Source organism: Pleurodeles waltl, chromosome 6, assembly GCF_031143425.1.
Source record: "Pleurodeles waltl isolate 20211129_DDA chromosome 6, aPleWal1.hap1.20221129, whole genome shotgun sequence".
Taxonomy (NCBI): Eukaryota; Metazoa; Chordata; class Amphibia; order Caudata; family Salamandridae; genus Pleurodeles; species Pleurodeles waltl.
The window spans coordinates 450,514,472-450,586,560 of NC_090445.1; the positions used below are offsets into that span (position 1 = coordinate 450,514,472).

The 72,089-nt window shown below is 47.5% G+C and overlaps 1 non-coding gene across 1 annotated transcript; it reads right to left on the minus strand.

Moving 5' to 3' along the window:
• Positions 1–70,100: 70,100 nt before the first annotated feature.
• Positions 70,101–70,208, minus strand: LOC138302260 (U6 spliceosomal RNA). The gene has a single exon (XR_011205352.1). It is a non-coding gene; the product is annotated as a U6 spliceosomal RNA (small nuclear RNA).
• Positions 70,209–72,089: the final 1,881 nt, after the last annotated feature.

Below are 72,089 nucleotides of genomic sequence, written 5' to 3' on the forward strand. Positions count from 1 at the left end.
CCCCTGCAATGGAGACCAGGGTGGTGTGGATGTCCCTCAGGACCTCCCTGATCCCCAGGTAGTGTCCCTCCTGCAGCCGGTTGGTCTCCTGCAGCTTGGCCAGTATCTGGCCCATCATCTCCTGGGAATGGTGGTATGCTCCCAGGATGTTGGTGAGTGCCTCATGGAGAGTTGATTCCCTGGGCCTGTCCTCCCCCTGTCCCACAGCAGTCCTCGCAGCTTCCCTGTTGTCCTGTGCCTCTGTCCCCTGAATTGTGTGCCCACTGCCACTGACCCTAGGTCCCTGATCATCCTGTGTTTGTGGTGTGGCCTGGGGTCCCTATAGTGGTGGACACACTGCTGATTGACGTGTCCTGGGGAGAGAGGTATGGGTCCACTGAGTGGGTACTGTGCTTGTGTTTCCTGAGGGGGGAGGCTCTGTGGTGGTATGGGACTATGCCTGGGTAACCGACTGTCTGGAGGTCCCTGATGGACCAAGTTGGTCATCTTGATCCAGGCGTGCAGAGCTGCTGTCATCATTGTGGGCCTCTTCTGTGGGGGACTGGATGTTGCTGGCACCTCCTCTCTGGTGACGTTATGTGGGGGACCTGTGCAGATGTAAATGCAGTGTCATTGTTTGTGCGTGTGACATCTTGTGCATGGGTGTTTTGCCCTGTAAGGTTGTCATTGCCTTGGCAGCTTAGGCTTGTGTGAGTGGTGATTTGGTTGGCTAGGTGATTGTGTCAAGTGTGCATGCTTTGGTGATGGGTGTCCATGCAGGTCTGTGATGGGTGTCCGTGCATTGGTGTTGCATGCAGAGCTTGGTAGTGGGAGGGCTGGGTTGTGAGGGTGGGGTGTATGTGAGGTGGTGGAGTGATGGAGTGAGGGTGAGGGTGGAGGTATGTGAAGGCATTCAGGTAGAGGGGTGATAGTAATAGAGATTTGACTTACCAGAGTCCAGTCCGCCTGCTACTCCTGCCAAGCCCTCAGGATTGCCAAGACTTGCTCCTCCCATATTGTTAGTTGTGGGGGAGCAGGTGGGGGTCCCCCGCCAGTCCTCTTTACTTCTATCTGGTGTCTTGCAACCACAGAAAGCACCTTCCCCCGTAGGTCGTTCCACCTCTTCCTGATGTCATCCCTTGTTCTGGGGTGCTGTACCACGGCATTGACCCCTTCCACGATTCTCCGCCATAACTCCATCTTCCTAGCGATGGATGTCTGCTGCAACTGTGCTCCAAATAGCTGTGGCTGTACCCGGATGATTTCCTCCACCATGACCCTTAGTTCCTCCTCTGACAACCTGGGGTGTCTTTGTGGTGCCATGGGTGTAGTGTGAGTGGTGTGTGTGAGGATGTGTAGGGTGATGTGTTGGGGTGTTTGCTGTGAGGTGCGTGGATGGTGTATGGGTGATGGTGTTCTGTGGCTCTCGTTGTGTGGGTGCTCTTGCTGTATCTCTCTCTCTAGTGGTAATTTTTTTGAGTCGTAAAGGGTTGTGGGTAATGTGTGTGTGTGTTTTATAGTGGTGTGGGTGTGGTGTGTGTGTGGGTGTCAGGTGTGTGTTATTCAAATTGTCCAATGTGGTGTTGTTTTGTATTTGTTTGTGTATTTTGAGCGCAGCGTTATGTACCGCAATGGTTTACCGCAGTGGTTTACCGCGGTGATTTGTGGGTTATAATGCTGTAGGCATAGTTCTGTTGGCGTAACGTTGTGGGTTTTGCTACTGCCATTTTATCACTGACCTTTGGGCTGGCGGACTTATGTGTGTGTCTGTATAGTTACGGATTGCTATGTGTGTGTCATAATATGGGTAGCGGTAAACCACGGCAGCGGCGGTATGTTGGCGGCAGTCAGCATGGCGGTAAGCAGGACTTACCACCAATGTCTAATGAGGGCCATTGTGTTTGAAGAAGAGAATGGGTACTACCTCCATGGCACTATATGATAACGAAGATAAAGATCAAACTTATGGGCCACATACATGTGGTGGCTTGAAGAAAAGACAACATTTGGTATATGTGAAATAATCCTATAAGAGAGGGCATGGCCCCACAATGCAATGAGTGAGTGACTACTGAGAGGGAAACAACCTGCTATCTGAAACACTGATGTTCATGTTCCTTTCCCAAAACATTACAACCATGTAGAGCGCTCAAGGTGTTTTGGAGTTTGATAGTTTTTTTATGCTGCTCTATTTGCAGAAATGGTGACACCCCTGCAAGTGTTATTCGGAATGCTACAATGGAAGATGTGAGATGGAGCTTACTGAAATATTTGGTCGTTTAAAAAGCCATGGTAAAGGCAATTTTCTTTTCTAGCCCAACCCCAATGTTACCTTTCGACTATAGTCTGTGATTACGGTAACAGGAAGGTTCCATATCACTGAAACATAGGCCCTCATTATGACCCGGACGGGCAGGGGAGAAGTGGCGGTAATACCGGCAACAGGCCGGGGGGGGGGGGGGGGGGGAATGGAATTATGACAATGGCGGTTACCGCCATGGTCATCCGCCACTTCTCCACTTTGGTCTCCAGCCCGGCGGCCGTCACCAGACTTCCGGCGGTATCAGGACCCTACATACCGCCATGGATTTTCGGTAGTTTGGATGCATGGTAGAAAGAATTCCCTGGCACTGATAGTCAGTGCCAGGGAATTCTTTCCCTGGCACTGATAGGGGTCTCCGCCACCCCCCTCCCCACCCAGAGTCCTCCCCCCACAGCCCCAACCCCCCTGACATCCCCCAAAGGTGGCAGGACCCCCCTCCCCACCCACACCCACAACATCAACATACACACACCCCCTCCCAACCCCCAACATCAATATACACACCCCCCTACATGCACACATACACTACAACAACACATACCCGCACACATATAAACAGACATGCAAACAGACCGACCCCCACACATGTTCCAGACACACACCACCCCACGCATGCATACACGCACTCACACACCCCCTCTACATACTCACACGCACACCCCCATACACGCACACAACACACAACACCCTCCCACCCTCCTCCCCTAATGGACGATCACCTTACCTTGTCCGGTGATCCTCCGGGAGGGGACGGGATCCATGGGGGCTGTTCCGCCACCAGCTCCCCGTCACCAGAACACCGCCACACCGAATCCTGGGTAGGGATTCGGTGGGCGGTGTTCTGATGACGGGGCGGTGGAGGTGGAGCAGCCTCCACTTCCCCGCCGACCGCCAGTATGGATGCTGGCGGCTCTCTGTCCGAAAAAGGACGGAGGGCTGCCAGCAGTCATGATTCACTGCTCGGAAAACCACCTGCACTGGCGGTCTTCAGCACAGCTGTACCTCGGCGGTCTTGGAAAAAGACCGCCGAGATTGAAATGAGGGTCATAGTTTTTCCAGTCCCTGGATTTCTTTTCTATCAAATCATTGTTTCCAGGAATTAGTCCCTTTGGTTCAATTTAAGTAAGTCATTGTTTTCATGTGTGCTAGTCCGTTTGGTTCATTTAAAGGGAACCAACAATACAGTTACCTGACTACGATCATTTGTTAACTCAAAACTCCGAAGTACTGACTTTCGTTTATTCCACCCCAATAATGTCCTCATTCTTCTCCTGCATAGTTCCATATGACCACTTGACTCATTGAGAGGGGTGGTTTGAGATACCTTTAAGGAGAGTCCTGGAGGAGCATCAAAGGATGGACACTGAAGGGGTCTGGTGAGTTCCCTTCTTAATTGTCCAAGGAAAGGGTGAATCCTCCCTGTATCCATGATGCCAGTCTGCACAGAGTAGTATACATGGAAGGTATTAGGTGTCTCTATAGGAGGATTCCAGTTAGGAGGAAAACAGCACGAAGTGTGTAACAATTCCTTGGCAATCTTCTAGCTCTTAAATTGGAGATGAAGACTGAAGTCATTAACAAGGCACCAATCTATCTCTGGCATCAGGGAAGAGAAAACAGCTAGGCATAAGATTCAGAAATTGAATCTAGTACAAAAATAGTAGCAAAGGGATGAAGAATGTGATGAACAGAATCAGGGAACGAATGTATTGTGCAAGCCCTTTCTCTCTTGATTGCCCTCTTACATACGATTCAAACAGGAACTGACATCACTGAAAAAGGCTGCACTTCATCTTGGATGGGAACATCAAATAACATCCTGCGGACAGGCCACCATCTTGGAGAGGGCTGCTGATAATGTTTGTCCATGGCCATTTCTTAGAATTCATGGTATTTGTATGACAACGAAGAAGCCTTAGTTAGACATCCATTGAGCTGCACTGAATTATACAATCCTGTCACCGCACTTGATGTTGCAAGCTTGTGGAACGCCATTCTGAGTGACTGCAGGGATAGAGATGCCAGAACAATCCAGGCAGCGAGTACACCCATCTGTGCTCTCACCACAGCACCGAGCAACATGCTTTCAAGTAGAACGTTGAGAACTCCTACTGCCTCGGACTGCTTGAAGTCTCTTATAAGCTCTTGGCGCTGATCTCAGTACAGATCTCAGCAGAGATGTAATAGGGAGCCTTAAATGCTTGTTATAAAGTGAGTTGGGCATAAAAGCTGCCTCAGAAGAGTTATTCATTCTGTCATGGGAGAGCTGTAAGTGTAGTGCTAGTGTTGGCACACCCCTTACAAGTGATATTGATCTTGGATTGGCATATTAGGTCCACCCAATGTCCAATGCACACTCTCTTTTCACTTTACATTTCATGCTATTGTTGCTGCAATTGTCACCTGTTTGTTCAACCATGTTTGCAATCTTTAAGAATCCTAGCCTCAAGCTACATCAGGTTCTAGATAAAGGCATGCGCTTTGCAAACCCACCTGTGGGTCGAGTCGAGCAATCTCAGAAATAACATACCAGCTGTGGCCACGAGAACACAAGAACACATCAGGTAGGAGAGTGGCTGCATTCTCCATGCCCATCCTCAACAACTCGCCATTGTATCTTCACTAAATGGGAAACCAAAGTATTTGAACACTCATGAGGCTGCCCTCTGAGCTCCTGGCCAAGAGGCATCATTTCTGTAAAGTTTGGCCATAACTTTTATGAAAGAGAATGCCAGTCCCTTTCCTATAGCTGATCCCTCATATCCTCTCCGGGTAGTCCACACAGAAGGAGAAAAGGAGGCTCAGCGAAGAGTGGGAGCCTCAAAGAAAACTTCACACTCACTGTGTTGCAACACACAGCTCTAGGATGTCCAGAACAAGTGCCTTGACCCAGCATAAATGCTTCGTGCGCCTCTTGTAGATACCCTTAAAGAATCCTCAAATGACGCCAGCAAAACTGCAATGGTATAGAGTCCAGGAGAGCTGGGTGGTCAGCAAAGTAACCTAAGAGGAGACCACGTGGCTGCAGCAACAGGGGGCGAGCCCTGGATTAACCTTAAAGAAAAAATCCTATGTCATTAAGAAAGTTCCAAAAATGTCAAATACTTCCTATCCTTGATCTGTCACAACAGATGAGGAGGCGCTTCTCCAGCTAGTATATCTCATTGTGTGGAGACACAGAGTCAGAGGACCCTGACTGCTGCAAGGACCCATTCAGGGAAGAGAGCCTGACCTCAGTGTCCAGATAAACTAGACAAATTATTTCCCCAGTCTCTTATGTCTCCCGAGTTAAGTCTTCTGGCAGATTCAACCCACTTGGCTACACAGACCAAAGAAGAATAAAGAACTCCAATAATGAAAGAGTTGAGAGATAGTAAAGAGCAGCAGAGCCATAATGACCCGATCTATAAAATGTTGCTGTGCTCAGTAAAGCTACAAGCACTTCGAAAGAAACTGCAGCCTAATCAGAAGATCCAGGGCAAACAACTTTACTGTGGCAAACATTCAAAAACCTTCCCGTTGAGAATCCTTAGATGACTTCAAGAATGCGGTACTGGCATGGCTGCACCTCAAGGCTGGTCGGGATCTAATCTGGCTGCAGGATATTAACCTACTAGAGAGGGTCAGCATCGATGGCTGAACTACTAGAAACCTCATTATTGTAGCCATGTGTTTAGCACTGACCCAGAACTAACAGTCCATGAAATCTGTAAAGAACTTTCCATTAAGTCTTCCATAGCTGGAGTCCCGAAGGGATACATTTTATAATAATGAGCATAACTGAATTAGTTACAGAAATGACCTGTGCTACCAGATGCACCCTGAATTTTTCTATGACATTAAGATCCCAGTTTGTAAGTGGCATGGTTTTGCATCCTGATGCCCTCCATCTATTTTGCCGCAGGAGCTTCCATATCTGTTTAAGAGGTCATCTTCCACAAACTTTATTTAGCCTACTATGCTTAGTTATAGTCCTCCCGTAGGAGAAAAGGCCAAACAGGGTGTGCAATAGTCCTGTAACCAGCAAATCAAAGCATATCAAGCTGTGTCATCAGTTTCAGGAATGAGCAGCCCTAAAGATGTCCTAGATAACTCACACAAGCCTTTGCTTGCCTGGACCTAAAGGACAATTTGAAAAATCACAGCTCAAGTGACAGGGAGATCCCCCTACCTTCCTTTACGAACAAAGTAATTTATAAAGGAGACTACCCTAATTTTTACCGGCAGGACATGTATAGTGGATTTATAAATGTACGGTCCTTAGAATTTGTGAACAAATTGCCCGCCATATTCCGACTTCTCTTAATTTTTAGGCCTGTCTTAACAGCGAACCTTTCTCAGATCTTAAGTTATCAACAGAAAGTGCTTTAACCGCTTAGCTGCTGGGCCTTTCACCCCAGTGCTGAGCCTTTTTTTTTTAGCTATTTGGGGTAGTTCACACTTAGGCCTCTATAACTTCTATTACACAAAAGGTATACACGCCTCTTTCCTGAACCTCCAGGCTCTCCCAAGACACAAAAAAAGACAAAAAGGACAAATTATTACTTCACCTTGCTACATACCCAACACCACAACTTACGTTTGTTAAAAAATGTGCAAAAATTTATTGTTGGGCGACCTTATGGGACATTTCCATTATAAAAGTAATTTCCCAAAGCTACAAATCTACTTGTACCTATCTCAAGAAGCACACATTTACATAGTAGCCCCTGCAACGTTGTGTGCAGGCATGCTCCTTGTGAAATCTCACATTGCTATCACCAAGGTCAATGGAAATATGTGTAAGCAAACCAAGTTATCAGACAGCATTGACTAAATTATGCAGCATAATGCAGCACTTTTTTATGGCATTACTTCATTGTAAAACTCCTTGTGAAACTCACAGTGCTATCACGAGGGTCAATGGAATTATGCAGGAGGGTTGACTAAATTATGCAGCATGAAAAGACAAATTGTGCGGCATATGCCACATAAATCTACCATCTACTGCATAATCTGGAATTGGTAGACTTATGTGGCATATGCAGCATATATATTTTCTTCTAACAATGTGTGTTTTCTCCTGTGGGGTGGGCATTATCTGCCACCCAGTGAAAACACACATTTGTGAAAAATATATATACAGGCCCCCAAAGGAGGTCAACCATGATCTTCTTTTTGTTTGTATTTTTATATGTGTGGCTCCCCTAGGGATCCACACATTCCACAAATAAATACACAGGCCCTAGGGGGTCGGCCCATGAGCAATGAGGGCCTACCCTTTGTTAATGTCCCTTTTTTTAATATATACATTCCTTTGGGGGCACAGTCATGACCGAGGGGAAAACAGCATTTATTGAAAATTATTCTCCCCCCTACAGGGGATCGGCCTGTTACCACGAGGGCCAACCCCCGTCAAATTCAGCTTTCCTTTTTTTTTTTTATTATTATTCATAGACATTACCCTGGGGGTGCAATCGTGCCCCCAGGGCAAAACAGCAGTTTCAGGGCTCATTGTCCTAACACATCCTCAATCTTTATAGGTCGACGTGCTTCAGCCAATTCCTCTTAGCTGCCCCCACGAGTCAGTTTGGCTTTCTTCAGGATCTGAGTCGCATGCAGTGGTGTAGCGTGGGTTGTCAGCACCCGGGCAGGCAAGTAATTTGCGCCCCCTAACCCGGGGCAAGGCAAGTAATTTGCGTCCCCTAACCCGTGGATTTTAGCACTCGAGTCTCTTCCAAGATGTTGCTCCCGGTGCGGCCGGCCCCCCCTGCACCCCCCCACGCTACGCCACTGGTCGCATGCACCTTAAGGCATGTGGACTCACAAGCTTGTGAATTCGCAATCCTTCACTCACGGGTTTTCATTTCGTCTTCACTCCGTTTGTGTATACTTTCTGGTCAATACTTTACTGCCTTATGGAGCCCCCGGCGTGGGCGTGATCTGTGGGCACACATCATCATAACGATGCACCTACTCACTCACATCTCAGGAGTTTCGCACACATTCAGAGCTCCTGAGACATGTGCATTCTGAGGCGCTAGGCATCAGATGTGGGACCCCCATGATGAAGCATGCCACCAACTAGGCTAGTGGGTGAGGGGTATTTTCTTAAGTAAAAGGTACTCGTAGTACTGGGGGCAGAACAGGAGGGTAACTTTGTTACTGATGTTTTGTGGTCGTGTACTCTTTTGTTTGTTTGTTGTTATCTATATCGGTTGGGGAAAGTGAGCAAGTTCATTTCTCTCTCTCTGTTATGTTGGTATGTACTCTCTTGACAAACCATGTATTTTTTCGAACTTAATTGATTTGGAGCTTGACCTTGACAGACCAGCTCAATGTGAGTGCTTGTGCGATCACTAAAAAAGAATTGTGAGTAGTAGAACTAAGAGAGGGGTTGTGGCTCTGCCGACATCTTGATTTTCTCTACCAGCATTTAAATGACAAATACTTTTGTTAGTCTGCTTTGGACATGGATCTATTGCTCTTAACTGATAGGAACATTGTAGACGCAGACCCCAAGTCAAAAACATCAGGATTGGGCCTTGCATGGTGTAGGGAATATTGTAGGGAAAGGTTTTGCATTTGAACTCTCTGACAAACATTCTAGGAAGGGGTTTCACATTGACCGGCTAGCAAAACACCATATAAAATGGCTTTACATTGAGAACCGTTTGAAAAAAGCAATAGCAAATGATTTAAAAATTTTACATTGTGTACTGTCTGTCAAATACAATAGGAAAGGGTTTTACATTTTTAGCTATGTGACAAATACATCTGAAGGAGTTGTATATTTTGATCTATGTGCCAAATGCAGCAAGAACAGCTTTACGGTTTGAAGTATGTAACAAATGCAATCGGAAGGGGTCTTACATTGTGAATTCACTTAAAGTGCAATGGGAAAATGATTGATGCCTCTAGACGCTAGGTTCTTGTCATTGTATACTTTGAGTCTTCCTAAAATGTTTGAGGAGTCTGTCTGGACAGAGACCAAATGGTTGTGTTTATTTATTTCAGGTTAAATCCAACATGCTTGCTATACTGTTTTGGAATGTGGTGAGAAAGGCAGTGGCCCTCTAAGTTTTCTTTATGAATTATTTGACAAAACCTGTTGCGTTAAATTTTTTGATTTTGAAACAGTCTCATGTTTTCCACCTGACCCTTAAGGGAGCAATGATAGTTTTTTAAGCTTAAAATCTATTGGTGTGCAAAAGGATATTAAGGTCAGATAATGAAAGCAGACTAGATTTGCAGGGCTAGTTGACTACTGTTATATTTCTTTGAGGTACGTGATTTGAAGCATGGTTAATCTGCAAACTCCTAAAGGGGGGCTTCCAATTTGCAATTCCAGCTGAAATTCTAATGTTTGTCATTGTTAAGATATTATTTAGTTTTATGCACATTCAAATACTTTTCGTTTTTAAATCAAAAGCATTGGTGGACATTGATGTGTTTGTTGGTGTGTGGTATTTTTTGTTGCTCAGGTCTCCGTTTGTATCCCACACATCTCTCTGAGTCATCCTTAGACTGCTCTGCCTCAATACAATAAGAGTCAGAATATACATTATGAACTCCTCACACATGAAAAATGACAGTTAGACACTGAGAACGTTTTATACTTCAGTAGGAAGAATTTGCCATTGTGTCCTCCTTGACGAACATGATAGGCCTACATTAACACAAGGAGACCTAGTGATCACAGATCTCTTATTCTAGTGGATCAATAGAGGCCTAATTTCATTGTGTAGATTTGTAATTCTGTGTTTAGTATTTAGCGATTTGTGGATTACAGTACATTTTTTTCTAAAGTAAAAACCTGAGAATTTGATTTATTAACAATTATTGTGCACTTTGTGGAGTTCTTTAATGTTTATTTTACTTGGTTTAATTGAGTATTCTGGCTATACTTATCTTTAACTATGCTCTTGATATTTAATTTCCCATATAACAAAGAGATAGGTAAACTTTCCCCATAAACTTTAGGAATGTCTTGATTCAGTTGTTTTTTTCATGACCAACATTTTTTTAAAGTTGAATTCTGATAAAACAGTGATACTGGGTATAGAGAATCATCCTTAGACCTAGAGCTCTCTGTTTGATACTCACTGGTTCTTGGCCCAGCCTTGCCCATTCTCCCACACTGCCACTACAACCAAATATGTTGGTGTTTCTATCTGCAATGATCTTACCTCCTGCCCGTAAGGCAAGACGTTCACTTTTGAAGAACACAAGGAAAATGTATTTTATGTCTGTGGTTGAAGGGAAGATGATAATGATCCAGGCAAACTTCTAATCCTTTTTGGATTCTAGGAGTGTAGACTTGCTTGACTTATCAAAGTATCTTATCTGCCAGCTTCAGATTGTGCAAAATGCAACTGCCACATATGTAACTTAATTTACCTGAGCATAAGTCTGTTAGATCCCAGTTGGGCCTTCTATACAGGTTAGCAGTGAATAAGCAGGTTTTGTTTAAGACACATTGTAGGAGGCTGGACTGGCTTGTAGTGAGTACCAAGGGGTACTTGCACCTTGCACCAGGCCCAGTTATCCCTTATTAGTGTATAGGGTGTCTAGCAGCTTAGGCTGATAGATAATGGTAGCTTAGCAGAGCAGCTTAGGCTGAACTAGGAGACGTGTGAAGCTACTACAGTACCACTTAGTGTCATATGCACAATATCATAAGAAAACACAATACACAGTTATACTAAAAATAAAGGTACTTTATTTTTATGACAATATGCCAAAGTATCTTAGAGTGTACCCTCAGTGAGAGGATAGGAAATATACACAAGATATATATACACAATAGCAAAAATATGCAGTATAGTCTTAGAAAACAGTGCAAACAATGTATAGTTACAATAGGATGCAATGGGGAAACATAGGGATAGAGGCAACACAAACCATATACTCCAAAAGTGGAATGCGAACCACAAATGGACCCCAAACCTATGTGACTTTATAGAGGGTCGCTGGGACTATTAGAAACTAGTGAGAGTTAGAAAAATAACCCTCCCCAAGACCCTGAAAAGTGAGTGCAAAGTGCACTAAAGTTCCCCTAAGGACAAAGAAGTCGTGTTAGAGGAATAATGCAGGAAAGACACAAACCAGCAATGCAACAACTGTGGATTTCCAATCTAGGGTACCTGTGGAACAAGGGGACCAAGTCCAAAAGTCACAAGCAAGTCGGAGATGGGCAAATGCCCAGGAAATGCCAGCTGCGGGTGCAAAGAAGCTTCTACTGGACAGAAGAAGCTGAGGTTTCTGCAAGAACTAAAAGGGCTAGAGACTTCCCCTTTGGTGGACGGATCCCTCTCGCCGTGGAGAGTCGTGCAGAAGTGTTTTCCTGCCGAAAGAACGCCAACAAGCCTTGCTAGCTGCAAATCGTGCGGTTAGCGTTTTTGGATGCTGCTGAGGCCCAGGAGGGACCAGGAGGTCGCAAATTGGACCAGCAGAGAGAGGGGACATCGAGCAAGATAAGGAGCCCTCTCTGAAGCCGGTAGCACCCAGACAAGTGCCAGAAACAGGCACTATGAGGATGCGTGAAACGGTGCTTGCCGAAGTTGCACAAAGGAGTCCCACGTCGCCGGAGACCAACTTAGAAAGTCGTGCAATGCAGGTTAGAGTGCCGTGGACCCAGGCTTGGCTGTGCACAAAAGATTTCCGCCGGAAGTGCACGGGGGCCGGAGTAGCTGCAAAGTCGCGGTTCCCAGCAATGCAGCCCAGCGAGGTGAGGCAAGGACTTACCTCCACCAAACTTGGACTGAAGAGTCACTGGACTGTGGGGGTCACTTGGACAGAGTTGCTGGATTCGAGGGACCTCGCTCGTCGTGCTGAGAGGAGACCCAAGGGACCGGTAATGCAGCTTTTTGGTGCCTGCGGTTGCAGGGGGAAGATTCCGTCGACCCACGGGAGATTTCTTCGGAGCTTCTGGTGCAGAGAGGAGGCAGACTACCCCCACAGCATGCACAAGCAGGAAAACAGTCGAGAAGGCGGCAGGATCAGCGTTACAGAGTTGCAGTAGTCGTCTTTGCTACTATGTTGCAGGTTTGCAGGCTTCCAGCGCGGTCAGCAGTCGATTCCTTATCAGAAGGTGAAGAGAGAGATGCAGAGGAACTCGGCTGAGCTCATGCATTCGTTATCTAAAGTTTCCCCAGAGACAGAGACCCTAAATAGCCAGAAAAGAGGGTTTGGCTACCTAGGAGAGAGGATAGGCTAGCAACACCTGAAGGAGCCTATCACAAGGAGTCTCTGACGTCACCTGGTGGCACTGGCCACTCAGAGCAGTCCAGTGTGCCAGCAGCACCTCTGTTTCCAAGATGGCAGAGGTCTGGAGCACACTGGAGGAGCTCTGGACACCTCCCAGGGGAGGTGCAGGTCAGGGGAGTGGTCACTCCCCTTTCCTTTGTCCAGTTTCGCGCCAGAGCAGGGCTAAGGGGTCCCCTGAACCGGTGTAGACTGGCTTATGCAGAATTGGGCACCTCTGTGCCCAACAAAGCATTTCCAGAGGCTGGGGGAGGCTACTCCTCCCCTGCCTTCACACCATTTTCCAAAGGGAGAGGGTGTCACACCCTCTCTCAGAGGAAGTTCTTTGTTCTGCCATCCTGGGCCAGGCCTGGCTGGACCCCAGGAGGGCAGATGCCTGTCTGAGGGGTTGGCAGCAGCAGCAGCTGCAGTGAAACCCCAGGAAGGGCAGTTTGGCAGTACCAGGGTCTGTGCTACAGACCACTGGGATCATGGGATTGTGCCAACTATGCCAGGATGGCATAGAGGGGGCAATTCCATGATCATAGACATGTTACATGGCCATATTCGGAGTTACCATTGTGAAGCTACATATAGGTAGTGACCTATATGTAGTGCACGCGTGTAATGGTGTCCCCGCACTCACAAAGTTCAGGGAATTGGCTCTGAACAATGTGGGGGCACCTTGGCTAGTGCCAGGGTGCCCTCACACTAAGTAACTTTGCACCTAACCTTTACCAGGTAAAGGTTAGACATATAGGTGACTTAGAAGTTACTTAAGTGCAGTGTAAAATGGCTGTGAAATAACGTGGACGTTATTTCACTCAGGCTGCAGTGGCAGGCCTGTGTAAGAATTGTCAGAGCTCCCTATGGGTGGCAAAAGAAATGCTGCAGCCCATAGGGATCTCCTGGAACCCCAATACCCTGGGTACCTCAGTACCATATACTAGGGAATTATAAGGGTGTTCCAGTAAGCCAATGTAAATTGGTAAAAATGGTCACTAGCCTGTTAGTGACAATTTGGAAAGAAATGAGAGAGCATAACCACTGAGGTTCTGATTAGCAGAGCCTCAGTAAGACAGTTAGTCACTACACAGGTAACACATTCAGGCACACTTATGAGCACTGGGGCCCTGGGTTACCAGGGTCCCAGTGACACATACAACTAAAACAACATATATACAGTGAAAAATGGGGGTAACATGCCAGGCAACTGGTACTTTCCTACACAACCCCCCCCCCCCCAAACGAAGGACAATAAGACTAGCCATGACCTGATGAGTCTTCATTGTCTAAGTGGAAATATCTGGAGAGTCCATCTGCATTGGAGTGGCTACTCCCAGGTCTATGTTCCACTGTATAGTCCATTCCCTGTAGGGATATGGACCACCTCAACAATTTAGGATTTTCACCTTTCATTTGTTTTAGCCAAAGTAGAGGTTTGTGGTCTGTCTGAACAATGAAGTGAGTGCCAAACAGGTATGGCCTCAACTTCTTCAGAGCCCAGACCACAGCAAAGGCCTCCCTCTCAATGGCAGACCAACGCTTTTCTCTAGGGGTCAACCTTCTACTAATAAAAGCAACAGGTTGATCCTGGCCCTCAGAATTAAGTTGTGATAGGACTGCCCCTACTCCTAATTCAGATGCATCAGTTTGGACATAGAATTTTTTAGAGTAACAAGGGCTTTTCAGGACAGGTGCAGAGCACATGGCCTGCTTCAGCTCCTCAAAAGCTTTCTGACAGTTTGCTGTCCATAATACCTTTTTAGGCATTTTCTTGGATGTGAGGTCATTAAGAGGGGCTGCAATGGAGCCATAGTTCTTAATGAACCTCCTGTAATACCCAGTGAGGCCTAGGAAGGCTCTCACCTGAGTCTGAGTGGTAGGGGGAACCCAATCAATAATTGTTTGGATTTTCCCCTGAAGTGGTGCAATCTGTTCCCCACCAACAAGGTGTCCCAGATAAACCACCTTACCCTGCCCTATCTGGCACTTTGAAGCCTTGATAGTGAGGCCTGCCTTTTGCAGGGCCTCCAAAACTTTCCATAGGTGGACCAGGTGATCATCCCAGCTGGAGCTAAAGACAGCTATATCGTCCAGATATGCTGCACTGAAAGCTTCCAGCCCTTGCAGGACTGTGTTCACCAACCTCTGAAAAGTGGCAGGTGCATTTTTCAAACCAAAAGGCATTACAGTAAACTGGTAATGTCCTCCAATGGTAGAAAATGCAGTCTTAGGTTTAGCATCTTCTGACAATTTGATCTGCCAATACCCTGCAGTCAAATCAAAAGTGCTTAGATACTTGGCAGATGCCAGTGTATCTATGAGCTCATCTGCCCTGGGTATAGGGTGAGCATCAGTTTTGGTTACCAAGTTGAGACCTCTATAGTCTACACAAAACCGCATTTCCTTCTTTCCATCTTTGGAATGGGGTTTTGGTACCAGTACCACAGGAGAAGCCCATGGACTGTCAGAGTGCTCAACCACTCCTAGTTCTAACATTTTCTGGACCTCTTGCTTTATGCAGTCCCTGACATGGTCAGGCTGCCTATACATCTTACTTTTGACAGGTAAACTGTCTCCAGTATCTATAGTGTGCTCACACCAAGAAGTGGTACCTGGCACAGTAGAGAAGAGTTCAGAGAATTGATCTAGGAGATTTATGCAATTATCTTTCTGCTCAGCAGTAAGACAATCAGCCAAAACTACACCTTCCACAAGAGCATCTTGTTCTGTGGAAGAGAAGAGATCAGGTAGAGGATCACTGTCTTCTTCCTGTCCCTCATCAGTTGCCATGAGCAGGGTGAGATCAGCCCTGTCATAGTAGGGTTTCAGGCGGTTGACATGGAGCACCCTAAGGGGACTCCTGGCAGTGCCTAAGTCAACTAAATAGGTGACTTCTCCCTTCTTTTCAACAATTGTGTGGGGAGTCATTTATCTTGGAGTGCTCTTGGGGCCACAGGCTCCAAGACCCACACTTTCTGCCCTGGTTGGTACTGAACCAAAACAGCCTTCTGATCATGCCATTGCTTCTGGAGCTCTTGGCTGGTCTGAAGGTTTTTACTGGCCTTTTTCATGTACTCAGCCATCCTTGATCTGAGGCCAAGTACATAATCCACAATATCCTGCTTAGGAGCTTTTAAAGGTTGTTCCCAACCCTCCTTTACAAGTGTGAGTGGACCCCTAACAGGGTGTCCAAAAAGAAGTTCAAAGGGGCTGAAGCCCACTCCTTTCTGGGGTACCTCCCTGTAGGCAAAAAGGAGGCATGGTAGAAGGATATCCCATCTCCTGCGGAGTTTTTCAGGGAGACCCATAATCATGCCTTTGAGAGTTTTATTAAATCTCTCCACCAGTCCATTTGTTTGTGGATGATAGGGTGTTGTGAACTTGTACGTTACACCACACTCCTTCCACATGGCCTTTAAGTATGCAGACATGAAATTGCTTCCCCTGTCTGATACTACTTCCTCTGGGAAGCCCACCCTGGAAAATATTCCCAGGAGGGCCTTTGCCACTGCAGGTGCTGTAGTGGTCCTTAAAGGAATAGCTTCAGGATATCTTGTGGCATGGTCCACTACCACCAAGATAAATCTATTGCCTGAAGCAGTAGGAGGGTCAAGGGGGCCAACTATGTCAACCCCTACCCTTTCAAAGGGAACCCCAACCACAGGCAGTGGAATAAGGGGTGCCTTTGGGGTGCCACCTGTCTTGCCACTGGCTTGACAGGTTTCACAGGACTTACAAAATTCCTTTGTGTCCTCAGACATCCTAGGCCAATGAAACAATGGAACCAACCTGTCCCAAGTTTTCATTTGTCCTAGGTGCCCAGCTAAGGGAATGTCATGTGCCAGTGTTAGGAGGAACTTTCTGTACTCCTGAGGAATCACTAATCTCCTGGCAGCTCCAGGTTTAGGATCCCTATGCTCAGTGTACAAGAGGTTGTCCTCCCAGTAAACTCTGTGAGAGTCACTGACATCCCCATTAGCCTGTTTGACAGCTTGCTGTCTGAGACCCTCTAATGTGGGACAGGTTTGCTGTGCCACACTCAGCTCTTCTCTGGCAGGCCCCCCTTCACCCAAAAGCTCAGCAGTGTCTGCTTCCAGCTCCTCTGGTGTAGGTTCTGCACAGGGAGGGAATTCTTCTTCCTCAGAAGTAGAATCCACTGTAGAGGGAGGGATAGTAGGAAGTGGTTTGCTTCTACTACCCCTAGCTTTAGGGAGCACTTGGTCCATTGTTCCAGGATCCAAGCTTCCCTGTCCTTTTTGCTTTTTGGCCTGAGCCCTTGTTAAAGCAAAAATATGCCCTGGGATGCCCAGCATTGCTGCATGGGCCTCCAACTCCACATCTGACCAAGCTGATGTCTCCAAATCATTTCCTAGTAGACAGTCTACAGGTAAATCTGTGGCTACCACAACTTTCTTTGGACCAGTAACCCCCCCCCAGTTGAGATTAACAACAGCCATGGGGTGGCTAAGTGTGTTGTTGTGAGCATCGGTTACTTGGTACTGGTGACCAAGTAGGTGTTGTTCAGGGTGGACCAGTTTCTCTATGACCATAGTCACACTGGCACCAGTGTCCCTGTAGGCCTGAACCTCAACACCATTTATTAGGGGTAGCTGCTTGTACTTATCCATATTAAGGGGACAAGCAACTAAGGTGGCTAAATCAATAGCCCCCTCAGAGACTAACACAGCCTCTGTGGCCTCCCTAACAAGGCCAACCCCAACTAAATTTCCAAAAGTGAGCCCAGCTACTCCCTTTGATTGGCTATTAGTAGGTTTGCTCCCACCACCACTGCTATTAGTAGGGACACTAGGTGTAGCAGTAGGGGTTGTAGTGGTAGGAGCAGTGGTGCCTTTCTTTGGACAACTGGGATCTGTTGTCCAATGGCCTTTTATTTTACATAAATAGCACCATGGTTTCTTTTCCTTGTTCTGATTAAAGGAGGATTTGGACCCACCACCCCCACCAGAGTGTTTTTGTGGGCCTGATGAAGACTCATTTTTAGATTTGTCCCCACCCTTGTCTGAAGACTTACCATCCTTCTTTTTGTTGCCATCTTTGTCACCCCCTGTATGAACTTTTCTGTTCACTCTTGTTCTGACCCAGTTGTCTGCCTTCTTTCCCAATTCTTGGGGAGAGGTCAGATCAGAGTCCACCAAGTACTGGTGCAACAAATCAGACACACAATTATTAAGAATATGCTCTCTCAGGATTAAGTTATACAGGCTGTCATAATCAGTAACTTTACTGCCATGTAACCACCCCTCCAAGGCCTTCACTGAATGGTCAATGAAATCAACCCAGTCTTGTGAAGACTCCTTTTTGGTCTCTCTGAACTTTATCCTGTACTGTTCAGTGGTTAAGCCATAACCATCCAGGAGTGCATTCTTAAGAACTTGGAAATTATTGGCATCATTTTCTTTCACAGTAAGGAGCCTATCCCTACCTTTTCCACTAAATGATAGCCATAGGAGAGCAGCCCACTGCCTTTGAGGGACATCCTGTACAACACAGGCCCTCTCAAGTGCAGCAAACCACTTGTTAATGTCATCCCCCTCCTTATAAGGGGGAACTATCTTGTGCAGATTCCTGGAATCATGCTCTTTTGCAGGATGACTATGGGGAATACTGCTGCTGCCACCATGGGTATCTAAACCCAACTTCTGTCTTTCCTTCTCTAAATCAAAAGACTGTCTATCCAAATCCAGCTGTTGCTTTTTAAGCTTCAGTCTGGTTTGTTCCACCCTCAACTTATTGAGTTCCCTCTCTAACATTCTGTCATCAGGGTTGGTGGGAGGGACATTCCTAGAAGCAGAGCTATGATGGGAATGAACAGAAGGAGACCTGTCCCTTACAGAAGCCACCCTAACAGCTTGGTTAACAGAAACATTACTACCAGTATGGTGAGAATAAATGCTTTTGCTATGATGTGAGACAACACTATTTGTATGGTGTGGCTCATCATCATTACCAACTATGCTAGACTGTCTAGTAATGGGCAGGCTAGGGAGTTTCTTTCCTGAATCTTTTCCTGGGGGAGTCCCTGAATCAGATTTGAAACTATTAGGTACTTTTTCAACAGATGAGGCACCTATGGCCTTATCCTGTTCTCTAAGCATGTTAAGTAACAGTTCCAAGGAAGGATTTTTCCCTGCACTCAAACCTCTCTCTATACAGAGACTACTTGCTCTTTTCCAGCTAAGGTTGTCATATGCAAGTTTGGACAGATCAACATTTTGGCCTGTGCCAGACATTTTTTAGAGAGAGCTAAAGTGATAGAAAAAGAGAAAAAAGTTTTCAGAACTTTTTGGAAAGACAGAAAAAACTTTTTTAAACTTTTAAGAACTTTTTGAAAGTTTAGAAGTACTTTTCAGCACTTAGAAAAGAGTGAAAAGAGGAAATGCAAAACTTTTTGGCTATGTGTATATACACTGACCTTGTTTTGTATATTTTTCTCTTATGAAAAGTACAATGACAAGAGTGGTAAGTAGTCTCAAGCACTTATCCCACCACTGCACAACCAATGTAGGAGGCTGGACTGGCTTGTAGTGAGTACCAAGGGGTACTTGCACCTTGCACCAGGCCCAGTTATCCCTTATTAGTGTATAGGGTGTCTAGCAGCTTAGGCTGATAGATAATGGTAGCTTAGCAGAGCAGCTTAGGCTGAACTAGGAGACGTGTGAAGCTACTACAGTACCACTTAATGTCATATGCACAATATCATAAGAAAACACAATACACAGTTATACTAAAAATAAAGGTACTTTATTTTTATGACAATATGCCAAAGTATCTTAGAGTGTACCCTCAGTGAGAGGATAGGAAATATACACAAGATATATATACACAATAGCAAAAATATGCAGTATAGTCTTAGAAAACAGTGCAAACAATGTATAGTTACAATAGGATGCAATGGGGAAACATAGGGATAGGGGCAACACAAACCATATACTCCAAAAGTGGAATGCGAACCACGAATGGACCCCAAACCTATGTGACCTTGTAGAGGGTCGCTGGGACTATTAGAAACTAGTGAGAGTTAGAAAAATAACCCTCCCCAAGACCCTGAAAAGTGAGTGCAAAGTGCACTAAAGTTCCCCTAAGGACAAAGAAGTCGTGTTAGAGGAATAATGCAGGAAAGACACAAACCAGCAATGCAACAACTGTGGATTTCCAATCTAGGGTACCTGTGGAACAAGGGGACCAAGTCCAAAAGTCACAAGCAAGTCGGAGATGGGCAAATGCCCAGGAAATGCCAGCTGTGGGTGCAAAGAAGCTTCTACTGGACAGAAGAAGCTGAGGTTTCTGCATGAACAAAAAGGGCTAGAGACTTCCCCTTTGGTGGACGGATCCGACTCGCCATGGAAAGTCGTGCAAAAGTGTTTTCTCGCCGAAAAAACGCCAACAAGCCTTGCTAGCTGCAAATCATGCGGTTAGCGTTTTTGGACGCTGCTGAGGCCCAGGAGGGACCAGGAGGTCGCAAATTAGACCAGCAGAGAGAGGGGACGTCGAGCAAGACAAGGAGCCCTCTCTGAAGCCGGTAGCACCCGGAGAAGTGCCAGAAACAGGCACTACAAGGATGCGTGAAACAGTGCTCGCCGAAGTTGCACAAAGGAGTCCCACGTCGCCGGAGGCCAACTTAGAAAGTCGTGCAATGCAGGTTAGAGTGCCGTGGACCCAGGCTTGGCTGTGCACAAAGGATTTCCGCCGGAAGTGCACGGGGGCCGGAGTAGCTGCAAAGTCGCGGTTCCCAGCAATGCAGCCCAGCGAGGTGAGGCAAGGACTTACCTCCACCAAACTTGGACTGAAGAGTCACTGGACTGTGGGGGTCACTTGGACAGAGTTGCTGGATTCGAGGGACCTCGCTCATTGTGCTGAGAGGAGACCCAAGGGACCGGTAATGCAGGTTTTTGGTGCCTGCGGTTGCAGGGGGAAGATTCCGTCGACCCACAGGAGATTTCTTCGGAGCTTCTGGTGCAGAGAGGAGGCAGACTACCCCCACAGCATGCACAAGCAGGAAAACAGTCGAGAAGGCGGCAGGATCAGCGTTACAGAGTTGCAGTAGTCGTCTTTGCTACTATGTTGCAGGTTTGCAGGCTTCCAGCGCGGTCAGCAGTCGATTCCTTATCAGAAGGTGAAGAGAGAGATGCAGAGGAACTCGGCTGAGCTCATGCATTCGTTATCTAAAGTTTCCCCAGAGACAGAGACCCTAAATAGCCAGAAAAGAGGGTTTGGCTACCTAGGAGAGAGGATAGGCTAGCAACACCTGAAGGAGCCTATCACAAGGAGTCTCTGACGTCACCTGGTGGCACTGGCCACTCAGAGCAGTCCAGTGTGCCAGCAGCACCTCTGTTTCCAAGATGGCAGAGGTCTGGAGCACACTGGAGGAGCTCTGGACACCTCCCAGGGGAGGTGCAGGTCAGGGGAGTGGTCACTCCCCTTTCCTTTGTCCAGTTTCGCGCCAGAGCAGGGCTAAGGGGTCCCCTGAACCGGTGTAGACTGGCTTATGCAGAATTGGGCACCTCTGTGCCCAACAAAGCATTTCCAGAGGCTGGGGGAGGCCACTCCTCCCCTGCCTTCACACCATTTTCCAAAGGGAGAGGGTGTCACACCCTCTCTCAGAGGAAGTTCTTTGTTCTGCCATCCTGGGCCAGGCCTGGCTGGACCCCAGGAGGGCAGATGCCTGTCTGAGGGGTTGGCAGCAGCAGCAGCTGCAGTGAAACCCCAGGAAGGGCAGTTTGGCAGTACCAGGGTCTGTGCTACAGACCACTGGGATCATGGGATTGTGCCAACTATGCCAGGATGGCATAGAGGGGGCAATTCCATGATCATAGACATGTTACATGGCCATATTCGGAGTTACCATTGTGAAGCTACATATAGGTAGTGACCTATATGTAGTGCACGCGTGTAATGGTGTCCCCGCACTCACAAAGTTCAGGGAATTGGCTCTGAACAATGTGGGGGCACCTTGGCTAGTGCCAGGGTGCCCTCACACTAAGTAACTTTGAACCTAACCTTTACCAGGTAAAGGTTAGACATATAGGTGACTTATAAGTTACTTAAGTGCAGTGTAAAATGGCTGTGAAATAACGTGGACGTTATTTCACTCAGGCTGCAGTGGCAGGCCTGTGTAAGAATTGTCAGAGCTCCCTATGGGTGGCAAAAGAAATGCTGCAGCCCATAGGGATCTCCTGGAACCCCAATACCCTGGGTACCTCAGTACCATATACTAGGGAATTATAAGGGTGTTCCAGTAAGCCAATGTAAATTGGTAAAAATGGTCACTAGCCTGTTAGTGACAATTTGGAAAGAAATGAGAGAGCATAACCACTGAGGTTCTGATTAGCAGAGCCTCAGTAAGACAGTTAGTCACTACACAGGTAACACATTCAGGCACACTTATGAGCACTGGGGCCCTGGGTTACCAGGGTCCCAGTGACACATACAACTAAAACAACATATATACAGTGAAAAATGGGGGTAACATGCCAGGCAAGATGGTACTTTCCTACACAACCCCCCCCCCCCAAACGAAGGACAATAAGACTAGCCATGACCTGATGAGTCTTCATTGTCTAAGTGGAAATATTTGGAGAGTCCATCTGCATTGGAGTGGCTACTCCCAGGTCTATGTTCCACTGTATAGTCCATTCCCTGTAGGGATATGGACCACCTCAACAATTTAGGATTTTCACCTTTCATTTGTTTTAGCCAAAGTAGAGGTTTGTGGTCTGTCTGAACAATGAAGTGAGTGCCAAACAGGTATGGCCTCAACTTCTTCAGAGCCCAGACCACAGCAAAGGCCTCCCTCTCAATGGCAGACCAACGCTTTTCTCTGGGGGTCAACCTTCTACTAATAAAAGCAACAGGTTGATCCTGGCCCTCAGAATTAAGTTGTGATAGGACTGCCCCTACTCCTAATTCAGATGCATCAGTTTGGACATAGAATTTTTTAGAGTAACAAGGGCTTTTCAGGACAGGTGCAGAGCACATGGCCTGCTTCAGCTCCTCAAAAGCTTTCTGACAGTTTGCTGTCCATAATACCTTTTTAGGCATTTTCTTGGATGTGAGGTCATTAAGAGGGGCTGCAATGGAGCCATAGTTCTTAATGAACCTCCTGTAATACCCAGTGAGGCCTAGGAAGGCTCTCACCTGAGTCTGAGTGGTAGGGGGAACCCAATCAATAATTGTTTGGATTTTCCCCTGAAGTGGTGCAATCTGTTCCCCACCAACAAGGTGTCCCAGATAAACCACCTTACCCTGCCCTATCTGGCACTTTGAAGCCTTGATAGTGAGGCCTGCCTTTTGCAGGGCCTCCAAAACTTTCCATAGGTGGACCAGGTGATCATCCCAGCTGGAGCTAAAGACAGCTATATCGTCCAGATATGCTGCACTGAAAGCTTCCAGCCCTTGCAGGACTGTGTTCACCAACCTCTGAAAAGTGGCAGGTGCATTTTTCAAACCAAAAGGCATTACAGTAAACTGGTAATGTCCTCCAATGGTAGAAAATGCAGTCTTAGGTTTAGCATCTTCTGACAATTTGATCTGCCAATACCCTGCAGTCAAATCAAAAGTGCTTAGATACTTGGCAGATGCCAGTGTATCTATGAGCTCATCTGCCCTGGGTATAGGGTGAGCATCAGTTTTGGTTACCAAGTTGAGACCTCTATAGTCTACACAAAACCGCATTTCCTTCTTTCCATCTTTGGAATGGGGTTTTGGTACCAGTACCACAGGAGAAGCCCATGGACTGTCAGAGTGCTCAACCACTCCTAGTTCTAACATTTTCTGGACCTCTTGCTTTATGCAGTCCCTGACATGGTCAGGCTGCCTATAGATCTTACTTTTGACAGGTAAACTGTCTCCAGTATCTATAGTGTGCTCACACCAAGAAGTGGTACCTGGCACAGTAGAGAAGAGTTCAGAGAATTGATCTAGGAGATTTATGCAATTATCTTTCTGCTCAGCAGTAAGACAATCAGCCAAAACTACACCTTCCACAAGAGCATCTTGTTCTGTGGAAGAGAAGAGATCAGGTAGAGGATCACTGTCTTCTTCCTGTCCCTCATCAGTTGCCATGAGCAGGGTGAGATCAGCCCTGTCATAGTAGGGTTTCAGGCGGTTGACATGGAGCACCCTAAGGGGACTCCTGGCAGTGCCTAAGTCAACTAAATAGGTGACTTCTCCCTTCTTTTCAACAATTGTGTGGGGACCACTCCATTTATCTTGGAGTGCTCTTGGGGCCACAGGCTCCAAGACCCACACTTTCTGCCCTGGTTGGTACTGAACCAAAACAGCCTTCTGATCATGCCATTGCTTCTGGAGCTCTTGGCTGGCCTGAAGGTTTTTACTGGCCTTTTTCATGTACTCAGCCATCCTTGATCTGAGGCCAAGTACATAATCCACAATATCCTGCTTAGGAGCTTTTAAAGGTTGTTCCCAACCCTCCTTTACAAGTGTGAGTGGACCCCTAACAGGGTGTCCAAAAAGAAGTTCAAAGGGGCTGAAGCCCACTCCTTTCTGGGGTACCTCCCTGTAGGCAAAAAGGAGGCATGGTAGAAGGATATCCCATCTCCTGCGGAGTTTTTCAGGGAGACCCATAATCATGCCTTTGAGAGTTTTATTAAATCTCTCCACCAGTCCATTTGTTTGTGGATGATAGAGTGTTGTGAACTTCTACGTTACACCACACTCCTTCCACATGGCCTTTAAGTATGCAGACATGAAATTGCTTCCCCTGTCTGATACCACTTCCTCTGGGAAGCCCACCCTGGAAAATATTCCCAGGAGGGCCTTTGCCACTGCAGGTGCTGTAGTGGTCCTTAAAGGAATAGCTTCAGGATATCTTGTGGCATGGTCCACTACCACCAAGATAAATCTATTGCCTGAAGCAGTAGGAGGGTCAAGGGGGCCAACTATGTCAACCCCTACCCTTTTAAAGGGAACCCCAACCACAGGCAGTGGAATAAGGGGTGCCTTTGGGGTGCCACCTGTCTTGCCACTGGCTTGACAGGTTTCACAGGACTTACAAAATTCCTTTGTGTCCTCAGACATCCTAGGCCAATGAAACAATGGAACCAACCTGTCCCAAGTTTTCATTTGTCCTAGGTGTCCAGCTAAGGGAATGTCATGTGCCAGTGTTAGGAGGAACTTTCTGTACTCCTGAGGAATCACTAATCTCCTGGCAGCTCCTGGTTTAGGATCCCTATGCTCAGTGTACAAGAGGTTGTCCTCCCAGTAAACTCTGTGAGAGTCACTGACATCCCCATTAGCCTGTTTGACAGCTTGCTGTCTGAGACCCTCTAATGTGGGACAGGTTTGCTGTGCCACACTCAGCTCCTCTCTGGCAGGCCCCCCTTCACCCAAAAGCTCAGCAGTGTCTGCTTCCAGCTCCTCTGGTGTAGGTTCTGCACAGGGAGGGAATTCTTCTTCCTCAGAAGTAGAATCCACTGTAGAGGGAGGGATAGTAGGAAGTGGTTTGCTTCTACTACCCCTAGCTTTAGGGAGCACTTGGTCCATTGTTCCAGGATCCAAGCTTCCCTGTCCTTTTTGCTTTTTGGCCTGAGCCCTTGTTAAAGCAAAAATATGCCCTGGGATGCCCAGCATTGCTGCATGGGCCTCCAACTCCACATCTGACCAAGCTGATGTCTCCAAATCATTTCCTAGTAGACAGTCTACAGGTAAATCTGTGGCTACCACAACTTTCTTTGGACCAGTAACCCCCCCCCAGTTGAGATTAACAAGAGCCATGGGGTGGCTAAGTGTGTTGTTGTGAGCATTGGTTACTTGGTACTGGTGACCAAGTAGGTGTTGTTCAGGGTGGACCAGTTTCTCTATGACCATAGTCACACTGGCACCAGTGTCCCTGTAGGCCTGAACCTCAACACCATTTATTAGGGGTAGCTGCTTGTACTTATCCATATTAAGGGGACAAGCAACTAAGGTGGCTAAATCAATAGCCCCCTCAGAGACTAACACAGCCTCTGTGGCCTCCCTAACAAGGCCAACCCCAACTAAATTACCAAAAGTGAGCCCAGCTACTCCCTTGGATTGGCTATTAGTAGGTTTGCTCCCACCACCACTGCTATTAGTAGGGACACTAGGTGTAGCAGTAGGGGTTGTAGTGGTAGGAGCAGTGGTGCCTTTCTTTGGACAACTGGGATCTGTTGTCCAATGGCCTTTTATTTTACATAAATAGCACCATGGTTTCTTTTCCTTGTTCTGATTAAAGGAGGATTTGGACCCACCACCCCCACCAGAGTGTTTTTGTGGGCCTGATGAAGACTCATTTTTAGATTTGTCCCCACCCTTGTCTGAAGACTTACCATCCTTCTTTTTGTTGCCATCTTTGTCACCCCCTGTATGAACTTTTCTGTTCACTCTTGTTCTGACCCAGTTGTCTGCCTTCTTTCCCAATTCTTGGGGAGAGGTCAGATCAGAGTCCACCAAGTACTGGTGCAACAAATCAGACACACAATTATTAAGAATATGCTCTCTCAGGATTAAGTTATACAGGCTGTCATAATCAGTAACTTTACTGCCATGTAACCACCCTTCAAGGCCTTCACTGAATGGTCAATGAAATCAACCCAGTCTTGTGAAGACTCCTTTTTGGTCTCTCTGAACTTTATCCTGTACTGTTCAGTGGTTAAGCCATAACCATCCAGGAGTGCATTCTTAAGAACTTGGAAATTATTAGCATCATTTTCTTTCACAGTAAGGAGCCTATCCCTACCTTTTCCACTAAATGATAGCCATAGGATAGCAGCCCACTGCCTTTGAGGGACATCCTGTACAACACAGGCCCTCTCAAGTGCAGCAAACCACTTGTTAATGTCATCCCCCTCCTTATAAGGGGGAACTATCTTGTGCAGATTCCTGGAATCATGCTCTTTTGCAGGATGACTATGGGGAATACTGCTGCTGCCACCATGGGTATCTAAACCCAACTTCTGTCTTTCCTTCTCTAATTCAAAAGACTGTCTATCCAAATCCAGCTGTTGCTTTTTAAGCTTCAGTCTGGTTTGTTCCACCCTCAACTTATTGAGTTCCCTCTCTAACATTCTGTCATCAGGGTTGGTGGGAGGGACATTCCTAGAAGCAGAGCTATGATGGGAATGAACAGAAGGAGACCTGTCCCTTACAGAAGCCACCCTAACAGCTTGGTTAACAGAAACATTACTACCAGTATGGTGAGAATAAATGCTTTTGCTATGATGTGAGACAACACTATTTGTATGGTGTGGCTCATCATCATTACCAACTATGCTAGACTGTCTAGTAATGGGCAGGCTAGGGAGTTTCTTTCCTGAATCTTTTCCTGGGGGAGTCCCTGAATCAGATTGGGAACTATTAGGTACTTTTTCAACAGATGAGGCACCTATGGCCTTATCCTGTTCTCTAAGCATGTTAAGTAACAGTTCCAAGGAAGGATTTTTCCCTGCACTCAAACCTCTCTCTATACAGAGACTCCTTGCTCTTTTCCAGCTAAGGTTGTCATATGCAAGTTTGGACAGATCAACATTTTGGCCTGTGCCAGACATTTTTTAGAGAGAGTTAAAGTGATAGAAAAAGAGAAAAAAGTTTTCAGAACTTTTTGGAAAGACAGAAAAAACTTTTTTAAACTTTTAAGAACTTTTTGAAAGTTTAGAAGTACTTTTCAGCACTTAGAAAAGAGTGAAAAGAGGAAATGCAAAACTTTTTGGCTATGTGTATATACACTGACCTTGTTTTGTATATTTTTCTCTTATGAAAAGTACAATGACAAGAGTGGTAAGTAGTCTCAAGCACTTATCCCACCACTGCACAACCAATGTAGGAGGCTGGACTGGCTTGTAGTGAGTACCAAGGGGTACTTGCACCTTGCACCAGGCCCAGTTATCCCTTATTAGTGTATAGGGTGTCTAGCAGCTTAGGCTGATAGATAATGGTAGCTTAGCAGAGCAGCTTAGGCTGAACTAGGAGACGTGTGAAGCTACTACAGTACCACTTAATGTCATATGCACAATATCATAAGAAAACACAATACACAGTTATACTAAAAATAAAGGTACTTTATTTTTATGACAATATGCCAAAGTATCTTAGAGTGTACCCTCAGTGAGAGGATAGGAAATATACACAAGATATATATACACAATAGCAAAAATATGCAGTATAGTCTTAGAAAACAGTGCAAACAATGTATAGTTACAATAGGATGCAATGGGGAAACATAGGGATAGGGGCAACACAAACCATATACCCCAAAAGTGGAATGCGAACCACGAATGGACCCCAAACCTATGTGACCTTGTAGAGGGTCGCTGGGACTATTAGAAACTAGTGAGAGTTAGAAAAATAACCCTCCCCAAGACCCTGAAAAGTGAGTGCAAAGTGCACTAAAGTTCCCCTAAGGACAAAGAAGTTGTGTTAGAGGAATAATGCAGGAAAGACACAAACCAGCAATGCAACAACTGTGGATTTCCAATCTAGGGTACCTGTGGAACAAGGGGACCAAGTCCAAAAGTCACAAGCAAGTCGGAGATGGGCAAATGCCCAGGAAATGCCAGCTGCGGGTGCAAAGAAGCTTCTACTGGACAGAAGAAGCTGAGGTTTCTGCAAGAACAAAAAGGGCTAGAGACTTCCCCTTTGGTGGACGGATCCCACTTGCCGTGGAAAGTTGTGCAGAAGTGTTTTTCTGCCGAAAGAACGCCAACAAGCCTTGCTAGCTGCAAATCGTGCGGTTAGCGTTTTTGGACGCTGCTGAGGCCAAGGAGGGACCAGGAGGTCGCAAGTTAGACCAGCAGAGAGAGGGGACGTCGAGCAAGACAAGGAGCCCTCTCTGAAGCCGGTAGCACCCGGAGAAGTGCCAGAAACAGGCACTACAAGGATGCGTGAAACGGTGCTCGCCGAAGTTGCACAAAGGAGTCCCACGTCGCCGGAGACCAACTTAGAAAGTCGTGCAATGCAGGTTAGAGTGCCGTGGACCCAGGCTTGGCTGTGCACAAAGGATTTCCGCCGGAAGTGCACGGGGGCCGGAGTAGCTGCAAAGTCGCGGTTCCCAGCAATGCAGCCCAGCGAGGTGAGGCAAGGACTTACCTCCACCAAACTTGGACTGAAGAGTCACTGGACTGTGGGGGTCACTTGGACAGAGTTGCTGGATTCAAGGGACCTCGCTCGTCGTGCTGAGAGGAGACCCAAGGGACCGGTAATGCAGCTTTTTGGTGCCTGCGGTTGCAGGGGGAAGATTCCGTCGACCCACGGGAGATTTCTTCAGAGCTTCTGGTGCAGAGAGGAGGCAGACTACCCCCACAGCATGCACAAGCAGGAAAACAGTCGAGAAGGCGGCAGGATCAGCGTTACAGAGTTGCAGTAGTCGTCTTTGCTACTATGTTGCAGGTTTGCAGGCTTCCAGCGCGGTCAGCAGTCGATTCCTTATCAGAAGGTGAAGAGAGAGATGCAGAGGAACTCAGCTGAGCTCATGCATTCGTTATCTAAAGTTTCCCCAGAGACAGAGACCCTAAATAGCCAGAAAAGAGGGTTTGGCTACCTAGGAGAGAGGATAGGCTAGCAACACCTGAAGGAGCCTATCACAAGGAGTCTCTGACGTCACCTGGTGGCACTGGCCACTCAGAGCAGTCCAGTGTGCCAGCAGCACCTCTGTTTCCAAGATGGCAGAGGTCTGGAGCACACTGGAGGAGCTCTGGACACCTCCCAGGGGAGGTGCAGGTCAGGGGAGTGGTCACTCCCCTTTCCTTTGTCCAGTTTCGCGCCAGAGCAGGGCTAAGGGGTCCCCTGAACCGGTGTAGACTGGCTTATGCAGAATTGGGCACCTCTGTGCCCAACAAAGCATTTCCAGAGGCTGGGGGAGGCTACTCCTCCCCTGCCTTCACACCATTTTCCAAAGGGAGAGGGTGTCACACCCTCTCTCAGAGGAAGTTCTTTGTTCTGCCATCCTGGGCCAGGCCTGGCTGGACCCCAGGAGGGCAGATGCCTGTCTGAGGGGTTGGCAGCAGCTGCAGTGAAACCCCAGGAAGGGCAGTTTGGCAGTACCAGGGTCTGTGCTACAGACCACTGGGATCATGGGATTGTGCCAACTATGCCAGGATGGCATAGAGGGGGCAATTCCATGATCATAGACATGTTACATGGCCATATTCGGAGTTACCATTGTGAAGCTACATATAGGTAGTGACCTATATGTAGTGCACGCGTGTAATGGTGTCCCTGCACTCACAAAGTTCAGGGAATTGGCTCTGAACAATGTGGGGGCACCTTGGCTAGTGCCAGGGTGCCCTCACACTAAGTAACTTTGCACCTAACCTTTACCAGGTAAAGGTTAGACATATAGGTGACTTATAAGTTACTTAAGTGCAGTGTAAAATGGCTGTGAAATAACGTGGACGTTATTTCACTCAGGCTGCAGTGGCAGGCCTGTGTAAGAATTGTCAGAGCTCCCTATGGGTGGCAAAAGAAATGCTGCAGCCCATAGGGATCTCCTGGAACCCCAATACCCTGGGTACCTCAGTACCATATACTAGGGAATTATAAGGGTGTTCCAGTAAGCCAATGTAAATTGGTAAAAATGGTCACTAGCCTGTTAGTGACAATTTGGAAAGAAATGAGAGAGCATAACCACTGAGGTTCTGATTAGCAGAGCCTCAGTGAGACAGTTAGTCACTACACAGGTAACACATTCAGGCACACTTATGAGCACTGGGGCCCTGGGTTACCAGGGTCCCAGTGACACATACAACTAAAACAACATATATACAGTGAAAAATGGGGGTAACATGCCAGGCAAGATGGTACTTTCCTACACACATTGAGTGGTGCACAAGGCACTTGCTCGTAGTTCTCCTGAGTAACTCCCCTCTTGGCTCCAGCCATACATGCCATCTTACATACTTTGTTTTGCTTCTAAGGTACTCACAATTGTGCCCGTTTTCCATTCCACTAGAGCAGGCAGGCGCTCTTTGTTGGTTGTTGCTCCTATTCCCAGTACATCAGAGAAAAAAGACTGTGCCCAGGCGAGTGCCAGGTGCATAGTATGACTGTTAGTCTAGGGTGCAGCACATTAAAGCCAGACCTACTGGCTTTGCAAATGCTTGTTTTATTCTTAATCTCTATATGTCTAGTTTTTCGTTTGTATTTTATTGTGGCTGGTAAACCAGGCCCAGCCCTGCTTAGCGCTTCTGAGATCAGACACATTCAGGACAGTGTGCCACTAGGGCAGACGGCACTCCGCCACTCACGGAACTTTGCCTCCGTGGAATTCCATGGAGTTTTAAATCAACTCCACAGAATTCCGCAGAGTGGAACCCCGTTACCTCCGCCCACCCCCTACTGTAAACATCAAACTGAATTTCTCCAGAAGTCACTACACATAAGGCAGATGGCAAAATTAGATTATGTGTAGATTTAATAACTCTAAATCAAAATGTAGGTACAGACAACTTTCCAACATCAGCAAATCAATTTCAATGCTTAAGGGAGGGAGTTTTTTCTCCAGGTTGGACCTGGAACATGCCTACCCTCAAGTCTGTCTTCATGAAGACTACAAAGCCTTTACAGCATTCATAGCTGTGGAAGGCACTTTCCAATTTAGGAGGATGCCCTTTGGCTTGTGTGCGCCAGCAAGTGTCTTCCATAGAATTATGACTGATGTATTTAAAGGCATGACTAATGTCATTTATTTTTAGGATGACATCTTGTTTTTTGAGTATAGTGTGGAGAGTCACAATTTCACATTGAAAGAGGTTCTGCACAGAATTTCAAAGGCAGGATTGACATTAAGGAAGGAAAAATGTGTGTTTCTGGGTAAGGAAAATTAGTATCTTGGTCATACCTTGTCTGCCAATGGGATTAAACCTAAGAAAGATCAGTTGGCTGCAATTAAGTTGCCACCGGCAGCTCCGAGCAAGGACAAATTAACATATTTCTTAGGTTTGATTGAGTACTATTCAAAATTTGTGAGGAATTTTGACTCCAAGATGGAAAATCTTAAAACTTTATTAAGGAAAGGTGGGAACTTTACTTGGGGTGAGCCACACAATGCATGTTTTGACAGCATAAAAAAGAAGTGTGTGAGGCAGGAATTCTGGTACCATTTGACACCAAATGTAACTCCGTTGTTACAGTGGATGCAAGTGCAAGTGGAATAGGGGCTATATTATTACAATTTCGTGGGTCAACAGAAAAGACAGTGGCATTTGCATCTCGCCCCTTGAGAGCCACCAAATGCCACTATTCAGTTATTGAAAAGGGAGACATTGGCAGCAGCATGCGGCTTGGAGCACTTCAGGACATATATTTGGGAAGTCAGAATAAATGCTCGACTGATCACAAGCCCTTTGTGCTGGCAAAGGTTATACCAGACTGGTCAGATTGGCGGCCAGATTACAGGAGTATAATTACACAGTTGTGTTTATACCTGGATGGAGAAATGTACAAGCGGACTGCCTCTCACACTTGGCATTGAATTGGGAATTGATGGACAAGGAGGCAGTTGTTCGGAGTGGAAAGAGTGAGTGATACGGTTCTGTGGAGTTTGGGAACGGTGAGTAATGATGAATGGAATAAAGCTATGGAGGGGTGATGAAGTTTTGAGAGAAGTTGTCCAAATGAATTGAAAGGAGGATTAAGAGAGAGTGCTTTGCTGACGGCTTTAAGGCCTTATTGTAAGGTAGCAGATGAGTAGTCATTGGTGGGTGACAAAATTGTGGTGAGGGGTGAAACAGTTGTACCACCCGTGGAAGCGAGGAAGGAACCTTTTGACATTGCTAATGAAGGGCATTTGGGGCAAACACTCAGAAAGAAAAGGCTAATTTCAGAATTTTGGTGGCCAGGGATTGAAGAAGATCTGGTGGATTGGGCTGAGTGGTGTGAGATATGTACGGAAAATGAAAAAATGTTGAAGCCTGGAAGCCAAGTGGATTTTGGTACTGTGTGCAATCCAGAGCAAGTGTGGCATAGTGTGTGTGGACTTTATTGGTCCCGTGTTCAGGGCCAGGCATGAGCACAGGTTTGCACTGGTTTTGGTTGATGTGTATTTCAAGTGGCTAGTAGTGAAAGTTATGTTGAAAATAACAACAGCATCCAGAATAAAAGTCTTGGCATAAATTTTTCAGGCTGAGGGATTTCCAGAATATTTGATAGGGGATAATGGTATCCAACTGACACCCCATGAGATGAAAAAGTTTTTGTCATCCATTAGTGTCAAACATTCATGCGCTGGTCTGTACAATCCCCAGGCAATAGGTATTGTCAAAAGGGCCAATAGAAGGGTCAAGGAGGCTATTCAGTTGGCATTAGCTAACAAGCTAAGGGGCATATTTAAGAGAGGCTTGCACTGCCGCTGCAACAAAACATCTGACGCAACGGCGGTGCAAGCAGTACTCCAAATCTATGAAACAACGCCTGTGTCCAAATGCGTTGTGTTTGAAGGCTTGCGTCTGGCAAAAGCTGTACCTAAACTAGCTACGCCGTGCACAAGTTAAAATATGCAAGGTAGGCGTTCCCATGCAAAATCTCACATAAATGTTACACAGTGATATGTATGGGTTTGGCGATGTGTGACACATCGCTGGAACGTGGTGCATAAAGACACAAATGCACCCAAAAATCTGCACAGTGGTTGTAATAAATAAACCTGAACATCCAAAAACAGTTTGGCAAGCTCAGCTGCACCTTGGAGGTTATGATCCTACAGCTCAGAGTCGCAAGGAGACCACCACATAGGCAGCAAATCCGTTTCACCTTCACCTGCTTTCACATACGTTGCATAGTCAGACTTCTCAATCTTTTTCCCTCCTTCCACCTGTGACACCATCCCTCAGGCCCTAATCACACGTGGACTGTAGTACACAAACTCCCTCTACCGCAGCATCTCTGCACAGCTGCAACACAGGTATTAAACTATCATATACATCAGTGCCAGAGCATTACTCAACTTACCTTTGGGGCACAATCATCACCCCCTGCTTCCTTGAGATACAATAATGTGTCCCTATTCAGAGATAATGGCAGTTCAATCTGCTCCACCACACCTACAAAGCACTACACTACATGGACCCCACCTAGCGCACACACCCACAAAAAAACCATGGACCCTTGCTGTGTATCACTTGCATTGACACCAACCCTCAAACTCCTGAGGAGCAAGACAGGGTCTAGGGTGGTCTCTTGCATGGCAACCAGCACATGTAACAACTTCACCCACAACATCAGAGCAGCAAGATGCAAAATGGTATAGTTAAAAATTGTCTGCATTCCTGGCTCTTCAGTTCATTCTACTTGGCGAGCCAGCACAAACTCAGCACCTGAATACACTCTTGGATGAGAAGTTAGCACTCTAGCAAAGCACAGTACTTAACATTCCATTCCAATACGCTTTTGTCTGCGTAAGCCCAAAACAAGCACACTTGTTACATGGTGCAACCATTGACACTGACAATTCTGCACAGTTTCTAATAACAATGCATGATGTGCTGCTCCAGTTGCAGTTTTTTGCTTTGTATTCTGGGATTTGTAGTCAAAGTCTATCATGTTGTAGCTTAGACCACAAGTTTGATTATTAATTGGACAACCTGTACTGTGCACACACACACAACATGCATAGATGAGTGAAAGTTGGCAGAGCTGGTGCTAAACATATGTCACAGGAAAATTATTTCAGAGTTATGTGATGCATGAGCTAATATGTGAGACATTCCTGTCCTTTCCCTTGCACACAGGACAGTGCAGCACAGCAAAGTGTCTTGCTGTTCTGCACTGCATGACAGTTTTAACCATATTGTCACTTGTTGACACTTCGCCTGTAGATCTTCCTGGTCATTAAACCAAGCACTGTCCTGCCCAGCAACTCCTGCCACCAACTAAGTTGGGATGACTGATGCCACCTATGCCTTCTAAGGGTCCAACATCTCCTTGTCATCAGGTCCTGCTCCGGTCCACATGGCTGCCCTCAAGTTCTTGTCCAGTTTCTCCTTGGTCCTGTGCTTAGAATCATGCCACCCTTTTTTCAACTCCATCACTGTCCTCTTTGTTTGCTCTACACTGTTCATTTTGTTCAGTACGGATTTCCAAATGGCTTCCTTCTTTCCTAATAACAATATGGATGTGACAAAAAGAAGGTGTTCAATTCTTGTCACCTCAGCAATTAATATTTGTTTCTCCTCCTCATTGAAATTGGTATTCCTCTTCCTCCTCCCCTGGCCTTCTGTCTGGTAATGTTGGCTGGGGTTGGGATTGTTACCCTCCTGATTTGTCGATGGTGCGCCCGCCATTGTGTGCAGTTGTTTTGCTCTGATGTTTAGATTTTTTTGATGCTTTTTTTTTAAATTCGTTGTTTATTTTTTTCTTAAGATGCGTCAACATTTTTTGACACATCTTTGGACCTTATGACGTGGTGCACCAGACCATAAATCTGGGGCATCCATGTTGCAATGAAATGGCACTTCACAGCACAAGTGTTTTTGATGCAACACTGCTGCAACGCAGCATTGCGTCACTTCTCACAAATATGGCCCTAAGCGTGGAAAGGACAGTTTTTGACCTAGTTTTGGCATATCACACAGTGGAAAATGCAACTGTAAACACCACACCCTTCTTTTTGATGCATGGTAGGAAGCCCAGTATCAAATTGATGCTGTTTTGGTTGAAGGAATTGTTTAAGGTTGAGAAGACTTTGGAAAGTGATATCACCAAACATGGTGGAGAGTAAGACATAATGAATTTGAATGATGAGGGTAAGGGTAGAAGCAAGATTGTACTCGATGATGGGGTAAAGGTGAAATCAGGTTGTATTGTCAAAGGCATATGCAAGTTTTGTGGACCATATGGATCACATGAGTGCAAGGTCAGGAGTGGTGAGAAGGTTGATGAGTGCAGCGGTTTCATGCTGATGCAGAATACATATAGTTTGATTTCTTCGTCACCGCTTTGTAAGGTACCATCTCAGCATGGGTCATATAAACGTGGAGCTGGTGAAACTGTTGAAAGGGATTTAAGACGCAGGGATATAACTTCTTTATCTGCAAGAGTTCAAAGATTAAGACAAGCTCCCATCTATTTACAAGAATATGTGAGATGTTATTTTCAATTACTTTCAGTAAGATTATGTGAGACATGTTATTGCTTTCAATTGCTATAGTTTAGAGTGACTGGTGGGGGATGTTAGAACATGGAGTTTCCAGTTGGCTAGGTTATGCACCTAAGCCAGGCAGAACCCACCCTCACAGCCAATATAACCCTTGCTCAGCCCCTTGGTAGCTTGGCACGAGCAGTCAGGCCTATCCCAGAGGCAATGTGTAAAGCAATTTCACAACACACATTACACACGTGGCGCACTATCCCCACCACAAAGGAAGCACAACACAAAGTTATATAAAAATAAACTGTATTATACACAACATCATTAGACCACACACAACATGCCAGTAATACCCTGCTACTCAAGCAGTTGTCAGAACATTACACAGTACTATTACTCTGCAAAAGCCAGCAGTATTCACATACAACACATAGGTTACTGGTTATCCTGCAACATAAGCAGCAGTCAGGTAAAACATTACTAAAAGAGTGCACATGTCATAGTAAAACATACTATTAGGAATGCCTAGGTATTACTATGAATGCACACAAGGTGAAACATACATATTTCTGAATGCAGAAACACAGTAAGGAATGCACATGCCTTAGAACACACTCCCAAATGGCAGGACCTCCCTGCCTCCCTGATACCAGCATTAAGGTATATGGCACTATTGTGCTGCTAAGGTCATCTGATAGGACCGGGGACCTCTTTTGATGATCACCACCCCATCCTGGGATCTGAAGGGACAATGGAAAAGAGAGTGGGAGGGGGCAGGACACCCACCCCGAGGGAGCCTCCCTGGGATCCTTCTGGGGCAGAGATCACTCCAGCAGCCGCTCACATACCTGCGGCCAGCTGCTCCTTTGGGCGGTCTCCTCTTTCAGCTACTCGTCTCTGTGGCAAGTCGGCCGGAGCCCACAAGATGGGTTGCCCCGCTCTCTAGTCAGCGACGGTGGGGAGTTGGCAACCGCGGTTCACGTCCTCGTGGCCCAGCCACCAGCCTCTACTCCGCACGCCTCCTGCTGGTGGCAGGTAGGGAAGGCTAATGAGGGGTGATTTCGAGGCAGCCATCCGTGTCCACAGGGGATGGTTGCTATCTTCCGCACCGCGCCTCCTGCGCGTGGTGTGTCTCCTTTCCTTCTGTCCGCCTGAGCTGCGCCAGTGGAGCACCATGGCAGGTGCATGCCAGTGCCCCGGGGGCATTGTCCTTAGTGCTACTTGCCCCGGGGGCACTGTAAGGAGTGTGCTCACTCCAGATTACATTCTTTGCAACCCTCCCTGGTCGCAGCGGTGATTCCCCAGAGTGCAAGGAATTTCGAGTAATTTCCACACAGCGCTCTTCATGCGCTTCACGCAGACAATGGGCACCGCAGTCGGGGAGCTTGTTCTGCGTTACGCTCCAACCTAGGAGCAGTCCATTATAGTGCTAACTCTATTCTAAGCAAGCAGAACGCCATGCTTCCCTCGCACCAAAAACAGCAAGGACAACAGAATGTAGTGCTCTCCAGGAGCCTCCACACAAAATCCAGCACCCCTCATGCACTGGGAAAATGGCGAATTGAGCACCCTTTCAGCTCTTGAAGAAATAAAGTTGCAGGGTGCAAGGGCCACAGCAACCAGCCCCTGTAGACAGCAAGCATGGGAGCACAGGGCGGTAGGACCCAACAAACAGGCCAGCACAGGGGATTGCAGTCAGTAACAGATCCTCCTAGTGACCCAGCAAGCCATACAGCAGCAGCAGTCCAAGGCAGTTTCTGGTCAGTCCCTTCAGCAGCATTCTGTGTCCAGTCTAGTTGCTCAAGAATGTCTCTCTTAACATGGGAAGAAAACCCTTGACTTATACTCAGTTTTTCTCAAGCTTTCACAAAGAGGGGGAGAAGAGGTTCCATCCAGTTCCAACTGAATGGTTCTAGGAGTGTCTCTCTCACTCCTCCAGCACAGGCTCCAGACATCAGTTGGGGGTAAACGATCCCTTTGTGTGAGGCCAGGGCACAGCCTTTTCAAATGCAGGTGTTCTCCGCCTCACCTTCTCTCAGCCCAGGAAGACCATTCAATATGCAGATGTGCCTCTGTAACAACTCCACCCTCCCTGTTTCCAGGCTGTCTGAAAAGTATGCACAAAGCCCAGCTGTCACTCTGCCCCAGATGTGGATTGGAGTCAAGCTGCAAAACACCAGAGCCATAAGCACAGAGAAATGCTCACTTTCTAGTAGTGCTTCTATAATGGTAATAAAAATCAACCTACACCAGTAAGCAGCATTTCTCACTACCATTACAACCGTAACAAACATGCCTACACTACCCCTCATAGATCAGACAATAATCCCTAGACATAAGGCAGGGCATTTCCAATGCAATCCTAGGAGCAAGGCAGCACTCACAGCAGTGAGAAACCAAATAGACTGTTTGTCACTTCCAGGACAAGGCACACAACCAGGCACATGTCCTGCTTCATACATACATAGCACCCTATCGATAGGGCTAGCTAGGGCCTATCTTAGGGATGCCTTACATGTGGTCAAAGGGGAGTTCCATGTCTGGCATGTAAATTTAAATGTAGATCCTTGTGGCAGTAAACTGCGCATGCAGGCCCTGCGCTAGCAGGCCTGAGACATGTTTGAAAGGGCTACTTCTGTGGGTGCCGCAAGCAGCGCTGCAGGCCCACTAGTAGCATTTAATTTGCACGCCCTGAGTATAGAGATGCCACTGTATTAGAAATGGGGTATTTGGTTAACAGTCAGGTTACCCCCTGTCCAAGCAAGGACCCTCACTCTAGTCAGAGTAAGTCACACACAATCCAGATAATCCTGTGCCCACCCTCTGGTAGCTTGGCACTGAGCAGTCAGGCTTAATTTAGAAGGCAATGTGTAAAGTATTTGTGCAATAAATCATACAATAAGACCATATAGCACCACAAAAATACACCACACAGTGTTTAGAAAAAATATATCATATTTATCTGGATAAATGCAGGTCAAAATTATTAAAATGCAATAAGTAAATGTTGTGATATCACTGTAAAAGTGATATAAAGTGTCTTAAGTCTTTTAAAAGCAAACAAAGACCCTCATTACAACCCTGGTGGATGGTGGTAAAGCAGCGGTAACACTCCGACAGCCACGGCGGTAGAAACAAACATCGCGGTGGTAACTGCCAACAGACAGGCGGAGGACAAAGTACCGCCCACTGTATTACAACAGGCCTATCCGCCACCTTTTCCAGGGTGGAACCAACGCTATCAAAAGCACAGTGGAAACAGTACACAGAAGGAAAACCACTCACCTCTTGACACCCAACGAGGAACCAGGACGCCATGGAGCCCGAGTTACACGTACTGCCCATGCTGGTCTTCCTCCTGCTGTTTCAGGACCAGGACAGATGCCGTCGACTACCACAGTGAGTACTGCACCTACAACACAGGTGAGGGGGAGGGAAAAGAGAGTGACACACACACACGCAATACCCCCACCCCCACCCTCACCCACAACACCATACACACAAATACATACAGCAACATTACAAATACGCCCCCCGTCCCCTGGAAAATGCAAAGACAAAATTAAATGATTGTAACGATTGCAATCATGAAAAATCAGATAGTGAAAGTTCAAAAATCACTATATACAAATATGTACACCAACTACACAAGTCCGGATAGTGTGCCAATCATCGTCCGTGGACCAGTGGTCCCAAAATGCATGATACCTGACTCGAAACGGAGAGAACACTGCAGGGGCTTCAGATCGAAAATAAATAGGAACCTCAGGGGGGCGAGGGGGCACCTCAGCCGTATGAACGCACAATGCCACTGCTCCTCGAGGGGGCTCCATGCCCATTACTGTATCCTGGGGAGTGCAAAGCCACAGTCTCTCAAGTATTTCCATTGGGTGGTTTGCCCACTGCTTTATCCTGGGGAGTGCAAAGCCACAGTCTCTCAAGTCTTTCCAGTGGGTGGTTTGCCCACTGCATTATCCTGGGGAGTGCAAAGCCACAGTCTCTCAAGTCCTTCCAGTGGGTGGTTTGCCCACTGCTTTATACTGGGGGAGTGCAAACCCACAGTCTCTCAAGTCTTTCCAGTGGGTGGTTTGCCCACAGCTTTATCCTGGGGAGTGCAAAGCCACAGTCTCTCAAGTAGATAACCGTCTCCACTGGTTCTGGAGTTGGCCTTGTGCCCAGAGTGCTTCATCCTGCCAAGGACTGAGGTAGTGGATGTGATTCTCCACTGGTTCCGGAGGGGGCCTTGTGCCCAGAGTGCTTCATCCTGCCAAGGACTGAGGTAGTGGATGTGATTCTCCTCTGGTTCTGGAGGGGGCCTTGTCCCCAGAGTGCTTCATCCTGCCAAGGATTGAGGTAGTGGATGTGATTCTCCACTGGTTCTGGAGGGGGCCTTGTGCCCAGAGTGCTCCACATGCAGTGTGGCAAGTCCCATTCCCTCACCTGGGTGTGTGCCACGCGATTGCCTAGGAACAGGTAGCATGATACGCCATGGAGGCAGAGACATACCCCACCCTGCTGCGGCTTCACCTTCCACCTGCAGGTGCAAACAGTGATGAGAGTCATGACTCATGGAAGCTGGGCAGGGTCCAGGAAGTCTCCTCCAGCCTCGGACGGCTGCCCACTGGGGATGGTAGCCATGTCAGCTGTGGTGCCACTGTCCGAGCACGTCACGGGGCTGGTGGCGGTGCTTGCGGCGGTGTCTGTGGCGGTGGTGCTGGCGGTGGTGCATGTGTCAGCACCTGTTGAGGGACACAGCAGGACGTCTCCTGCAGCCTCGGACGGCTGCCCACTGGGGAAGATGCTGGGGACTGCTACTGCGGTTGCCGACGTGCAGGTGGCGTTGCTGGTGGCGGTGCAGGTGGCGGTGCAGGTTGCGGTGTTTGCCGCCGTACAGGTTGGTGTAGTCGTTGACAGAAAGGGTAACACTAGTCCCTCAGTCGGTGCCACCGTGCCCTGTCCTGACCTGCACTTCTGCTTTTGTCCCTTCCCCACCTTTGATGGTGCCGCAGGTGTCCTCTTTTGTTTTGGCGGAGCCCTTGGTGGCTGGTAGGTGCGCCTTCTCCCTCTGGGATATGGGCACCTTCTTCACCTTGGCAGGTGGCGGAATGTCTTTGGCCTCGCGAGGTGGAACACTGGCAGCCCTGATGGGTGGCACACTCGATGACCCCGCAGTTGCTGGCACCACTGTGCCTGGGGATTTGGTGGCTGAGGTGCTGGGCTGGGACCTGGAAAGCCTGGCCCTAGGGGAAGGACGGGGGGGGTGTAGGGAAGAGGTCAATGTCACCAGACAGCAGAATACTGTATCACCATTCTGGCCATACTAAATAAGACCTTCCTACGCCTTTCAGATCAGCAGGTACCACTCAAACAATGTATGAGGGCAGCCAGATGGTAGCCTATGAAGGGAGCAGGCCTCACAGCAGTGTAAAAGCGAATTTAGCAGTTTTACACTACCAGGACAGGTAAACTACACAGGTACATGTCCTGCCTTATGCCTACACAGCACCCTGCCCTATGGGCTACCTAGGGCATACCTTAGGGGTGCCTCATATGTAGAATAAGGGTAGTTTTAGACTTGGCAAGTATTTTTAAATGCCAAGTCAAAATGGCCATGAAACTGCACACACAGGCCTTGCAATGGCAGGCCTGAGACAAGGTTAAGGGGCTACTTAAATGGGTGGAACAATCAGTGCTGCAGGCCCACTAGTAGCATTTAATCTACAGGCCCTGGGCACATATAGTGCACTCTACATTAAGCATCAGTCTACATTCTCGCCCATCAGCCTTCTCTTGTACCAGCTTCCCCGCTCCCCAGTTTGGCCCTAAGACTAGACACAACACATCTAGGGATGGAGACGTTGGAAGCTTTGCTGGGTCAAGTAGTGAAGTGATACCCTGGTGCCAAAGAGAGTCCAGACCTCTAGGTAATGACTGTGATGGACGGTGTGACGCATTGCACTACTTCCAGCCCACCCCCACAGTCTGTGATTTACTGCCATATGTACGGAAGGCTTTAGCAGTTACAAATGGCCAACTTGGCCATTTACACTGCTAAGAGGTCTTCTGACATGTGCCAACCCTATTTTGCGAGTCGGTAACCTATTCACTGACTCGCAATACAGGGTTTGAGATTTGGTAATAGGAACAGGTGCGTAAAGAGTGTCCCTTTCTAATAGCAACTTTCAGGGCCATGTATGAATGTTATGTGACCGGAACGCAGTCACAAAACATTTGCAGTTTACCAACAATTTCAAATTGGTGCTAAACCATTCGTAAACAGGAAGGGGTCCCCAAGAGCCCCTTCCCCTTTGTGAACGGGGGTGCCATAGGACCACTGCTTACTCTTAAAAAATGAATTTAAAGCTTTTCTTTTTTTTAAATGCAGTCTGTTTTCCTTAAAGGAATTTAAAAAGCAGTCACAGACATGGTGGTCTGCTAACTCAGCAGGCCACCATCCCTGTGAGTGCAGGCCATTCCCAATGAGTCCCACATTGTGACCTGCCTCATGAATATCAATGAAGCAGGTCCTTGCAACCCATTTCGGAATCACAGACAGTGTCTCAGACACTGTTGTAGTTCGCATTTTGTGACTTCCCAATTGTGAGTCGCAAATAGTCGCAAATCCATGCACTAGTACATGTCGACCTTATTAGTGATACTTGAAGATGAATAATCCTAGTTCGTGCACAAGACTGCTATTATCCGTTGCTGTGGAGTATTATACAAAACAAACCTTCCAGATGGCCTGGTAAAGTCACAGTAAACCCTTACATGTTGGCCACTGCTGGAAAACCTGGAGCCTACGTAATGTGCCTAGGTTATTATTATAAATAGATAATCGTCTGGCCTGCTGCTTGTTAGTGGCATTTGGCTTCTGTGTAAAGAGTTTTGTAGTGCAAGTCTGGGGAAACTGTGTTCCTAAAGTTGTGTCTAAGCCACATGCACAAAGCTGAAAGCACTGGGTGGATATTGGAGTTTATCTAAAATTCATCCTGGTCATTAGTTTGAAAAAAAGGCTGACTGAAAAAAATGTATGGTGCTAGGTTTATTGACAAATCCATTTATATATATCTTTCTCCTGTGTTTTTTCTACTATTAATCAAACATTGACACCACATTGGAATCCAACCATGCATAGCCAGGATCCACTGTTTAATTTTCCAATGAATCGTGCAATACACAGCTATCCCGACAAGTTTCTGTATGCATCTATTTGTTGTATACAGAAAGCGCCCTGAGCTGCCTATAGGTTCAGTGAAACTTCATTGTCTTTCCTGGTTCTCTTTTGCAGGTCATGTATGGAAAACAAGCCTGTTAGAAACTAACGGGGGCTCGGTCACAAACATCATACAGGCCCCCTCTTTCTGTTTTTCTGGAAGCATGAGCACCTCTTTCAAAATAAAAACCATTTCCTTTGACATATTTCATTTAGTGGTAGGTGACTCTACTTGCCTCATCATGAATATGTAGCCTGTTTTTGCATTGTATGAATGCAGTTAGAAGTAGCAGCACAGAGCCCTGAAAAGAGTGGTGCCAGAAGCAAACATCCCTGGCTGCCCCTACCTTGTGATGGCCCTGATGAAAATAGAGATAGTGATAAGATTGCAGATGAATATGTGGTTCCCTGTCTTGCCTCAGAAGGAGAGTAGTCCGATGGATTCTCTCTTGCAATGTGATTGAGGGTGGAATCTCAAACATACAAAAAGTGACAAATGAATTGCTTGAATTAATCTCAGCTACTGGTAATAACTTGGGCCATATCCCAGTCCATCATTATTTTGCACACTGTGCCACCTCAGTTTGGACCCAGCTGTATACCAATCATTCATGACCCTGCTCTAGTGGGAACAGTCCAGCCCGAACTGCCAGACCAGGTCCTCCCTGAACTGGAACACAAGCAAACCAGGACCGGTTTTGCCCTTGCTATAGGCTCATCAGCCAGGTATAGCTTGGTTCCACTGATAAAGTATGCACAGGACCCTCCTCTGGGCATACCCGTCTGTGGAATCTTGGCATCCTCTTCACAAGTTGTTGTTCTGTAGTCTGTAGTCTGACAATAGCAAAGGTTGCGCTTTACACTGCAGAAGAGACCAGATGTATGAAGCTCTTTTACCAGTTGCAAATGGCCCATTGCAACACATTTTAACAAGTTGGACAGAATGAAATGTTGTGTGAGTCACAAGAGCATTCATCCTGCAATCTGTATGCAGATTGCACCCAGATGTCTACAGCATGCAGGACATATTACTTACACTTGCTTGTTCAGCATAGGGCCTGTAGGCTGCAGCGTGACTGCATGTTATGTTATGTTGATATGTAGGGCACAACTTATCAACCATGATGGTATCCAGGGACTTGGGCAGGACCATAGTCTGGGTGGGGCTCTTAGTTAAACAGTCAGGTCTTCAGGTTCTTATGGACGTTGGGAGTGAGGTAGCTGTCTTGATTTGTTGAGGAAGTTCATTCCAGTTTTTGGCGTCTATGAAGGAGAAGGCACTCCCTCCTGACTTGCTTCTGCAGATGTGGGGAACCTGTGTGAGGGTGAGGGAGGTAGATTGTAGCTGCCTGGATGGTTGTTAGAGTTGAAGTTGGTCGTTGAGGGATGCTGGTCCGGTGTTGTGGGGGGCTTTATAGGCAAGGGTGAGCAGCTTGAATTGGCAACGTTTCTGGTTGGGTAGTCAGTGTAGTTCAGTGAGGTAGGGAGTGATATGAGTGATGTGAATGATGGTTGTGGAGCAATGTTGTTCTGGGCTGTCAACCAAACACAGGAACCCCCAACCTACTTGTTAATTGTAGCCTAATTAGGTGTTAGAAGGCCAGTCACACCCACCTCCCTTTCTCGGCATACTATTGGGGAAACACAGATTGACACATTGAAAAAGACATGGCCCAGATCCTCTGCCACACCTTTGCCTCCCCCACCCACTACACTTCTCTTTCCAGTGTTCAGCATTGCAATCTCTTGTCAGTCCTCCTTGTCTGTGTAAAATGTCAAAATAATCCATGCACAGGTGGGAAACGTATATGTGTGCCTGTGAGTGGAACGAGAGGAGTAGGGAAGGGAAGTGGATTTTTTTTTTTTGCAGTGGGGGAGCATTGTATGCTCCCTCCGTTAGGAAAAAATTGTGGAATTAATCTTGGCTGGTGGAGCAGCCAATGCCTCATGCATTTTTCCAGCTGGAAAAGTTGTGTTTGATTCTACCACTCCCACTACACTACACTACCACTACACTACCACTAAAAGCAGGTGAGGAAAATCAAAACATCTCATAATTTTTGGGAACAAAGTTAATGGATAAAAGCATGTGCTATGTTTGTTTTGCATCACTTGTAATCAGGGCCTTAGTCTGCTAAAATCATTCAAAGTGTCCATCTCTTCACATGTTTGAAGAAATTATTCTTACTCCCCGTCCAGACATGTACCATCCCCAAGATCACCTCCATCACCTTTGATTAACATCAACACATTAGCATCCAGGAGATCACCAGACTGAGTAACAAAACGATGGGAGAGAGAAAAAAAACTGAAGACAGGGCTTCTCCATCTATGAACATCCTTAACGTCCAAACTACTTTTACTTTCCTGCAATTCAGGAAGAAACTGAAGACACGTCTTTTCAAGAAGAATTACTCATTTGCACACTTGAATTTACCTGTTGCCTGTCCTCTGTCAATGACCGACTACCGTTCCTTGATCTCAGGCTCGTGTACAGCCCTCTTCCATCCTGGCAAGGGTCACTCTATATAAATACTGACACATACATGATTTTTTTCAATTTGTGTTATTTTTGTAATCCCTTCTGCGGTCACTACTGTCCTTGGTGCTCAAAATGGGATAAAAACAGAACAGTTGCACAGTCCATGCATTTGTTGACCTTCAATAACTATGTGGTTGCAAGCATCTACAATGCACTGTTGGGCACAATGGCAGCGCAGAAGACAATTAAGAGTGGCGGGCATACCAATCTGGGAAAAACTGATACAACACACTCAATCCTAAACAAGAAATAATGCCAGGTAGAGGAGCTCTGAAGATTAGTTCCAGTGTAGTAGGGCAGTCGGCGGTTACTGGGCAGTATCTGTTGTGGCTACTGCCACTTACATTGGTGTCCTTGGCCTTCAGTAGTTTTGCATTTCAACTGGATATCCAAGTTACAACTCTATTTGTAATCTTGACTCTCCAAGGTTGGGTGTTGAGCAGCTAATAGTCTTTTCACGAGCGGTATTAGGATTTGTATAGTTGTTCTCTTTCAGGTATTTCCCTTTTAGCTTACACATATTAATCATTTAAATATGAATGGATGTGATTAACATGAAATGCACATTTGTTTTATGTCATTTTTATTTTGCAATGTGATAATCAAGTCTGCTCAAATCTATTCACAGTATTTATTCTGAACATGCTATTTTGTTCTAAATTATTATTATCAAGTTGCGAACAAAGTTCATGGCTAATAACTAGGTTTCTCATTTGTTGTTATTGTTCGAAGAATACAATTTCACAGAATGAAAATAGATAAAAAGGCACCAGCTTTTCTGCTACTTGTTTATCATGAAATGGTCAACAGTGACTAAATAATATTATGTAAACTCAGGGTGTGAAGTACCTCATACCAAGCAACACAGAAGAGATAGGCCATGTTTAATGCATCACCTGCTCCTCCTGAAATCTAACAGGAAGCATTCAGCCTTCACTTGTTGAGCTTATCAGCCCAGCTGTGAGTGCAGATGAGAATTGCAGACGTTACTATTATGCTGACCATCAAGCTTTATTGTTCAAACAGCTGCTCGGGTGTGAACCATCTGAACCTGAATTAGGCCTTCTTTTCTAAGATAAGCTTTAGTCAGTAAACAAATGAAGATGGGAATGTATAAAATACACTCCCAATGTTATGGAATATTTCTTGCTATTCATGCTTTTAGTAAAAATTGCAATTAACCTTTTATCTGTATTGTAATTACAATTCATATTGTTTGCACTAAAATAGGATTTTTATTTTAAAAATAAATCTTTAAAATGTATGCATGGTTTCATATTCACCTTGAATGTCCTCTTACTTAATGAAAGAGGATTCGGAATTCCACTAATTATCCTTGTGATTTCTCATAGGATTAATCGTTATCTGAAATACATCTCACTCAAATATTGCTTTGTGAATTGTGGGGTGTTGTATTCCAACTGGTTTTATATCTCGGGTTGGCACATGAATTAATTCTTTGATGCCAGAAAGTCTAAAAACAAACAAACTCTGGGCTGTGTTATAGAAGAGTTCAGAAAAATCAGTGGTAGAAAGTTTGGACTAAACATACTGTGTGATACAAGTAATTTTACATGACAGAGACAATGTCTAATCAAAGTTGTAGCTTTAAAAAGAAGAAAAAAAACAACAGCCCATGCAGGCAGGAGAAGCTCCTTTACCTGGGTTCACTAAAATCGAAGAAACGCTGATATGGAAATTAGGGAAAGATAGGTTATTATGTGGGCACTGAGATTGTATCGCTCAACTAAGGGACATTCCCTTTGCTCATAGGTGCTGGCATAATATCCACCAGCATTCAGTCCCATCAGGATATCTTGCAATGAAAAGTTTCTTCCTCAAAATGACTTCTCTCTTCGTGGATAGAGCCACTCCAGTGGAAAGGTCCTTGTGGCTCCTGTGTAGTTTGCTTCCTGGAGACGGCCCACATTTAGCCTTCGTGTCTTGCTTTTAGTATTGTGTACAGGAACCTGGTCAGCATCACACACCAGAAAACATAGCTGACATCTCAAAGGACACTTCACATCACTATGGATTCTGCAGTTCCTGTGCCTGATTCTGGCCTGGATGATGTACTTCACCAAGCATAGTCCTATTCTTGGTACACCTCTCTCTAGGCTGGTGCACAGTACAGACTTCTGAATGAACAATTAGAAATGCACAAGCAAATGCTTGACTCTAGGCTCATCCTGAGGTGCTGTTGTACCCTTGAGCCCAAAACAAGCAGAGCTTTCATATGGATTCTGCCTACTACCCACGCTCTACTCTCATATGCCGGAAATTAAGACATAGGCCCTCATTACAACCGTGGCGGTCGGTATTAAAGTGGTGGTAATACCGCCAACAGGCCGGTGGTTAAAAAAATGGGATCACAACCACGGCGGAAACCGCCAACACAGACAGCACCTTTAACACTCCGACCGCCTTGGCGGTAGCAACAAACACCACAGCGGTCACAGCCAACAGACAGGGGGAAGACAATGTACCGCCCACCCCATCACAACCCGCCAAACCGCCAGCTATTCCGGGGCAGTACCAATGCCATCAAAAGCACAGGGGAAACAGAACACAGAAGGGAAACCACTCACCTCTCGACACTCATTGAAGAACCAGGATGTCATGGAGCCCGAGTTACAGGTCCTGCCCATGCTGGTCTACCTCCTCATCTACCAGGAATACGAAAAGCGGTGGCGACGACCATGGTGAGTACTGCACCTAGTACACAGGGAGGGGGGAGGAAAAAGAGAGTGACACACACATGCAACACGAAACACGCAATACCCCCACCCTCACCCACAACACCATACACACAAACACATGCAACAACATTACATTTACATCCCGTAAGCCCTGGAAGAACGCAAGAGCAAAATTAATTGAGTAAAATCAGTGATATATTAGAAATAGGCAGATATACGTAACAAATAGAAAAACAGTATTTACAAAAATATACATAATATACATAAGGCCGTACATTGTCCTTTCCAAATGTCCGTGGGCCACTGGGCCAAAAATCATGGGCCAAGCCCACACTTGACTCCTGCCACAATACGGAGAGAACACTGCAGGGGCATCAGGTCGAAAACACACAGGCACCTTAGGGGGACGGGGAAGCGGGACACCTCAGCTGGAAGATGGGACAACGCCACTGCTCCTGGAGGGGGCTCCATGCACACAGCGATGTCCTGGGGAGTGCAAGGCCACAGTCTCTCAAGTGGGTGCTTTGCCCACTACTTGCTCCTGGGTAGTGCAATGCCACAGTCTCTCAAGTGGGTGGTTTGCCCACTGATTGGTCCTGGGGAATGCAAAGCCACAGTCTCTCCAGTGGGTGGTTTGCCTACTGCTTGCTCCAGGGAAGTGCAAAGCCACAGTCTCTCTAGTGGATGGCTTCTCCACTGTTTCTGGGGGAGGCCTTGTGCCCAGTGTGCTTCATCCTGCCAAGGATAGGGTGAGTGGATGCATATCTACAATGGTTCTTGAGGGGGCCTTGTGCCCAGTGTGCTTTATCCTGCCAAGGAGGGGGTGAGTGGATGCATATCTCCACTGGTTATGGAGAGGGCCTTGGTCCAGTGTGCTTCATCCTGCCAAGGAGGAGGTGAGTGGATGCACATCTCCACTGGTTCTGGAGGAGGCCTTGTGCCCAGTGATGCAGCATTTGGGGTGTGGCAGTTCACATTCCCTCACCTGGGTGTCTGAGGCACCAGATTTCCAGGGACCACGTTGCATGATAGTCCATGGAGGCAGGGCTAGACTCCATCCTGCGTCGGCTAAGGCTGCAAACTGGTGGTAGCGCCAGGTCTGGTGGGGGTGCTGCCACTGGTGGTGTGAGGCTCCAGCCCTTCTCCTGCAGCCTTGGACGGCTGGCTACTGGGGCTGCTGCTGCTGGTAGTGGTCCTACTGTCAGCAATGCAGGTGGTGGTGCTTGCGGCGGGGCTGGTGGGCACCAGGTCTTCACCTGCAGCCTCTGACGGCTCAAGTGCCTTGCCTCAGGTTTTCTGCCCCTTCCTTACCTTGGCAGATGCTGTTGTGACCTTGGCTCTGTCAGCCAGAGATTTGGAGGAGGCCTTGCTGGGTGGGTTGTGCTCCTTGCCCTTGCTGCATGCTATCCCCTTCTTCACCTTGGCAGTTGATTGAATGGTTTTGTCCTTTGCAGGGGTTGCTGGCACACTGGCTGGGCTAACGGTTCTCCGATTTGAGCCTCTGTGAGTTGCAGGTACCACAGCGGATGCTGACTTGGTGGCTGAGGTGCTGGCCTGGTTCTGGACACCTTGGCCCAAGGGGAAGGGTGGGCGGGGAGAGGTAGGGAAGAGGTCAATGTTTGCCAGGAAAAGCTTTTTAGACACAATGGGGTGGGAAGAGGGAGAGGGTTTGGGAGTGGAGGGAGAGGGAGTGGTTGTAGGAGGTGTCTGTCTGCTGAGTTTGAGTGAAGGTGCATGGCTGGATGCTGTTGTGAGGTGGATGGTTGTTGGGTGGGTGGGTGCTTGCGTTTGTGTACTTTGGGAGGAGGGGTCACAGACATAATGGGAGAGGACACAGGGGACGTGTGCATGGATGTGGGGGTGGTGACTGCCAGTGAGTAGTGATGGGCGTGCTGGTGATGGAGGTAGTGGATGAGGATGTAGTGCATGCAGGTGTGAGTGGAGATAATACTGGTAGGGAGGTGAACCACAAGGAGGAGGGGGACACAGTGGAGGCAGTGGATGTTGGTGTGTCTGCATGGGGATGGTGCTTGTGTGAGTGCCTGTGAGATGATGTGTCGTGCTTATGTTTGCCTGAGCCACTTCTCTGTGTTGATTTGGGTGAATGCTGATCTGAAGGTGTGCTTGGGATAGGCTGGGGTTGAGGGGATTGGGACTGGGCAGAGGAAGTTGGAGGGGGGAAGCTAGAGACAGGGACAATGGCTGCCATCACTGCAGAGGGCAGAGCCTGAAATGCTCTCTGTTGGGCCACCATGCCAGAGTGAATGCCCTCCAGGTATGCATTTGTTTGTTGCAAATGCCTCTTGACACCCTTGATGGCATTCAGAATGGTTGACCACCCAACAGTGAGGGATCTCAGGAGGTCAATAGCTTCCTCACTGAGGGCAGCAGGGCTGACTAGGGCAGGGCCTGAGGTGCCTGGGGTGGAGGAGCTGGGTGAGCGGGCACTGAAAACACACTGAGGGGCTGCTGGGAGGGCGGTGCTAGTAGGGGAGGGTGGCGGCTGTACCTGTTGTTGGGGTGGGCACAGAGGTGTCCGCCACCGCCAGGGAGCTTCCATTGGAGGAGGAGTCACTGTCTGTGGTCTCCCCTCCTGTTCCTGTTGTAGTGCTCCTCTTGCCCTCCGTTCCACTGGTGCCCTCACCTTCAGTGGATCCGGCCTCCAGGCCCATGTGGGATGCAGCTCCCTCCATCATTGGTGCCTCTGCTCCTCCGCCAGATGATGCTAATGCACACAAGGACAGGGTGACAAAACAAAAAGGGGGGAGAGACAGAGGATACACTTGGTCAATGCCAGCAACACCACTAACGTTGGCGTACACAACACATAGGGAGCAGCCCTATGCACTAGGCCATGCCCAACCATTTACTAAGATAGTCACCAGCCCATGGGGTACAATGCCTAACGCCTTTAGCTGCACACCTGAAACCCACAGGGACCTGCCCAGTAGTAGATGTCCACTACCACTATTGGGGTAGGAGTGCTTCAGAGCCTCCCCAACAAGGGACCTACCCTGCCATCTTCGCGCTGGCCTAGGGGCACCCATAGCCCACATCCCCCACCCAGGTACCTCTTAACTCGCGGAAAGTCAGGATTCAGAATCTGTACTCACCTCCTTGTGGCTGTTGTGATGCCTTCAAGCACCAATCCAACTCCGGATAGGCCACCGCCAGTATGCGGAACATCAGGGGGTCATGGTGCGAGGGGCACCCCTTCCTTGTTGGGAGGCCAGCCCCAGCTGGGCCTCTGCCGTCTTGTTTGCCTAGTGGCGCAGGTCCTCCCACCTCTTGCGGCAGTGGGTGCTCCGCCTGTCAAAGACCCCCAGGGTCAGCACCTCCTTGGCGATGGCACGCCAAATACCCTTTTTCTGGGGGGCGCTGACCTGCATGGAAAAGACAGCAGAAAAGGGAATTAGTCAACTGTCCGGATCGTAATGGCCCACCATGTCCCTCCCATCCCCTGACGCACATACATTGACCATACATTGACCACCTTACATGCAGCACTCTGGCCAGGACGCCTATGCCCCCCCCACATGTGGCTTACATACACAGCACTCCATACATTCATGGCCCAGGTATCATCCTCACAGTATACTCACCTGTTTGTCTGGAGGACCGTAGAGTAACGTGTCCTGGGGTAGGACCCCATCCACCAGTTTCTCCAACTCCTCCGCAGTGAAGTCAGGGGCCATTTCCCCCACACGTGAGCCATTGTCACTTCCAGACACAGGTCACAGCAGCACTTGCAGTGTAGGTCCTCTCCTGTTGAAGTTCAGGTAGCAAATGCGTGAACAGATAGAAAATGGCAGTGACATCCGCAGTGGTGCGTACTGTCACCATCGGCGTACATCAGCATTGGCTCCTGGAATCCTTAGGGCTCAATGATAACCAATGCGAAGTTGCGCTGCGGTCTTCGACCGCCTACCGCGACAGCGCACAATGCCAGTGCAATTACCTAATTTCCACTTGTCCCTCCTCACAGGTCAGGCAGTCGCCATTTCAGGGGGCACAGGGCATGGCACCTAACTGCGTCACAGCAGACATTGGGACAGCAACTGATTGTCGGATTCACATCTTGTTTCTGTAAAGTAAACAAATCCCCATTAGTGCAATAGATATGTGAATATGACCCTCTGCTCACCGTTTTCTTCCATAGACTTCAACCGTTGAGGCTGAATATGAGATGGCGGCATCCTCCCTTGTACAGACCCCTGGTGGACCTTGCAACAATGGAGGACAGACACATTATCATAACCTACAGACTTGATCGTGCCACAATCATAGAACTGTGTGCCCAATTGGAGCCAGACTTGATGTCAGCTATCCGCCAGCCCACAGGTATCCCCCCTCTAGTGCAGATCCTGTCAGTGCTCCATTTCCTGGCTAGTGGTTCCTTCCAAACAACAGTGGCAATGGCATCAGAGATGTCCCAGACAATGTTCTCCAACGTGTTGACCTGAGTGTTGTCAGCCCTGATGAAACACATGCACAGCTACATCGCTTTCCTCCAAGTGGAGGATTTGGCCACAGTGAAAGCTGACTTTTATGCCCTGGTACATACCCCAACATCATTGGTGCCATTGATGGTACACATGTGGCATTTGTCCCCCCCCTACTCGTAGAAATGAACAAGTTTTCAGGAATAGGAAAAGCTATCACTATGAATGTTCAGATGGTGTGTTTGGCGGACCAGTACATCTCCCATCTGAATGCCAAATATCCTGGCTCTGTGCATGATGCCTTTATCTTGAGGAATAGCAGCATCCCATATGTGATGGGCCAGCTCCAGAGGCACCGGGTGTGGCTAATAGGAGAGCCCAAGGTCCCCACACACCATGAATGGATGTCTGGGCATGGGGTTGTCCCTAAGGGTTTGTGAGTGTCTAACAGTTGTCCCTCGATATTTGCAGGTGACTCTGGTTACCCCGACCTCTCATGGCTACTGACCCCAGTGAGGAATGCCAGGACAAGGGCAGAGGAATGTTACAATGAGGCACATGGGCATACAAAGTGGATTATTGAAAGGACCTTCGGCCTCCCGAAGGCCAGGTTCCGGTGCCTCCATCTGACAGGTGGCTCCCTGTACTACTCATCCAATTAGGTGTGCCAGATCATCGTTGCATGTTGCATGTTGCACAACCTGGCCTTGAGACGCCATGTGCCTTTTCTGCAGGAGGATGTGCCTGGAGAGGTTCTTGTGTCAGCGGTGGAGCCTGTGGACAGTGAGGAAGAGGAGGCAGAGGAAGAAGTTGTTGACAACAGAAGCAATATAATTCAGAAGTACCTCCAGTGACACACAGGTAAGACACTGTAAGTTCACTTTACATTTCATTATTCTGTAGGACATTGTACATGACAGCCTGTTTCCCTATGTCTATGTCCACTGACTGTACCCTTTGGCATCTCTAATTTCAGATCTCTGTGCCCAACTCTGGCTCCTGGTATGTGTACTGCTGCCCACCGAAGGTCATTCCAAAGTATATTTCACTGTACATTTGAGTTGCAATGCTTTGATAATGTTGTACTAATACATATGTGTAGGAAGTTGGCTCTGTAAATACTATTTCAAATTGAGAAATAGAGTGCACAGATTCCAAGGGTTCCCCTTAGAGGTAAGATAGTGGCAAAAGTAGATAATTCTAATGCTCTATTTTGTGGTAGTGTGATCGAGCAGTAGGCTTATCACAGGGTAGTGTTAAGCATTTGTTGTACACACACAGGCAATAAATGAGGAACACACACTCAAAGACTTACTCCAGGCAAATAGGTTTTTATATTAAAAAATATATTTTCTTAGTTTATTTCAAGAACCACAGGTTCAAGATTTACATTAAACACCTTAAATGAAAGGTACTTCACTTAGGTACTTTAGGAACCTTGAATGAAAACAATATCATGGACAGTCTTTGTAAAAATGGCAATAAGCTATTTTCAAAGTGGATACTTAGGGCAAAAATCAACGGTTCCTGGGGGAGGTAAGTAAAGGTTAGTTTAGGAGGTAAGTAAAACATTTACAAGTCTCAGTTCTGGGGCATAGGCAGCCCACAGTTGGGGGTTCAAGGCAACCCCAAAGTTACCACACCAGCAGCTCAGGGCCGGTCAGGTGCAGAGGTCAAAGAGGTGCCCAAAACACATAGGCGCCTATGGAGAACAGGGGTGCTCCGATTCCAGTCTGACAGCAGGTAAGTACCTGCGTCCTCAGTAGGCAGACCAGGGGGGTTTTGTAGAGCACTGGGGGGGACACAAGTAGGCATGCAAAACACACCCTCAGCGGCAAAGGGGCGGCCGGGTGCAGTGTGCAAAGCAGGCGTCGGGTTTCAGGTAGGAAACAATGGAGGGACGCGGGGGTCACTCTAGCGGTGCAGGCAGGCACATGGTGGGCTTCTCGGGACAGCCACCACCTGGGCAAGGCAGAGGGTCGCCTGGGGGTCACTCCTGCATTGAAGTTTGGTTCCTTCAGGTCCTGGGGGCTGCGGGGGCATTGTTGTTTCCAGGCATTGGGTCCTCTGTTACTGGCAGTCGTGGTCAGGGGGAGCCTCTGGATTCTCTCTGCAGGTGTCGCTGTCGGGGTTCAGGGGGGTCGTCTCTGGTTACTCACGGGCTCGCAGTCGCAGTCACGGAGTCCTCCCTGAGGTGTTTGCTCTCTGGATCTCGACCTGGGGGAGTCAGGTGCAGAGTGTGAAGTCTCACGCTTCCGGCAGGAAACGTGCAGACTTTGAAAGTTGCTTCTTTGTTGCAAAAAAGTAGCTGGTTTTGAACAGGGCTGCTGTTCATGGGAGGTTCTTGGTCTTTTAGTCCAGGGCAGTCCTCTGAGGCTTCAGAAGCTGCTGGTCGCTGTCGGATGCGTCGCTGGAGCAGGTTTTCAAAGTTGGAGACAGGCCGGTAGGGCTGGGGCCAAAGCAGTTGTCGTCTTCCTTCTTCTCTGCAGGCTTGTAGGTCAGCAGTCCTTGTTTCTTCAGGTTGCAGGAATCTGCTTTCCTGGGATCTGGGGATCCCCTAAATACTGAATTTAGGGATGTGTTTAGGTCTGGCCTTGAGGGTGGCTACACCCTCTTTGTGCCTCCTCCCTGTGGGGAGGGGGGCACATCCCTAACCCTATTGGGGGAATCCTCCAAATTCAAGATGGAGGATTTCTCAAGGCATGGGTCACAGCTCAGGACACCTTGGGGGCTGTCCTGACTGGTGGGTGACTCCTCCTTGTTTTTCTCATTATCTCCTCCAGCCTTGCTGCCAAAAGTGGGGGCAGTGGCCGGAGGGGGAGGGGGGGCATCTCCACTAGATGGGATGTCCTGCTGGGGTGTAACAAAAGGGGTGAGCCTTTGAGGCTCACCACCAGGTGTTACAATTCCTGCAGGGGGAGGTGAGAAGCACCTCCACCCAGTACAGGCTTTGTTCCTGGCCACAGAGTGACAAAGGCACTCTCCCCATGTGGCCAGCAACATGTCTGGTGTGTGGCAGGCTGGCAGAAACTGGTCAGCGTACACTAGAAGTCGGGTAGGTATTCAGGGGGCATCTCTAAGATGCCCTCTGGGTGTCTGTTACAATAAATTGCACACTGGCATCAGTGTGCTTTTATTGTGCTGAGAAGTTTGATACCAAACGTTCCAGTTTTCAGTGTAGCCATTATGGGACTGTGGAGTTCGTGTTTGACAAACTCCCAGACCATATACTCTTATGGCTACCCTGCACTTACAATGTCTAAGGGTTTGCTTTGACACTGTAGAGGCATAGTGCTCATGCACATATGTCCTCACCTGTGGTATAGTGCACCCTGCCTTAGGGCTGTAAGGCCTGCTACAGGGGTGACTTACCTATGCCACAGGCAGTGTGAGGTTGGCATGGCACTATGAGGGGAGTGCCATGTCAACTTAGTCATTTTCTCCCCACCAGCACACACAAGCTGAGAGGCAGTGTGCCTGTGCTGAGTGAGGGGTCCCCAGCGTGGCATTAGACATGCTGCAGCCCTTAGAGACCTTCCCTGGCATCAGGGCCCTTGGTACCAGGGGTACCAGTTACAAGGGACTTACCTGAGTGCCTGAGTTGTGCCAATTGTGGAGACAAATGTACAGTTTAGGGAAAGAACACTGGTGCTGGGGCCTGGTTAGCAGGGTCCCAGCACACTTTCAAATCATAACTTAGCATCAGCAAAGGCACAAAGGTAGGGGGTAACCATGCCAAGGAGGCACTTCCTTACACAGACCCCCCCCCCAAATGAAAGAGGATGAGACTAACCTTTCCTAAGAGAGTCTTCATTTTCTAAGTGGAAGAACCTGGAAAGACCATTTGCATTGGCATGGGCAGTCCCAAGTCTGTGTTCCACTATAAAGTGCATTCCCTGTAGGGATATGGACCACCTCAACAGTTTAGGGTTTTCTCCTTTCATTTGCATTAGCCATCTGAGAGTTCTGTGATCAGTTTGAACTATGAAGTGAGTATCAAAAAGGTATGTGTAGGAAAGTACCATCTTGCCTGACATGTTACCCCCATATTTCACTCTTCAGATGTTGTTTTAGTGTATGTGTCACTGGGACCCTGCCAGCCAGGGCCCCAGTGCTCATAAGTGTGCCCTGTATGTGTTCCCTGTGTGATGACTAACTGTCTCACTGAGGCTCTGCTAACCAGAACCTCAGTGGTTATGCTCTCTCTGCTTTCCAAATTGTCACTAACAGGCTAGTGACCAATTTCACCAATTGACATTGGCATACTGGAACACCCTTATAATTCCCTAGTATATTTTCACTGAGGTACCCAGGGTATTGGGGTTCCAGGAGATCCCTATGGGCTGCAGCATTTCTTTGCCACCCATAGGGAGCTCTGACAATTCTTACACAGGCCTGCCACTGCAGCCTGAGTGAAATAACGTCCACGTTATTTCACAGCCATTTACCACTGCACTTAAGTAACTTATAAGTCACCTATATGTCTAACCTTCACCTGGTGAAGGTTGGGTGCAAAGTTACTTAGTGTGTGGGCACCCTGGCACTAGCCAAGGTGCCCCCACATTGTTCAGGGCAAATTCCCCGGACTTTGTGAGTGCGGGGACACCATTTCACATGTGCACTATACATAGGTCACTACCTATGTATAGCGTCACAATGGTAACTCCGAACATGCCCATGTAACATGTCTAAGATCATGGAATTGTCTCCCCAGTACCATTCTGGCATTGGGGAGACAATTCCATGATCCCCCGGGTCTCTAGCACAGAACCTGGGTACTGCCAAACTGCCTTTCCCGGGGTTTCACTGCAGCTGCTGCTGCTGCCAACCCCTCAGACAGGTTTCTGCCCTCCTGGGGTCTAGCCAGGCCTGGCCCAGGAAGGCAGAACAAAGGACTTCCTCAGAGAGAGGGTGTTACACCCTCTCCCTTTGGAAATAGGTGTCAGGCTGGGGAGGAGTAGCCTCCCCCAGCCTCTGGAAATGCTTTGATGGGCACAGATGGTGCCCATCTCTGCATAAGCCAGTCTACACCGGTTCAGGGATCCTCCAGCCCTGCTCTGGCGCGAAACTGGACAAAGGAAAGGGGAGTGACCACTCCCCTGACCTTCACCTCCCAGGGGATGTGCCCAGAGCTCCTCCAGCGTGCCCCAGACCTCTGCCATCTTGGATTCAGAGGTGTGCTGGCACACTGGACTGCTCTGAGTGGCCAGGGCCAGCAGGTGACGTCAGAGACTCCTTCTGATAGGCTCTTACCTTTCTTACTAGCCTATCCTCCTTCCTAGGTAGCCAAACCTCCTTTTCTGGCTATTTAGGGGATCTGCTTTGGGGAATTCTTCGGATACTGAATGCAAGAGCTCACCAGAGTTCCTCTGCATCTCCCCCTTCACCTTCTGCCAAAGGATCGACCGCTGACTGCTCAGGATGCCTGCAAAACCGCAACAAAGTAGCAAAGACGACTATTGCAACCTTATATAGCTTCATCCTGCCGGCTTTCTCGCCTGTTTCCTGGTGGTGCATGCTCTCGGGGTAGCCTGCCTCCTTCTTGCACCAGGAGCTCTGAATAAATCTCCTGTGGGTCGACAGAATCTTCCCCCTGCAACCGCAGGCAACAAAAGACTGCATCACCGGTCCTCTGCGTCCCCTCTCAGCACGACAAGCGTGGTCCCTGGAACTCAGCAACTCTGTCCAAGTGACTCCCACAGTCCAGTGACTCTTCAGTCCAAGTTTGGTGGAGGTAAGTCCTTGCCTCCCCACGCTAGACTGCATTGCTGGGTACTGCGTGATTTGCAGCTGCTCCGGCTCCTGTGCACTCTTCCAGGATTTCCTTCGTGCACAGCCAAGCCAGCTCCTTTGCACCCTCAGCTGGCATTTCCTGGGCATCTGCCCACTCTCGACACTGTCGCAACTCTTGGACTTGGACCCCTTGTTTCACAGGTACTCAGGTCTGGAAATCCACTGTTGTTGCTTTGCTGGTGTTGGTTTTCCTTGTAGAATCCCCCTATCACGACTTCTGTGCTCTCTGGGGGTTGTGGGTGCACGTTACACCTACCTTACAGGGTCTTGGGGTGGGCTATTTTTCTAACCCTCACTGTTTTCTTACAGCCCCAGCGACCCTCTACAAACTCACATAGGTTTGGGGTCCATTCGTGGTTCGCATTCCACTTTTGGAGTATATGGTTTGTGTTGCCCCTATACCTATGTGCTCCTATTGCAATCTATTGTAACTTTACACTGCTTGCATTACTTCCTTTTGCTATTACTACATATTTTTGGTATTGTGTACATATACCTTGTGTATATTTGGCATCCTCATACTGAGGGTACTCACTGAGATACTTTTGGCATATTGTCATAAAAATAAAGTACCTTTATTTTTAGTATACCTGTGTATTGTGTTTTCTTATGATATTGTGCATATGACACCAGTGGTATAGTAGGAGCTTTGCATGTCTCCTAGTTCAGCCTAAGATGCTCTGCTATAGCTACATTCTATTAGCCTAAGCTGCTAGAAACACCTCTTCTACACTAATAAGGGATAACTGGACCTGGTACAGAGTGTAAGTACCCCTTGGTACCCACTACAAGCCAGGCCAGCCTCCTACAGTATGGTCTCAACTTCTTCAGGGACTAGACCACAGCAAAGGCCTCCCTCTCAATGGCACTCCAACACTGCTCCCTGGGGAGTAACCTTCTGCTAATAAAAGCAACAGGCTGGTCAAGGCCATCATCATTTGTTTGGGACAGGACTGCTCCTATCCCATGTTCAGAGGCATCTGTCTGCACAATGAACTGCTTAGAGTAATCTGAAGCTTTCAAAATTGGTGCTGTGCACATTGCTTGCTTCAGGGCGTCAAAGGCCTTTTGACAGTCCAAGGTCCAGTTAACTTTCTTGGGCATTTTCTTGGAGGTGAGTTCTGTGAGAGGGGTCACTATTGATCCATAATCCTTCACAAACCTCCTATAGTAACCAGTCAAGCCAAGGAATGCCCTGACTTGAGTCTGGGTTTTTGGAGCTACCCAGTCCAGAATAGTCTGGAGCTTGGGTTGGAGTGGCTGAACTTGGCCTCCACCTGCAAGGTGTCCCAAGTAAACCACAGTGCCCTGCCCTATCTGGCATTTAGATGCCTTGATAGAGAGGCCTGCTGCTTGCAGGGCCTGCAAACCTTATTCAGGTGGACCATGTTATCCTGCCAGTTGGAGCTAAAGACACCAATATCATCAAGATAAGCTGCACTAAAGGACTCCAATCCAGCAAGGACTTGATTCACCAACCGTTGGAAGGTGGCAGAGGCATTCCTCAAGCCAAAGGGCATCACGGTACACTGGTAGTGCCCATGAGGTGTAGAGAATGCTGTTTTCTCTTTTGCTCCTGGTGCCATTCTTATTTGCCAGTGCCCTGCTGTCAAGCCAAAGGTACTCAGGTATTTGGCAGCACCCAATTTATCAATCCCTTCCAATGCCCTTGGAATGGTGTGAGCATCTGTCTTGGTGACAGAATTAAACCCTCTGTAGTCCACACAGAACCTCATCTCTCTCTTGCCATCTTTGATGTGAGGTTTGAGGACCAAGACCACTGGGCTAGCCCAGGGACTGTCAGAGTGCTCAATCACTCCCAACTCCAGCATCTTGTGGACTTCCACTGTGATGCTTTCCTTAACTTGGTCAGACTGTCTGAATGTTTTGTTTTGACAGGCATGCTGTCTCCTGTGTCCACATCATGGGTACACAGGTGTGTCTGACCAGCGGTTAGGGAAAAGAGTTCAGCAAACTACAGGAGGACTTGCCTGCAGTCAGCTTGCTGTTGGCCAGAGAGGGTGTCTGAATAGATCACTCCATCTACTACACCATCTTTAGGGTCAGTGGAGAGGAGATCAGGGAGAGGTTCACTCTCTGCTTCCTGGTCCTCATCTGTAACCATTAACATATTTACATCAGCCCTGTCATGGAAGAGTTTTAGGCGGTTAACATGGATCACCCTCTTGGGGGTCCTTCTAGTGCCTAGGTCCACCAGGTAGGTGACCTGACTCTTTATCTCTAGCACTGGTTAAGGGACACTCCATTTGTCCTGAAGTGCCCTGGGAGACACAAGCTCCAGAACCCAGACTTTCTGCCCTGGCTGAAACTCAACCATAGCAGTCTTTTGGTCATACCACATCTTCTGGAGTTGTTGGCTGGCCTCAAGGTTTTTACTTGCCTTTTCCATGTACTCTGCCATCCTTGAACGTAGGCCTAGTACATAGTCCACTATATCTTGCTTAGGCTCATGGAGAGGTCTCTCCCAGCCTGCTTTCACAAGGGGTAGTGGTCCCCTAACAGGATGGCCAAACAGAAGTTCAAAGGAGGAAAGCCCTACTCTCTTCTGAGGCACCTCTCTGTAGGCAAAAAGCAGGCATGGCAAGAGGACATCCCATCTCCTTTTACGTTTTACAGGGAGCCCCATGATCATACCCTTCAATGTCTTGTTAAACCTCTCAACAAGGCCATTGGTTGTGGATGGTATGGTGTGGTGAATTTGTAAGTCACTCCACACTCATTCCACATATGTTTCAGGTAATCTGACATGGATTTGATACCTCTGTCAGAAACCACCTCCTTAGGAAATCCCACTCTGGTAAAAATACAAATGAGTGCTTTGGCTACTGCAGGGGCAGTAGTGGACCTAAGGGGAATTGCTTCAGGGTACCTAGTAGCATGATCCACTACTACTAGGATATACTGATTCCCTGAACTGTGGGAGGTTCAAGTGGATACTCTATATCCACTACCACTCTTTCAAAGGGGACCCCCACCCCTGGAAGTGTAATGAGGGGGGCCTTTGGATGGCCACCTCTCTTACCGCTGGCTTGACAGGTGGCACAGGAGGCACAAAACTCCTTTACCTTTTGGGACATATTGGGCCAATAGAAATGGTTGACTAACCTCTCCCATGTCTTGGTTTGTCCCAAATGCCCAGCAAGGGGAATGTCATGGGCTAAGGTCAGAATGAACTCCCTAAACTCCTGAGGCACTACCACTCTCCTAGTGGCACCAGGTTTGGGATCTCTTGCCTCAGTGTAAAGGAGTCCATCTTTCCAATAGACCCTGTGTGTTCCACTGCCAATTCCTTTTTCTTGTTCAGCAGCTTGCTGTCTTGGGCCTTTAAGAGAGGGACACGTTTCTTGCCCCTTGCACAGCTGTTCCCTTGAGGGCCCCCCTGGGCCCAAGAGCTCAACCTCGCAAGGTTCTAACTCCATAGGCTCAGTTCCCTCAGGGGATAGAACCTCTTCCTGAGAAAAGAGGTTCTGTTTATTTTTCTGTGCTGAAGCTGGTTCCCCAGTCTTTTTTCCTTTTCTCTTGGAGGGTTGGGCCATTATTCCAGACTCCAACACCTCTTTTTCACCCTGAGCTCTGCACTGTGCCCTAGTCTTGACACACACCAGTTCAGGGATACCCAGCATGGCTGCATGGGTTTTGAGTTCTACCTTAGCTCATGCTGAGGACTCCAGATCATTTCCAAGCAGACATTCTACTGGTATAGCAGAAGACACTACCACCTGTTTCAAGCCAGTGACCCCTCCCCATTCTAAAGTTACCATAGCCATGGGATGTACTTTAGTCTGATTGTCAGCATTGGTGACTGGATAAGTTTGCCCAGTCAGGTATATTGTCCTGGGGAAACCAGTTTGTCTTCACCACAGTGACACTGGCACCTGTATCCCTCAGGGCCTCTACTCTAATCCCATTAATAAAGAGCTGCTGCCTGTATTTTTGCATGTTAGGCGGCCAGGCAGCTAGTGTGGCTAAGTCCACCCCACCCTCAGAGACTAATGTAGCTTCAGTGTGGACCCTGATTTGCTCTGGGAACACTGTTGATCCCGCCTGGAGACTGGCTATTCCAGTGCTAACTGGAGTAGTAGTTGAAGTGGAACCTTTCTTAGGACAGGCCTTGTCTCCAGTTTGGTGTCCATGCTGACTACAGCTGCGACACCAGGCCTTTTTGGGATCAACGTTTTTACCCTTATCCCCAAATGAAGATTGTGAAGAGGCTTTGGACCCACCCTCCTGTGCAGGTTTTTGGGGCCCTGTAGAAGACTCTTTACTTTTTACCTTGGATGTCTCAACACTCTTCCCCTGGGGAGGCTTTGTGACCCCTTTCTTTTGGTCACCCCCTGTGGAAGTCTTGGTCACCCTTGTCTTGACCCAGTGGTCTGCCTTCTTTCCCAGTTCTTGGGGAGAAATTGGACCTAGGTCTACCAGATGCTGATGCAGTTGATCATTGAAACAATTACTTAAAAGGTATTCCTTCATAAACAAATTATACAGCCCTTCATAATCATTTACACCACTGCCATTATTCCAACTATCTAGTGTTTTGACTGAGAAGTCAACAAAATCAACCCAGCTCTGGCTTGAGGATTTTTGAGCCCCGCTGAACCTAATCCTGTACTCTTCAGTTGAGAATCCAAAGCCCTTGATCAGGGTAGCCTTCATGAGGTCATAGGATTCTGCATCTTTTCCTGAGAGTATGAGGAGTCTATCCCTACACTTTCCAGTGAACATTTCCCAAAGGAAAGCACCCCAGTGAGATCTGTTTACTTTTCTGGGGTCACAAGCCCTCTCAAAAGCTGTGAACCATTTGGTGATGTCATCACCATCTTCAAATTTTGTTACAATTCCTTTGGGGATTTTTAGCATGTCAGTATTTTCTCTGACCCTATTTAAGTTGCTGCCACCATTGATGGGAGCTAAAGCCATCTATTGTCTTTCCCTCTCTATGGCTAGGAGCTGTCTCTCCAAAGCCAATCTTTTGGCCATCCTGGCTAACAGGAGGCCATCTTCATTGAGGCTGCCCTCAATGCTTCCAGAGTTACTGGTCTCCCGTGTGGAAGAACCAGTATCTCTGACTATCACTTGTGGAGTCAGGGTTTGAGGGGCCCTGGCCTCCCTAACTAGGACAGGAGGGAGGTAATTATCCTCCAGGTCACTAGTTTCCCCCTCTGTAGGGTTATCCTCAGAGGGGTGGTCTCTTGCAAACTCTGCCAAAAGCTCCTGGAGCTTAACTTTGGTAGGGTTTGACCCAGTCGTTATATTTTTTTGCTTACAGAGAGTCCTTAACTCTGACATCCCTAGATGCACGTAAGGAGTGAGGCTGAGTTCCACGACCATCTCTTCTGTGCTAGACATTACTTTTCTAAAAGTTGGAATACTTTTTAAGAATCTAAAACTATTTCTAGAACTTAATCCAAACATTTACAAAACATTTAAACTCTAAAAGAAATGCTAATAGGGACTTCACAAGGCCCTAGCAGGACTTTTACAAATTTGGAAAAATAGCTAAAATTTCAAAAATCAGTTTCTTATGACAATTTTGGGAATTTAGTTGTGTGATCAGGTATTAGCTGAGTAGTCCAGCAAATGCAAAGTCTTAGACCCCAGCGCTGATCCACCAATGTAGGAAGTTGGCTCTGTATATACTATTTCAAAGTAAGACATAGTGTGCACAGAGTCCAAGGGTTCCCCTTAGAGGTAAGATAGTAGCAAAAGTAGATAATTCTAATGCTCTATTTTGTGGTAGTGTGGTCAAGCAGTAGGCCTATCAGAGGGTAGTATTAAGCATTTGTTGTACACACACAGGCAATAAATGAGGAACACACACTCAAAGACTTACTCCAGGACATTAGTTTTTTATACTGAAAAATATATTTTCTTAGTTTATTTTAAGAACCACAGGTTCAAGATTTACATTAAACACTTTGAATGTAAGGTACTTCACTTAGGTACTTTAGGAACTTTGGATTAAAACAATATCATGTACAGTCTTTGTAAAAATGGCAATCAGCTATTTTCAAAGTGGACACTGCAAAAATCAACAGTACCTGGTGGAGGTAAGTAAAGGTTAGATTAGGAGGTAAGTAAAACACTTACAAGTCTCAGTTCTGGGGCATAGGCAGCCCACTGTTGGGGGTTCAGGCAACCCCAAAGTTACCACACCAGCAGCTCAGGGCCGGTCAGTTGCAGAGGTCAAAGAGGTGCCCAAAACATATAGGCGCCTGTGGAGAACAGGGGTGCTCCGGTTCCAGTCTGCCAGCAGGTAAGTACCTACGTCCTCGGTGGGCAGACCAGGGGGGTTTTGTAGAGCACTGGGGGGACACAAGTAGGCACACAAAACACACCCTCAGCGGCACAGGGGCGGCCGGGTGCAGTGTGTAAAGCAAGCGTCGGGTTTCAGGTAGGAAACAATGGAGGGACCCGGGGGTCACTCTAGCGGTGCAGGCAGGCACAGGGGTGGCTTCTCGGGACAGCCACCACCTGGGCAAGGCAGAGGGTTGCCTGGGGGTCACTCCTGCGATGAAGTTCGGTTCCTTCAGGTCCTGGGGGCTGCAGGTGCAGTGTTGGTTCCAGACGTCGGGTCCCTTGTTACAGGCAGTCGCGGTCAGGTGGAGCCTCTGGATTCTCTCTGTAGGCGTTGCTGTGGGGGCCTATGGGGGCCGTCTCTGGTTACTCACGGGCTCGCAGTCGCCGGGGATCCCTCCCTGAGGTGTTTGTTCTCTGGATTTCGAGCCGGGGGCATCGGGTGCAGAGTGTGAAGTCTCACGCTTCCGGCGGGAAATGTGCCGTCTTTGAAAGTTGCTTCTTTGTTGCAAAGAAGTCGCTGGCTTTAAACAGGGCCGCTGTTTACAGGGGTTTCTTGGTCCTTTTGTCCAGGGCAGTCCTCTGAGGCTTCAGAGGTCGCTGGTCACTGTCGGATGCGTCACTGGAGCAGGTTTTCGAAGCTGGAGACAGGCCAGTAGGGCTGGGGCCAAAGCAGTTGTCGTCTTCCTTCTTCTATGCAGGCTTGTAGTTCGGCATTCCTTGTTTCTTCAGGTTGCAGGAATCTGCTTTCCTGGGATCTGGGGAGCCCCTAAATACTGAATTTAGGGGTGTGTTTAGGTCTGGCCTTGAGGGAGGCTGAACCCTCTTTGTGCCTCCTCTCTGTGGGAAGGGGGGCACATCCCTAATCCTATGAGGGGAATCCTCCAAACTCAAGATGGAGGATTTCTCAAGGCATGGGTCACAGCTCAGGACACCTTGGGGGCTGTCCTGACTGGTGGGTGACTTCTCCTTGTTTTTCTCATTATCTCCTCCAGCCTTGCCACCAAAAGTGGGGGCAGGTATCTCCACTAGCTGCGATGTCCTGGGGCACTGTAACAAAAGGGGTGAGCCTTTGAGGCTCACCGCCAGGTGTTACAGTTCCTGCAGGGGGAGGTGAGAAGCACCTCCACCCAGTACAGGCTTTGTTCCTGGCCACAGAGTGACAAAGGCACTCTCCCCATGTGGCCAGCAACATGTCTGGTGCGTGGCAGGCTGGCAGAAACTGGTCAGCGTACACTAGAAGTTGGATAGGTATTCAGGGGGCATCTCTAAGATGCCCTCTGGGTGTATGTTACAATAAATTGCACACTGGCATCAGTGTGCTTTTATTGTGCTGAGAAGTTTGATACCAATCTTCCCAATTTTCAGTGTAGCCATTATGGGACTTTGGAGTTTGTGTTTGACAAACTCCCAGACCATATACTCTTATGGCTACTCTGCACTTACAATGTCTAAGGTTTTGCTTAGACACTGTAGGGGCATAGTGCTCATGCACATATGCCCTCACTTGTGGTATAGTGCACCCTGCCTTAAGGCTGTAAGGCCTGCTAGAGGGGTGACTTACCTATGCCACAGGCAGTGTGAGTTTGGCATGGCACTCTGAGGGGAGTGCCATGTCGACTTAGTCATTTTCTCCCCACCAGCACACACAAGCTGAGAGTCAGTGTGCCTGTGCTGAGTGAGGGGTCCCCAGGGTGGCATAAGACATGCTGCAGCCCTTAGATACCTTTCCCAGCATCAAGGCCCTTGGTACCAGGAGTACCAGTTTCAAGGGACTTACCTGAGTGCCGGGGTTGTGCCAATTGTGGAGGCAAAGGTACAGTTTAGGGAAATAACACTGGTGCTGGGGCCTGGTTAGCAGGGTCCCAGCACACTTTCAGATCACAATTTAGCATCAGCAAAGGCAAAAAGTTAGGGGGTAACCATGCCAAGGAGACATTTCCTTACAATATGTTAATCATTTGACAGACTCCAGATTAGTATTTGTTCCAAGGGTGTTTATTTAAGAGCTCATAAGTAGAGGGGGATGTGTAATGGGCTGGGCTGATGGTGGAGGAAAGTCAGTGGTAGAGTCCAGTCTCTTGGTTTCACAGGTGCATTGTCCAATGGGGTATAAGAAGCGGAATAATGTCAGTTGAAGGTGGACAGGGTGACAGAGTGAGACATAAGGGTGACAATCAGGAGAGTCTTATTTCCTGGCGGGGGTCTTGACAATGTTCTCTGGCTTCTGCCTGGATCGCAGGAATCGTTTGCGGGGGGGTTCTCCTTCTTCGGTGGGGGGGGGGGGGTGCTGGTGGCCTGTTGTTCATGTGGGGGGGCCTCCTGTTGACTAGCGCCAGCAGAGGTGGAAGGCTGTTCATCGCTTTGGCTAGTGTCCAGGGCCTATTGTTGGGCCACTGCCTTCCTCATGGTCTTGCCCATGTCAACCAGCACCCCTGCAATTGTGACCACGATGGTGTAGATGTTTTTTAGGTCATCCCTGATCCCCCGGTACTGTTCCCTCCTTCAGCTGCTGGGTCTCCTGCAACTTGGACAATATCTGGCCCATCGTCTCCTGGGAATGGTGGTATGTTCCCAGGATGTTGGAGAGTGCCTCGTGGAGAGTGGATTCCCTGGGCCTGTCCTCCCCCTATTGCACAGCAGTCCTACCAGATTCCCAGTTGCCTGTGCCTCTGTCCCCTGAACCGTCTGCCCACTGCCACTGACCCCAGCTTCGTTATCATGCTGTGTTTGTGGGGTTGCCTGGGGTCCCTTTAGTGCTGGACATACTGCTGATTGACGTGTCCTGGGGGTAGTGGCATGGGCTCGCTGGGTGGGTGCTGTGCTGGTGTTTCCTGAGGGGGAGGCTCTGTGGTGGGTTGGGACTGTGGCAGGGGAACCGACTGTCCAGAGGTCCCAGATGGGCCAGGTTGGTCATCCTGATCCAGGCGTGCAGAGCTGCTTTCATCACTGTGGGCCTCTTCGGGGGGAGGGAATGGATATAGTTGGCACCTCCTCTCGGGTGATGTTGAGAATGGGTCCTGTGTGGATGAAAAGGCAGTGTTATTGTATCTGCATGTGCCGCCTTGAGCATGGGTGTGTTTCCCTGTATGATTGTGATTTCTCTGTCAGCTTGGCCTTGTGTGAGTGGTGATTTTGTGGGCTGGTTGAGTCTCTTTACTGCGCATGCTGTGGTGATGGGTGTCCATGCAGGTCTGTGTTGGGGGTCCATGCATTGGTGTTACATGCAGGGCTTGGTATTGGGATGCGTGGGTTGTGATGGTGGGGTATGTGTGAGGTTGTGGAGTGATTGGGGTGAGGGTAGGGATAGGAGTTTGTGATGGCATGCAGGTAGGTTGGGGGAGATAAAGTAGTAAAGATGTGACTTACCAGAGTCCAGTCCTCCTGCTACTCCTGCGAGGCCCTGAGGATGCATTATTGCCAAGACTTGCTCCTCCCATGTTGTTAGTTGTGGGGGAGGAAGTGGGGGTCCACCGCCAGTCCTCTGTACTTCTACCCGGTGTCTTGCAACCACAGAATGCACCTTCCCCCATATGATGTTCCACCTCTTCCTGATGCCATCCCTTGTTCTGGGGTGCTTTCCCACGGCGTTGTCCCTGTCCATGATTCTCCGCCATGGCTCCATCTTCCTAACAATGGACGTCTGCTGCACCTATGATCCGAATAGCTGTGGCTCTACCCGGATGATTTCCTCCACCATGACCCTTAGCTCCTCCTCTGAAAACCTGGGGTGTCTTTGGGGTGCCATGGATGTGGTATGAGTGATATGTGTGAGGATGTGTGGGGTGATCTGTGGGGTGATGTTTTGGGGTGTATGCTGTGATGTGTGTGGATGGTGTATGGGTGATTGTGTTCTGTGCCTCTGATTGAGCGGGTGCTCCTGGCTTGTGTCTCTCTGTGTTGGCAATCTTGTTTTTCGTTGAAAGGGTTGTGGGTAATGAGGGTGTGTGTTTTATAGTGGTGTGAGTGTGTGGATGTGGTGTGTGTCAGGTGTGTTTAGTTTGAATTGTCCAATGTGGTGGTGTTTTGTAAATGTGTGTGTATTTTGAGTGCAACGGTGTGTACCGCCAGTGGTTTACTGCGTTTGAAAGACCGCCATGGTGATTCGTGGGTCCTGATACTGTGGGTGTAACGGTGTGGGTTTTGCTTTCACCAGTTTATCACTGACTTTTGGGCTGGCGGACTTGTGTGGGTGTCTGTATAGTGGCAGAATTCTCAGTGTGGGTCATGATACCCGTAGTGAAATACCGCCGCGGTCACGGTATGTTGGCGGCAGTCAGCACCACGGTAGGCGGCATTTACAGCCAGGGTTGTAATGAGGACCATAGTTTTAACCTTTGACATAACATGGAAAGAGAGAAAGAGCTACCCATGTAATGACTGAATTCCACAATATGAAACCAGAAATACTGGTATCAGTCCCTGTGTGATTCTAGGCAAAAAGGACTTTTGTTCCTAGAGCAACAGTATGTGAACCAGTGGCCCTAGCTTGCACGCACCTTTTTTTGGTAGAAGAAAGTTAGTTATTCCAGATGTGCTAAAGAGATGACAAGAAGAAATGATTTAAATACAGCCAGCCACGGCCTCAGTACAGAAACACCAAATACCTACATATTGTACAGAGTGAGGACGATGCATATAGCATTCTGTTTGAAAGGCGCATGATGTAGTCACTCTGTGCCTGTAATGATAACAGTCTGTGCCTTGTTTTTCAAATGTGCGCAAACCCCAGCCCATGCTATCATTGAGGTAATAGCAATGGGGCTCCAAAACAGAAGGCTTCTAGGAAATCTAGGGTGATGTCCTATGCTATGCTCCTATAATACTATACTATATGCTTCAACTTTGCATGAAGTCATACATTATTTCAGCCTATTACTCACTACCCTAAATTAGGTGAATACCATTGCAGGGTTTTCAGAATCCTGACACCTGTGCCCTCCCAGAATTCAGTGTTATGTTAGTTTTATGTAAGTTATATTATATTAGGTGAAAGGAGGGGGTAGGAGCACACTGCTTCATATCCATGCGCCATTACCCCTTAGCATGCTGGTTATCGTAGTGCAAATATTCAGCAGCCATTACTGTACCTTTTAAGCACACTGATTTCATCAAAATATTCACCTCATTTGGTGCAGTCATTGCTGTATCTCCAGACACATATGTTTCTGGATTATTCCGTCATCAGTAGAAATAATTCTGGGGTTGCTTGGACATTCAGCCATTCATTTCTTGGGTTTCAATACTGCTACCAGCGTGCAGGCGCTCCCAAGTTCGTCAGTTTATCGGCTTGCGGGAACCTTTTAACAGTGAAAGGAGGGGGTGGGTGCACACTGCTTCATATCCATGCATGCATGGATATAAGGCAATGCGCTCCTACCCCCTCCTTTCTCTATATTATATTACGTGTTTTCTTTTTTACTTTAAGGTCTCTTGGAGCTAAAAACGGGGAATCATAACTCATGACAGACCAAGATTATAAAAAATATGGAAGGCTTCAGAAATTGCATGTCATCCTTGAGAAAGATATTATGCTAATCTTCCCTATTTCGTTCCGTTTTTAGTATATGTGCCCCATAAATCTAACACTCAGCAACTTAGGACTTGAATGGAAGCTCAAAACTCACTTTCTTCAGCCAGGCCCATACTGGCGCTACAATCCACTGAGTATTTCCTAGGGGGCAGGGTGGGGGCCAGTGTCACTGCTGATGAGGGCTGATTTTGTTATTGGGGCAGGAAAGCTGCATCTCCTGCCTTCAGAGCTTTGGCGTTTTGAAATTAAACAATGCAAGAAAAAAGGTTTTAAAACGGCTTCAAAACATTTGTTTTTGCATTTGGGTAGTTCCAGTCTTCTGCAGGGTTGACACAAGAAGCATCTGCTGTTGCTTAGCTCAGAGAGTCCAGTACAAAAATACTCTTCAGAATTCTAAACTATGTATTACTTTATAATGTGATCTTTGCAACACATTTCCGTTTACTATCTTAGATTATAAAATTGCTTACAGTGTCAGTTGTTAAGTGACAGATTTTAATCATGGACTTAGAAACATTCATGCCACCATCACTACTGTCCTGACAATAAACAATTAGTGAACCAAGAGAAAAGTCAGCTGTCTTTTGGCCTCTATTCGTTGCCAAGGGTGTTATGATAGATGGGGTAACAAATAGGGCCTGATTTAGAATTTGGCGGACTCTGTCCTTTCCATGGGACATAATAGAATTGTAATACAGCAGACAGGATATCCGTCACGTTTGTGATGGCGTAATCCCATCCACCAAACTCTATATCAGGGCCATAGTCTTTTGCTTTTGTGCAGCACACACACCAAACTGACATATTTTAAGGTGCTCTCACAATGATAACATAGAAGGGGGCACTGTGAGAACAGTAACTAACTATAAACTCTCAATGTGGTCAAGTGGAAGTTGGGATTAATGCAAAGTTTCCTGATTGCACTTTGTGCAGTTTAATCACTACATGTCAATTATCTTATTTTCTTTCCTGTTTTAGATCAAAGCGTAATGCTTTGTGTTTCATTCTTTGAGGCGTTGAATCAGTGCACTGTGTTAAATACAACTAGGAGGTACATGTTTTATAAGGATTGGAGGTAAATAGTATTTGAGGAGGGTGATGTTTCAAAGCAGAAGCTAAAATGAAAACCAGAGAACCTACCCTTAATCAGTGCATTGAGACCGATTTCTTCACGTAGCTAAAAGTCTTTTTTCATTATCAGACATTCTTGAATTCATCCATGCACTCCAGCTATTCATTAATTTAGCAGTGGATCCCTGTCTCCAATCTCCATCCAGCCATTCAGTGATTGGACATGGTTCTATAATGAAAAACGTGTTGCAAAACGTTCCATATTTGCAATTTTTTCCCAAAAGTTCTTAGGAGGGTGTTGAAGGTATTAGACACACTGAGGTAGTGTGTTTGACCGAATGATAAAATCAGTCATCAGAATTTTCCTGAGTCTAAAAACATATCCAGTATATATACAAATCTCCATGGTCGGAGATCATTTAGTTCACCATGAGGTGTGACTTATACAAGCATACTATTTTACAGCTTAATAGGTGTGCAACATGGCATAAGCAAGGCTTTCTACAATAAAAAAACAGTTCCTGTATTCCAAAACAGAACAGTAAGCAAAATGCTTGCTAGTTCAGCCTTATAAAGTAATATATGGTAAGCAATGTGAGGGAAAACACATGACTCAAACCAGAAACTGCTGTTTGGCATTATTCCAGGGGCAACATAGAATGAAGGACATAAGTTTAGACCCTGCACACACATTTTTTTATGGACACTCTTGTGTTTATTTCACTTATTCATTTTATTTCTCATGTATTCTTCCACAGGGGAAAAACACACCAACCCCCACTCCCTTACAGTAGTGAGGATCACTCACTAGATGCAGTATGAGGACTGATCTGCCAAAATTTCCCAGGACTGTTTTTGGTTCCCAG